The 52,220-nt window shown below is 40.5% G+C and overlaps 2 protein-coding genes across 5 annotated transcripts; both read left to right on the top strand.

Annotated features, from left to right (window-relative positions):
• Nucleotides 1–5,824: 5,824 nt before the first annotated feature.
• Nucleotides 5,825–21,345, top strand: Pot (zona pellucida domain protein papillote). Its single transcript, XM_072009625.1, has 5 exons — nt 5,825–5,984; nt 13,577–13,913; nt 16,024–16,180; nt 16,745–17,102; nt 18,308–21,345. The coding sequence occupies exons 2-5, from the start codon at nt 13,577–13,579 to the stop codon at nt 20,468–20,470; spliced, it is 3,015 nt and encodes a 1,004-aa protein (XP_071865726.1). The 5' UTR covers nt 5,825–5,984; the 3' UTR covers nt 20,471–21,345.
• Nucleotides 21,346–27,088: 5,743 nt separating this feature from the next.
• LOC139990351 (GTPase-activating Rap/Ran-GAP domain-like protein 3) lies at nt 27,089–51,945 on the top strand. Of its 4 annotated transcripts, none has more exons than XM_072009528.1 (17): nt 27,089–29,175; nt 41,845–41,911; nt 42,307–42,390; nt 43,294–43,375; nt 43,681–43,799; nt 44,678–44,742; nt 44,816–44,882; nt 45,073–45,175; nt 45,500–45,598; nt 45,788–46,000; nt 46,455–46,726; nt 47,595–47,880; nt 48,181–48,623; nt 49,828–50,164; nt 50,594–50,680; nt 50,771–51,040; nt 51,328–51,945. In XM_072009528.1, the coding sequence occupies exons 1-17, from the start codon at nt 28,967–28,969 to the stop codon at nt 51,573–51,575; spliced, it is 3,051 nt and encodes a 1,016-aa protein (XP_071865629.1). In that variant the 5' UTR covers nt 27,089–28,966; the 3' UTR covers nt 51,576–51,945. The 4 variants fall into 4 exon arrangements, with proteins under 4 accessions (XP_071865629.1, XP_071865628.1, XP_071865627.1 ...); XM_072009527.1 differs by lacking the exon at nt 27,089–29,175 and adding an exon at nt 40,385–40,859 and having other exon boundaries at nt 47,634–47,880; XM_072009526.1 differs by lacking the exon at nt 27,089–29,175 and adding an exon at nt 40,388–40,859.
• Nucleotides 51,946–52,220: the final 275 nt, after the last annotated feature.

Genomic DNA, 52,220 nt, shown 5'->3' with positions numbered 1-52,220 from the left:
TATCGGAATCGCCGTGTTTTTCACGTACGCTACTATCTAAGATAGAATTTTTCTATCTAAGAAGAGGACCGCGACCTTTTCAGGGCTAAGTACACGCGCGACAATATTCTGTTCGTTTCTGTCTGGTATTACGTTACTTACTTTAACGCATACCTAATTCCTTCGTTTCTTTATTTTCTATTTATCTTAACGATTTAGTGGATTGGTTCGCCAATGTAGTGGAAAGTATAATACAGTTAATTGATATCCTAACGTAAGGGACCTTCGTAACGATAGCTTTTTCTAGTTTTAATCTTTTCCTATCGTTTTCCATCTATGTATTACTCTTCTTCTGGCCACAAATGTCTTATAGAAAGTACAGCGAAGCCTCGTATATCCGAATTAATAGGACAACGAAAAAGGTTCGATTTCATTTATCGAAGAAGAAGTTTATTCGAATTTTTAAGGATCTCGTATCTTTCGTCTATTAAATATTGAAATAAGTAATCAAATAATGAAACGATCATTTTCTTGATACTAAATTCCTATCGAGATTTCCACCAACGGAGATCAAGAAAATTGTTACTTCGTTTCAATATGGATCCCATCTTCTTGGGCTGCTTAATCATGCAAATTTGTCGATGTAAATAACTCTGTAGATTACTTAAAAGTTTATGCTCCGAATCCTTCTGCAAATGTTACTTGGCAAATATTACAGCTCGCGGTGTAACAGGACGCATTCTTCGGCGTTCTTTCTTTCTTTTCTTTGCTGTCGATAACTTCTTTTAGTCGGTCGGGTGATTTATCTTTGCCATTCATATTTTCCAACTTGTATTTCTCGAATTATCAGGTTACGTTCGCGATGCCAACTTCATGTATATGATGCATATGACGTATATGAATAGCTTCTATAGCCATGCGACCTTCAAGTTGGTATTAGAATATTGCTCAAACGATTTTAATCCATGAATTTCTTTCATACCTGTTTCATAATTGTCCATTTTGTAACGAAATAATGTAAAAGCATCGAAGAAAGAATTAAAGCGTCGATCTTGTATTTGGTTCGTTTTAAATCTGAAATTTTCACGCGTAATAAAAAGTATTATTTACTACTATTCGATAATGCGTTAAATATTTATTGCCATTTAACGATATATTTTAAATGGGCCATTTTATATGCAACGATCTAATACGTCAGTAGGGATACAGGATGAACAAGGAGAATCACGGAATCACGTTAACCGATCATACTTTTCTTTCGCAAAGACTGTGTTAATGTAAAGCGAATCCGCGAGAATAACTTTTAACGGCAACACTTGAAGCAAATGTATTTTCCTTTAGAAAGTAATTTAATAAATATATTATAGTTTATCATGCTAATAATAAGGTAGGAAATAATATTTACCAAGACCTGTTAAATTTTCCGCATCTTCGTTGTGTCTAGAAATAGACGTTTCCATTTCCTCTTTCAATTAGGCAAAGTCTACCAAAAAGCAAAAAGCAAAAAGCAAAAAGCAACGAAACTAAATACCGCGTTCGTTGAAAATTTCTGTAAATCACGAACTCGCAGATATTCGAAATTTCGAATTTTTTTTACAATAAAGGAAACAAATAAAAGGAATGAAGTAAGAACACCGTAATCAATGTGAAACATTAGAATAGAAAATATTTGAAACACACGCGCGTTTAAATAATTTGAAATACCAACGATTTAAACTAAGACTTTAAAAACTGTACGTACATATATGCGATATATACGTGTAGAGAGCGTTGAGAAAGAAAGTGTCAGGGTACAGCTACAGCGTGATTCTACACGTTCGGTTTGGCAAAGATCGATCTAGAAAGATTACGGCGACTCGACCTTGAAATTCGAGGCCAGAAGGCCAAGTTTGTTTACCCTCGTCGTATTTTATCGATCGTAAGGAGCGAGCTTGCAAAGGAAATCATAGATCGAAGCTCGATCCTTCTGTCGCAAAAAGAAAAAGGAAAAAAAAAAAAAAGAGAAAGAAAAGAAAACGATGTTCGGTAAAGTTCCATTACAAAGTTACCGAATCGATCGGAATTACGTTTACAAAGACGTAAAGTAGAACACGATAGAATCGGAAGAAATTTGACTTTTCGATTTTAAGTCCGGAGTTTCAAGGTCGGGGTCAACTTCGCGACAATTTTTTACATCGATCTCCACCACACCAAGACGTACAACGATTTTGACGCACCCTGTACAGACGGCAGATCGGAGAAAAGATCAGAACGACCTGCTATACATAGCTGGCCATATCGAGGAGTGCGAGCAGCAGGACTCAAGCAACCGGTCCATCAGTCGCGTGCAACAGCCGCGAAACATGGCGGCTGTGAAGAAGGAGGTAGAGGTAAACTCGCGTTTCTTCTTCTATGTAATTCGATCGAGAGATTAAATTGGCATTTAAAGGATCCTTTACATCGCTTGCCCGGGCATATTCACTGTTCACGCTGCATGTTCGGCTGCATGGTCCTTCGTGTCAATTTCATTCTACTGTCATTTTCTCCTATGCAATGCTGGGTATGGTAATCGCTGCCGTTCCATCTTTCTCTTCTTATCTTTTCTCCTTTTCCTTGCTCTCGGGCTTTCTCTCCGGGCTTAGCGACGAACGCCGCGTCTGTACAATAGAGAACGCTTCGAGTAACTCGTTACGTTTCAAGTTCGTATCGTCGACGGACTTAAACGCCGAAAGCGAACGCGGATCGAGCGCGCATGGATTACGCGTTTGAAACGAGCTATCTGTAAGGTAGCTGGAGCGGATGGTTCGTACGAAAGCAAGTACGATGATGTATCGGATGAAAGTCATACCACGCCATATCAGGACTAATAGACGACAAACGGAAAGTGTCGGATAAACTGTTTGATCGTGAGCTATTCTCTCCAACGAATAATACGACGAAGCGGCAACAAGTTTTTAAACGTGAATCATAACGTAGGATTTTCGAAACAATCGATTCGTTACACACGCTTGAATTTTTCCAGATGGAAAATTTCATGTAACATACAATAAACTACTGATCTTATCGCACGATGCGTTCACTATGCAACGGTGTTAAAAGCAGATGTACGAAAGAAGGTAACGATGGCTATGAGAAAACTATGAATTCTAAGATCGGGACATTCAGCTGATAGCATACGAATACGTTCGAATATACAGTGGTTACGAAGACGTTTCGACATTTATAAACACTGTTCATGTTCTTATGTATTATATAAAACATTTTCAAATTTTATTAGCACAAAATGGCCACATCTGAAGAATCATCAATTTTGTTGTTTACAAAAATTCACTATAAAACTAATCTTCATAATCGTACGATAAAATTATACTATTTGTACGACATACGACTACAAGAATACGACGATTCGCATAAACTGTTTCACCTCCCTTTTTAGATAATAAAAAGCCATCGTAAGGTTAAAAGTATTTCCTAAATCGTAAAGTGATCTTTGATTTCGAACCTCCTGGCGTTGTTTTCCTTCAACGTGTTACTCCACGTGCAAACTATTTACGGCGTACGCTACTTCTTTTGACACAAGTATATGTTTGTAATATCGTCAATGTTTTCTACATACGTTTCTCAATTTACATTTGAGATTTTACTCGTTGATGGTAAATGTTCGAACAACCTGTTTCGTCAGCCTTTGTATACGTGTTAAATAACAACGATCGTTTATTAACGAAAATGTTCGATATATGTTCTTTTCCGATTTACGTACTTCTCTTCTTTCTTCTTCTCTGGATGAAAAAAAAAAGAAAAAAAAAAAAGAGAGAGGAAGGTGCAAAGAAAGGGAAGAAGAGAAAAGTTTGGTTGTGGGTGTCGACGGTGGTCTTGGGCTTACCATTTACGGATGTATGACAAAACCGGATACAGAGAGTTACGAGACTGATCTAAAATGCGAAGAAAAAACTGAAAGAACTGGGATATGTTTGAGTGTATTCGCGAACGTTCGAAGGATACTTTGAATCTTCATGTCGAAGTCATCGAACTCTGTGCACTTGTTATTCGTGCGTAAGGCCGTGATTATACAGAGAGCGGCGAGCGGTGAGCGGCAACAGCTGCGAAACAAGTGACGGCAAAGCGGCAGAAAATATACGAGGTAAGCTTAAACGTTATTCTCAGTTGCTATTGATAAAAATTGGAAAAATTTCAGTCATTGTGTCAAACAGTGCAACTATTCTTGTACGTGTTGAAGCCATGTTGTCGTCGAAACAACAGTTCAGCCACGTAACCGACGCATATAATGTCCGTTTCGGGTTCCATATCCTGAAATATTACCTCTAGTTTCGTGCCAACAACTTTCGATACGTTGGCTGTGTGCCCTACTATCCGCATCGATGAAGTTCCTTTTCTGATTCACGGTTAAACGTTTATATCACAGACGATTATATCGTTTCCACCGATTTGATATATTTATGAAACCTGATTTAATCCATTTGTTAATCACAGACGAGCTGTCCACGATTACCCGAATGAATAAACGTTTTGTCCAGCAAGAAAACGTCCTTTATTATTATAATTCGTGCTATCTTCGTCAATTTCAACTATTACTTTGTTCACCCGATTCGAGCTGGACTTTGCTCCATCCACGAAACAAATAACTCTCGGTAAAGTTGACGCAACGACTTCTCACGATATATTCGATTCATTTTCAACGATAAAAGAACATTGTCATGGTCCGAGCAGCAGATGGTATCCAATAACGCGGCAAACATTTCGAATGGAAAGGCGTGATCGTTCGAACCAAGAATTCTTCTATACGTTCGTCTTTGCATTTTCTTGTATTTGAATACGGCTTCTTTTTTTTCGATTTTTAACGGCACTGTGAAATTCATACAACTTTGTTTTACGCGCTGTATAATTAGAAAACACATTGTACATAACATGAGATACTTTATTCCAATCAACGCTGATACTCTCAACTCGCTGATAGTGTTAACTCGATAAACGATAACGTAACCAGAATATGATTGTAAATACAGAACAAACTGGTGAAACATTTTGTCCGTGGCCTCGATCACGGTGTTTACACCTACATTTACTATTTTGTCACAAGCCGAATACATACTTTGAAATGCTGATGATATCTAACGATTGAAAATAACAAAAAAAAGAAAAAAAAAAAAGAAAAATAAAAAATAAAGCAAAAAAAAACGAAAAAGAGAAAAAGATAGAAAGAGAAGAAAGAAATCCCGTTGTTGATAATGGTCATCAAATTCGTTGAATTTCTTTAAGATTAGACGATCGCTTCTATTCAGACAAAAGTCGTCTACGAAAAGATAACTTTAAAATATTGAAAGTAACCGTTGCTTTTTTTCAGCAACCATGATCAGCATAGAGGACGAAGCTGACAAAATTTCAATCGTTAATATTAATAAAAAAAAAAAGAAAAAAAAAGAAAAAAAAATAAGATTCGAAAGCAAAATAATTCCTCTTCGAAGCAATTTACGTGAAAAAGTATGTACCGTGTGATCGATATAGCGTATCGAACGCAAAGCTCGGTACCAGGTCGGCATCAGAGCCTGAAAGAGCAAGTGCCGAGAAGTAAGAGCAAAAGTACGTAGCTTCTGCGAGGTCTTGCAGCGCGACATAAGGCCACGCACTCGCAGGCGTAAATAGGTGGGTGGTTGGGTAGGTAAGGAGGATAGCCGTAAGAAGGATAGCCGTAAGAAGGCGACCAACGCACTCTCGCTCGTAGCTATCGTATCCGCGCGTTTCTACGCGTGAACGTAGACGCAAAGGCTAAGAGTAAGAAAGAGTGAGGGTAACCTCTCTGTGGAACTGGCTGTGTTAAGAGGTCTCCCCTGTCGCAGGTAAAACGCTGCCTCTGGAAAGTGAGTTCAGTCGTGTCCGCGCGATCGTGTTGCACGATATTTACCTGCGCGAGCAAACTCTCGAATTCAGGAGCGTACCGTTCGCTCCGTGGGCCTCGCGAGTGCTACACAACCGCATCCTTGTACGCTGCCAACGACCAGCTAGACAAGGTACGAGTAACTACCTGTTACGCTTCCTATATACACGCAACAGTTTCGTGATTCTTTACACGTTTCCCATTTACAACTGTGGTAACGCCATTAGTGGTTTCTCCGTAGTTTCTTTGCTCGTTTGTTCGATTTTGTTCGATTTTGTTCGATTTTGTTCGATCTTGTACGACGTGATACACCATGGTGATGGATTATAGCGTACATCTATACGACGAATCGATAGAGTTTTATATAGTTATAGGCTAGAGGCTAGAAGAACGGCAAAGTATAGGTAGAAATCCGTATAATTGGCATACTCGACCTCGACACGGCTGCTTGCACACGCCGATTCGATTTGTCGCTGTGGAAAACGGCAGGCTCGTCCTTGCGGATGACAGCATCAGCGACACCCACGTACGATCGAAAACCCTACACGCATACTGCTCGTCGAAAGTTTCGTGAATTCCAAGTGACACTCAACACGCCTTCGTACGATCATTCACCTCCTTCTTCTATTTCTCTGTAATTTTCCACTAGCGACAATCCCATACCTTCCGCGAGGCTCGCATTTTTAGTTTTCACTTTCTTAAAAAAAGTCAATCTTCCTTCGCGTAATTTAATATTTGCGTGAAACAGGCGAAATTCGCTTCGACTATGCGAGTATCTACCGTCGATAACCCAACCTATTCGTCGACTCGTAATATCGTCGATATGAAAATATAGAAGGAAATGTAAACTGTGAGCGGAATATATTTAAAGAAGGATAAAGTACGAGCAAAGTTATTCGCGCGTAGCGATTAATTACTTTCACTGTCGACTCGATCGTTTACGGAGAGGTCGTGCAACGTGGAAAAACGATCCGGTTGCTCCGACACTGGCTCGTACTCGTAACCGAGCCGAGAAAATAATATGTGTGCGTGTCCTCGGATATTATATACGAAGAGGTCCGCCAGCGGAGGTTTCGCAGCTTCTACATTTCGGCCGCAAAACGACGAAACCGCGCGGATAAACGAGCCGACCGAGTCTGGGTTCCGCCCCCCCCGTCGAAAACCGGTCCTGCTTGTGGCCGCTAGCCGATTTTGCCTGACGAACACATGCGGTCGCCATCTTGGATCGGCCGGGGATGACGTCATTGGTACAAGGCACGGCCGCTTGCTCAATTCTAGCTCCAGAGCTAGAGATGGAAACAGAGGCCGTGGCCAATAGTGACGCTTCGTTGAACGGGCCTTGATATTTCGCCTTTCGATTTTATTCATCTTTCGCAGTTTTATTGCCGAGGAGGATTTACAGTCAGAGACAAAAGCACTTATACGAGTCCAAGTTAACTCTGGTCCGAGTGTACACTCCGCGACAAAAGCATAGCATACGCTCTATCTATCTATAAATTTAATGTTTCTGCAATTTCTACGTGATAAAACCGTTCGATTTTGATGCTCAATGATTGTTATTATTTAGTTACGTTACATAGTTTGACTTTACTATAGAAAACGGAACGAAAGAGCCACCGTTATTTAAATATCCTATATACTGTAATAAATCGGTGTAGTAACTGAAAATCTTCTTTGCTCCGCACGATTGCCAACGCGAGTTTTGCAAGCGATATAGTTTGTTTTTCGATATATCTAGAACAACGATTACCCTCCTATTTTGTTCGATACAGTCTTTTTAAGATTTTTTAACACTTTCGAATTGCCTTGCATACTCCTACAACCGTCTCTTATTAATTCTACCTAACAATTTTCCATTATTATTATTATTATTATTATTATTATTATTGCACGTATCGTTATTCACCTACGTTGCCCCGTTGGAATATTACATTTTCACAAGCGATTGTGAGTTTACCATTATCTATTTGTTCATCCATTAAGTCAATTTAATCGTCTGTTTATACATTTCATTTTAATTGCTCCGCAGTATCTAACTTTGGCCTAAATTGGCAATTTAATGTTTACTCTTCCTTTCCTTTCGTCGTGGAAGTAAACGAAATACCAAGAACAACCTGTATCGTCTAAAAAAAGAAAAAGAATTATTTTCATAAAATAAATATAGGTCCGAGTAGTGTCCTCTGGTGCAAAGTATAAACGCTTTTCGTGTGTGTTTCATGTGTGGTAAAAGGTGGTTTTCTTTTCCACTTCTTCCGTTTTAAATGTGGACATTATCGCGTAACGCGTTCTTCGTTACGTTATATGTATATGCGGAACGGTGTGTCATACTACCGAAAATGAATTTTACGCTTTTCTTTAAAGTCACACGTTCGTGGTAACAATTTACTACGTTTTTCCGAGTTGTCTAATAAATCCTAAGCAAATTTTTCGACTCTGATGTAAAATACCTGTATGAAATTTTGAACACCGACTACTTTTCTTGTTTCGATGTTAGAATTGTTTGTAATATATATCGTTCTCGGTTACCGCTTTTCAATCTCCTATACCGAAATCTAGAAAAAGGAAGAAAGAAAGAAAAAGAGAAAACTAATACTCCCAAATTTCACGGTTTACTGCCGATACTCTCAGACGAAAATGAAAATAATTTTCCAACTGTTTATAAGACGCCAAAGAAAGTTTTATTAGTTGGATCGAATGGTATATGTATTTTCGCCGTTTATATGTACAAACGTATAAATATATGTATATATTTTGAATATTTGTAGTCTTGCGTTAAACTTGAAGCGCTTTGACGTTTAATATGTAAAAGAAATTTTCTCTATGCGAAAACCGAAATTTGCGACTTTACTTTTGCCGAATTTGCCGAATTTGCAGAATTTGCTGCTAAAAAAAAAAAAAAAAAAGAAAAAAAATAGCCTTGTTAGAATACTAATTGAATATTTTCGATTTAAGTAAAATTTTTAAAGCGAATATCATCACCATAAGTTATCAGTTACGGAATCTTCTGACTAAAAATATCCTTGATAGCATATATTGTATTAGATCGAAAATGTAATTAATTGTATGGAAAGTTGGCAAGTTTGAAAAGTTTTTCGCGATCTAGAAGATAAAATGTAATATATGATTCTGTTTTCGCATGTATAATGTATTAAATTGTAATGTTTGCAACCGATTTGTAAAATGTTATCGAAAATTTATTAGTAATTGAAACTTCAATTAACAACTCGCTAATGATTAATTATTGTTTGTTTCTACGCTTGCGGATGATAATCGTGATCGTGTACAATAGCGAATAACGATCGAACAATGGTTTATTGCGCAAGATCTTACCGGCTGTGCATTTTCTGCAATTTCAGATGCTGTATCACATAGCAAGAATTCCTTCTTTACCGTTTCTGTCAGTATAGCGTTAATAATTCGTCGTATTTTTGGAAGATTGTCCGATAGTTGAAAGACGAAAGGAAAATTAAACGTTAATTTAAGTGTTCCGTCGGACATTATACGTTGGTTTAGATTAGATTTAAACGAATTGGCCGTAAACGATTATAACGATCTTTTACTTTTACTTATAATTATCGTGCCTCGATTTTCCTCCTCTTTATACAAACGTGAGAAATTTTTGTCACGCAGCTTGAAGAAAGGTTCGTCTCGATAGAAACGTTTTAGCAACGTTTTTTTAACAATAGAAAAATACAACTTGATCGAAAATGATTCAAAGAAAGCGATAGAATTAAGTAAAATATCGCGTGATGATAAAATTTTCTTTCCTAATAAATTCTAGTGGATTGAATTATTAAAATCATAAGGGACAAAATTATTACTAAAATTATATCATATCAAGCTGTTTTTAACGATCGTGTTTTGTCGCGATAATGTGGACGATATATCATAAATAGTTAAGGAAGATTTATGCACGGTTTATAGAGTGTTCGGTTCGAGTGGTATTAAATATTTTAGTGTTTGTCTTTGTGCGCGGATTTCACTGCAAATAGAAATACCGAGAATTTAGGCTAGGTTTTCCCATATTTCTGGTCTTACGTCAGATACGAAATAACGAGTTCCGTTTTCAAGGAATATCTGTATGTATGTATGTGTACTCTTGTATTATTCGTAGAAAACCTTCTTGTATTATTCATCTCGATTTCTGTTCCGATTACTCTCAACAATGAAAGCTAACGAACGTTTCATTAAATTATTTACATAATTAACATTTTAAGCGCTTAGTTTATTCCGATAGTAATCTACAGGCTAAAACGCATTTTGCACTTTACGCGTAAAAAAAGAGACACTGGACGCGCGCGCGCTTGCACGTGTAAAGTAAAAAGCAAATAATAAACAGAAACGAATTAATTCTGTGCTTCCTGCAGCTTCCAACATCGGATCACACACTTTTCAAAGTTTTTACAAGATTTTCACCTTTAGGAGACTATTACTGCCATTTACTTACGTGTCAGCACGTGTTCTCTTCGCAGTTCTTCGAACCTTTCTAGATGTTCCCTGCGCAATACCACGATCGTGCGAACAGCTCTCGACACTTGCTAGAGAAAACTAAAAATCGAGAGTTGGAAAATCGAGTCGTGTCTAATCGACAAACGTGAAAAATCAACACGGAGGATGAAGAAAGTTGGTGTTCTCGAGAAACAGACAGAGATGCGTAGAGCGCGTTCTTGCCCTCCGTGTTGATTTTTCACGGTTAGCGACGATTACGATTTTTCGGCCCGTTCCCGCCTAGGCCTCGATACAAATATCTGTAGCGATGGCAAAAGAATTTATTTTCATTTAAAGTACAACGTACGTGGAAATTTATAGTTTGAAATTTATATTGTTAATTTTGCTTATAAGAAAAAACATATAGCTATATTTATGTGACGTGTTTCCACATAAATCTATGAAGCAATTTATATTTAAAAATTCACGTTTCAGATTTTATATACCTATCGTGTGCTATATCGTGCAAAACTTGACGAATAATTTGCCTGATATTATCGTCTTTGCTACTTGTTTAAACATAGTAGGTAAATAGATTTTTTTCAAAATAGATTTGTAAAAATTTCTAGCTATATACACTTGGCTGTATACTACGCGGCAAGTGTTTTCGCGTTCGTACTGTGACAGTGATCTTAAACGATGTTCTTAGGATCTAAATCGTGTAGTAATTGCCGGTACCGTTTTAAGTCCAAAGGGCGTATCCGCAACTTTCGCTCGAATCGAGTCATTGCTGTTAGATGATACGAAGATAGTTTATCCAAATGTATATTAAATAAGAAAGTCGTATCTGCATTGAAATTGAAGATGTAACAGTTTAAATTTGGAACGTATGCCGATTGTCGATAGCTGATTGTTAAATAGTAAAAGTCATTTTTCAGCAAATTAATGGGTTATAGGTTGTGTCATAGTTGTATTCGACCGCCGAGAGGTGACTGGCAACGCTAACATAGAAATATACAAGTGCCTACGCCATCCTTAACTATAACATATCCAAATTCGACATATATATATATATATATATTTAGAAAAACGAGTTGACTTTAATTCCTTCCCGAGGCAAGATCCGGGTCAGTCGCAGGAATTGCAATAAATTTCGTCGAATTGACATATTCGTCTTTCTTAAAACGAGCATCGCTCTGTTGTACCGTTATATGTATGATCAGAATTTTTGTTTACAAAATAAGACTGCTTTATAAAAATATCTCTATGACATATGCCATTATGACATCTGTATCGGCGATGTACGTATTTTCATCGTTACAAATATATCGCTGACATATCTTTTATACTTTATTTGTTCTATATCGTATCTCGTTGTGTCTCATTTAGCTACGTCGTACGTTGCGTTTCACTTACAAAGCTGGTGAAAATAATGAAATTTCCGAGTCCCTTGTTGTAGAGACTCTTTTTATACACCGTAGAAAGAACTATCCTTAACAAGTTATATAAATCCTTTCGTGGCACGTTTCGATCGATTCGCAGCGTGAATCGTGCAAGGGCACGGGCGCATACACGAGCCAGAGTTTCGCTTGTGCGTGGCTAGTGAAAGTAGAATGTTTGCGCAACCAGGCGACGTTGTCTCTCCTTCGGATACTGGTTCGACTTTAAAGGCTCGATGCCTGTCCGACTCCTAGACTTTCAACCGTACGTACCAGCTGTTAACGACATTGCTCTCGTTGCGCGCCTGCTTTTCTTTTTCCCCTTCGCCTTCGACAGTTTCTCGCAGTCTGTTTCCCCTTTCTTTGCGTATCATCGTACAACTCGCGTCATCTTCCTATCGTATTCGTATCGTAAATACAGTTTTCACATAGCCTAATAGAGATGCCTCGTTCCAGAGAAGAACGTTCGAGCGTAAGAACGAAAGACGCAAGAGAAGGCAAGAAAAGATATTCGATTCGATCTGGAAATTTTTCTGAAATAGTACGATCGAACCTCGATTATTAGGATTACGTATAATCGTGGTACAAGCTGTTGGGATAATATTTCCAATGATAAAGCATCTAAACGCTTTTCGTAATATCGTCGAGTTAAATGCGACCGATTTTTACGTGGACGTTACCGTTTCGAATCGTTGATTATAAATCTTCGAAATTTATGATGCGCGATAAGAGACGCGGAACGTCCCAATATTGTATGCGATATTGGAACAATTCGTTATCCGGACATTCTCCGCTGTGTATCTAAATAGAAGCTGAGTAAGAGTTACAACGGAGTCAATATCGAGGACTGGACGATACGTATATGAGCTCGCGTTACATACCACTGAGAAGAGAGAATCGTAGAATAGGTGTGTCGCGACATTCCTCGTTGGAATCATTGATTACGAACACGTACGCGTCTTCTACACGAAAACTGCATGTACGTACGTATATTATACATAATACAGACTCGATAGCTCCCCGTCCGATTCATTCGCTTGGAACGTGATCGGCAAGATGATTTCGTTCTATCCACTTGCACGCACTTACGATCGGTCAGCACTTTTCGTTCGAACGACCGTCCCAGCGATTATTTAAGTACACCGTGACTCACGAAACTTCATGTATATGCATACAGAGTGTGCCACCAACTTTGTCCACCTGAATGATATCTTTGTTATTTCAAACGATACGTTTCGAATAAAAGTTGTGGGATTTAAAGGAATACATAACGTGGTAGTAGCGGTCTCTCGAAAAGCGAATGCGTTCTTATTACAAGTTATAAATTAAATAAATAAATAAAGTACTACTTGTAGAACGTTTCATTGCGAGAAGTAGTAGACTCGTCCGAGTTCATTATGATCTGACTATACTTTGTAACTAATCAGCCGAGGTCTATGTAATGAGAAAAATTGTTATTTTTCTGGTAATTGGAAAAGTAGGCAGTGAAAGCAGTCGTGCGATGCTATACTCTCGATCAATGTACCGAATACGAGTAATATCCGAGATCGAGACTGCAACAGTGCTGTCTGTCTTAAGCAACAGATATTGCCGTTACAAGCACACAAAAAAACCAAAATCATATCCCAAATTCCCAATTTACGTATCCTTGTGCATCTGAACGGGGTGATTGCTCGAGGAAATCCTATTATACGTAAATGAGGTTTACGTGATCGACGAAGTGTGAGAAATTTGGCTAATAGATAGATAATAGGCCGTTGTCGGCTATTTATCGAGCAAAGTTTATCCCTATATTCTTCTATCGTTCGTATATTCTATCATTGGTACATAAAAGATTCTCGTTTCGATCGTTTTTCAGATGCTGTCGAGGTTGCTGGTCGTATTCTGGATGGCACTTCCGCTAGCGCTGTCTCAGAGTAATTATGCGTCACAGGGAAACAGTATCGAGTATCAGCCTGGTTTGCCGCCCAGCACGGTGTTAAACGGAAAAGTGACAAAATTGGACGACATCTCGTCGATGATATTTCTGAATCGCACAAAGGCCTACCTGAATTGCAGTCAAGGGAGCATGCAGGTGGAACTGAAATTCGAGGAACCGTTTTACGGGGTCGCGTACGCTGATTTCGATCGAAACAGTGCCTGCATATTCAAAGGACGCGGATCGACCAGCGCCAAGTTGGAATTACCTCTAAAAGGTACGTCGTCCTATCTCTTTTATTTTCGCTTCTTCTCAGACTCTGGCAATGACGAGCTGGCAAGTACGAGGCGAAAAGGTTGCAACATCGACCGTCTCTAGACTCGAATCCATCGTAAGGACGTCGAAGGAATTCGGCTGATCTCTTCGACACGATCGCCGGCTATTAGGCGGCTGGTAGCGCTTGCGTGAAATAACAATAAATTAATTACACAAATAATAAGGCCAACGAATAATTGATATTACTTGGTTAATACTGCTTGATTATAGAAGATTTTTACGCGAATTAGCTCTCCTCGGCCGGATTAAAGGAACTGATTCGAATCCAAGCTGTCGACGATGTTCATTTTTAATTGTAATTTTAATTTATAATATAAACAAGTAATAAATTAAACGAAACATAAATTCCAATATAATAACTGCTAATTGGTCTGCAATAGTCAATAATACACCGGTTAAGTTGTGTAATTTGACAGGCAGATGTAATATAAAAAGAACGCCTTTGTTTGCCTCTAAGCGATTTCTCCACGTTATCGAGTATAAAAGAATCGTTAACGAACTAACAAAACTGATAAACCTACTATACTTTGACTGGGACGATAGAAGCAAAAATTTGAAACGTTCGTAGCGAATCTGCACGATGCGTCAGCTACGAGCTATTCCTTATGAGAAAACGATCGAACGAACCATTAAATCGATACCCCTATGAGAAACGATATTGGATGGACTACATAACCCGGAGAACAAGCAGAAACGATGGTATGTAGAACAAATTTCCAAAGCAATCCAGATCAAATACCGTACCAACGACGTACACGAGACACATCAAGAAAATCAACATAACTGTCTAGCAAGACAGCGCACCGAGCAAAAATACTAAGGATCCTGTCACTCGGGCATCGAAAGCGATCAGGTTTACTACGATAGACTCTTCGACTCTGTTTGTTCGACGATTGGCTACTTGCCGCTAACTTTGGAAATGTCCAGAGATTATTCTCGTCCAGAAATCTAGCGTATTCGCTTCGATCGTACCAAATCGATCTCGTTACCTTCCATATTGTCAAAAATAATCGAAAAGTAATAATGGAAAATTAATAACAATAATAATAATAATAATAAGCGAAAAGCAAGCAACGGCTAATCTATTTGCAGCGATCTAGTTTCGACAAGTGCCACAACGCCGTCGAATATAACCGCGTTTTCACGAATGTAGAGAAAGCGCTTGACAAAACTATCGCAACTATTTGCAAAATTGTTAATAGGTTATCTGTTCGATTCGAACGTGTATAATTGGTGATCCGTGAACGATACGCGAGAAAAAGTTTACTAGAAGGGAAATGAGACGAGATACGGCCAAGGCGCTTTAGTTTGTTGTTACGACACACGTATTTCGGTAAAGATTACTAGAGTAACGAAAGAACGACGTTTGGCGTGAATTTTGCCGAGCGCGGCAGCGAAAATTCGATTCGAGGATGAACTCTATCTATGGTCGGGACCGAAGACGAGTCGAATCATGGCGTAAGTAACATTTTCTTTGGATTCTTTGCTTCTCGAACACGTACTCTTCGTTTGGTTGATGCGTCGTCGCATAATGAAAATTAACTGGAATAAAATGAACGTATGTTCATTTATACTTTTCGACGTGTCTGCGCATAGCGCGTAACGCAATGTAATAGGGGGGTAACAAAATTATTTGTCGTGGCTTTGGCAGGTGAGCGCACATCGTTGCAGATGTGCAAAATTCACCTTCGTTTTGGAATTCAACGTCTCATATTTGTATCGCGTCGTATCTTTTACTCGTCAAGGAGGATGAAAAGTCGATAAGCTGTGACAGGCTTTGTAACAAGGTTTGTAACAAGAACGCGCATTTGCATACAATCACCGAGTTTTATAGACCTTTTGGAGACCAGCTCCGAACCAATTAGCGCTCAGTTTCCGCTCGTTTACCTGCTACGGTCGGTTTTTGTGGTCGCGCCAGGCTACAGAGGAGGCGCGAGCGAGTTGCGCGCCGTCGTACGATCGAATCGCGGATTGTGTTTAGAAAATGTTTCGATCGTTACGATGCTTCTAACATCTCGGTCTAACGATCTCGATGGTCGTTGATGTTGCAGGATGCGGCACGAGGCAGGATCCTCAACGCGTGTTCACGAACAACGTTGTTGTTCGCTTCCATCCTGGCCTCGAAATGGACGGCGACGAAGTTATTACGATAGTTTGTAGGTATCCTCCGCCTGTGGCACCTGCACCGCCGGCTCCTCCGGCCAGCATGTGAGTTTACTCCCTCGCCGTTCTCGATTATCATATCTTTCTCTCTTTTAACGCGATTTCACCAAAAGTATTACGGTTTCAAGGTTTTAAGTTGATAAACCGCGAAACTCGGAAGAACCCGATCCGAATCCGAAATCTCGGCTACCCGCGCATCCCGCGCCAAAAATCGAAATACAAACTCGCTTTTCCACGATTTATTCGCCGTGCGTTTAGCTACGTTATTTCGTGTCTGTAATCGGAATTCGGAGAAACTGGACGAATCAAAGTTCTCTTCTCTTCGAAATAACAATTACGAGAAGAATCGTTTAATTTTCGCAGAATTAGTTAAACCATGGCAGTACGGATAAACAGGGTACAGATAAACGGAGTATAGGTATACGGATGTGTAGGCAACTAGCCAGTTACGCGGTGGTAATTTGCAGCCTCGTGTTCGCTCACCGATCGTTCCAATCATCTTTTCTTCGTCATACAGTCCACTCTGACATTTGAAAAGTTGCGAATGCCGGGCTGCTACCGGCGTAATTGAAAAATATCTGATAAAAAGAACGATATCTTTGTCCATAGCTTGGCTACCCCGGCGCCAGTCCCGCCGTCCGAACCACCGTTGAAAGGATTTCAGATTCTGCTCATCATCTGCGCGATCCTGTTCCTTTCGTTGCTGTTACTTGGCCTCGGTTGCTCGTACATGTGCCTAAAACGAAGAAACGTTCGCGTGATCCACCGACATCCGTTCGGAAGTGGCTCGGGCTCGGAAATAACGAAACTCTCCACTTCTTCCCTAAGCAACATCACCATGTTCGAGGGCTTGAAGATACCTAGGGCTCATGCTCTTCTACACGCACCTCCGTCCACCACCGGTAGCGATGCCAACCTGATGATCGACCACTCATTACCCAGCGATTATCCGAGCGAGAGCTCCGAGGTAAGTTGTTTCGTAATGGATACAGAGAAATTGATTAACACGCGTATCATTTTTTAATAGACGCGCTCCCTACTCTAATCGCTTTATTCTGATGAAACTTGATAGTAATCGACACTGTCAACGTCTGTTTGTCTGTCTGTCTGTCACCTTATGACTCGAGAATCGTCGAACTCATTTTCACGAGGTTACTTTTTTCCTATCTACGTATTTATTATTATTATTATTATTATTATTATTATTATTATTATTATTTGGTCAGGTTTTAAGCTATGTTTGATTAAAATTAGTTCTTAGATCGACAAGTCGGGGAAAAATACTCAAGGATAACGCGATTAAGAAGAAACACGACATCGGTTAATGCAACACGATCAAACTCTTTCGTTTCACGTTCTTCTCGGATAAAACTTTTACATACTGTAATTCCGATCGTTCGATCGGATTTTCGATCAAGATCGAACACGATATAATTTCCAGCATGTTTGCTTATTTCATTACATCGTCTTATTTTTCCCGCCTACCGCATATACGTGTAAACGTGATTTCATACATACCGTGTTTAGTCTTGTTGTTTTAATCAGAAAAATCTGACAAATACGTCGGTAAAGGCTTAATTTGAAGAATGAAAAAATGTTTATCGTTACATTAGTATCGTCTCGTGGACATTTGAAAGCAAACTGTTCGCGCTCTCTGGTAAACGTAACGCTATGATCCCTCGATGCGAGAGACATTTACGAGGAACGTTGAATACGGCAATCGTCGTCGTATGCTTGCGCTACTTTATACAGTCGATCAATGTGGCTTTTCAACGGATGAGATATCGACGATAAGCAAAACGATCGACATCTTCCAGATATGAGATAAAACGTTCTTTTTCTATTTTATATTATTGAAAATGCAGCTATCTTTTACAAAAACTGTGAAAATGTGAAAATCTCTGCGAGATTTTAGCGTTTGTGTCGATAAGAACGGAATTCTTCGTACGATCAGTTCAAAGACTGTGTCGGCCCGATATTCTATGCATCTATACAAATATTATACTATGTGTATACTATATTATATGTCGCGCTAGTATATACGTATAAATAAAGTTACAGACATAATTAATAATAATCATACGTTGATCAGTCTAATTAGTAAAATATCTCGAGAACTTTTCGTTCGAAACGTCACCCGAGTATTAATGGAAAGTACGTTTTTGTTTACAGGTGGATGAAGAACCTTCTCTGCCAGTTTCATCCGCCGGCTCGTACGACAACAAAGCCTTTGTTCACCACGAGACTCATCAACGCCAAGAAATTCGTACCACCAGTTCCCTTTATTCCGAGACGGTTGCCGCAGAGGTGGAAACGTCTTCCATGACAGCGGCAAACGCTTCGCGTACCGCGGTTCCACGCCACATGGTAGCCATGCCGATCGAACCCAAGTTCGACGTTCAGATGCGAGTGAAGCGAGCGCCACCTCCTCCACCAAGTCCACTACCCTCGGAATCCGATATAGCGAGCGTCGCTCTAGAAAGAAATCTGACCACGATTCTCGAAAAGGAGGAATCTAGCCTCGCGCGCAGTCTCGACAGTCCGCCAGCCAGGATGACCACGTTCTCTTACGTTCCGGAGCTTCATGGGCCTCCAGGAGGCGTTCAAGCCACGTCCAGCATCTCCAGGCAGCAAACGCCACCGGTCTACTCGAGAATCTTGAGAAAGCAGGCCGAGAGGGACACCACGACCGGCACTAGCATCGTTCAGGAAAGAATTCCATCGCCCTCTCCCATAGAACAGCCTCCTTTGCAACACCATGAAATTCGTAGACCCAGATCCTTGACTTCCTTGAACACCGAGCTAACCGAGACACGTTCTCTGACCGAGGTAACCGATCATACACACGCCAAGTACAGAGTGGCTAGTATCCTAGCCCCGACTCCACCGCCACCTCCTCCGATCGTTCCAACGGTCACTACTACCCATACGGCTGTTCAGCATCGTGAACATCGCCTGTTCCGCGAGGAAGTGACAGAGCCTTTGGTGGAGCCGCAGGTTGTCGCTCCTAGGCGGCCAGAGATAACCACGCACGAAGTGGATGATGTGTTTTTAAAGACAGTGACGGAGAAGAAGACTATCGAGGATGTGGAACGTCACCGTCGTCAGGTGACCGAATATAGAACTAAACCACCGCCTCCGGATCCTAAGTGGGACGTTACTATCAGGAATTATCCTAAAGAGAATCTCCCACCGCCTCCTCCAGAATGGGAAAACTTCTCCGATGTTAGTTCCAATTCGAATCTGACGATTACCAACGAGCCAACGGGCAGTCAGATCGACGGTCCAGCCGACGAGGAACTGGACATCAATATAGAGCCTACGTATACCGCCAGAGCCGAGATTCCTTGCAGACCACCTCCGGTCACCCATCGTCGTTCCGTCGATGAAACAGACGCTGATTGGTTCTCTAGACTATCTCGTGTCTTGGACCCCCGTTATGCCTCCGAATTGACCGACGGAGAACGAGCAAAATGGCGCGAGATAATTACCACGGATAGTACTTTACGGACCCTGTTAACGGAAGCCGTGGTTAAAGAGGACTACGAATTGATACGAAAAGATGCCAGATACGCCCATCTATTCTCTCCAGCAAAGTGGGACGTGATCATCCGAATCTTGGGGCCTGCTGCAGCACAGCCAGGTTCCGCTTCGTGCTCTACCCATGGAAAGAACCACGGGCAGCGATATAAGAGGTCCAAGTCCTCCGAATGGGATACCAGATCGAGAAGATCATCCTTGCCTACTTTGTACGAGTACGAGAGCGACGGAGGTAGTTCTGCTCGTACTCAGAGCCACAGACTGCAGGTGTCACAGTCTACAGCGGCGATCAGTCAGTCGAATCGTTTACGTCGGCTGGCATCGAGTAACAGAGGAGGCACAGGCGGCGTTAGCGAGGCGGACGTTAGGTCCATGTCGGAGATGACGGTGAGAGACTTTGCCAGAGTGGACAGAGACGACTTGACGAGTTTGAGTTCGTTCGAGGGTGCAGATTCGCTGGTGAGATCCTTGAGTCAGCCAAGTTTGGCCAGAAGCGGTTCAGAATTTACCGAACACTGGGGAATTCCCTCGGGCATGCTGGATCTGCCGCCTTGGACAGCGGAGGAGGAGGAGGAGGAGGAGGAGGGAACTAGTTCCGTGGAGACGACGCCAAGAGCGGTGAGAAGAAACGATCATCTGGAGGTGCTGGCGTCGTTCGACGATCATAGACAGGGATCGTCCACCACTAGATCGAGTCGGTACATGGAGAGGGAAGTGAACAGCGTGCACGTGACCGAGAGTCAGAGGAGTTCCAACTGGTTCCACGATGATTCTGAACCAGAGATGCAGATATGAAGATGCTTAAGAGAAGCCGCATACGTGTTCTATTCTCTTCAACGTGTTTCTTCGAGTTTTTATAAAATCGTGTTATTATAAGAAATTACGCACGATCATTATAGCAGAGGTTATGAGTATTATGCGGATCAAGGTTATCGAGGAAAAATCAAGTCAGTTCGATCAAGTATAGTATTACGAGAGGATAGAGAATGGCAGATACGCTATTGTTTCTAAGTATTTGGATGGCTGGTGCACTCTCATCGAACGATATACGTTTATCTTACATTTTCAACTATCGTAACGAAAGAACCGGTCTCTCTCTCTACCCTGAACGAATTCTTTACGTCTTTACGAAATTGAAATTAAAAGAAAGAGTACGCCTGGTATACCTCTATACCTGTTTCTGTTTATTTCTAACGAATGATCGATACTTTACGATATCCTGTATAAACTCGTAATTTTAATCGTTCTAAAAATCTTTTTCATCTGTTGATCTCAAACGTCTATACACGTGTGCACATGTTATATACTTTTGCGATCGTGTGAACGTGACCAAATACTTATGGAAGATAGCGTACATTCTAGAAATATTACGTTACAGGGTCCAAATCGAAGATTGAGAAAATATCTGAACTAAGCTTCGTTGAGGTTAGCTAAGCTTCTGTTAACGTGGATTTATAAAGTTTATAAGTGAAATTTCCTATGTGCGTGTCCGACTCACGCGTCTGCGTCAGAAGCGGTCTCGTCGCTATACGGGGCTGTGGTATCGCAGCGATGCATCGGTTCTGATCACGTTCTAGCTGAGACACAGCGCACGATCGTTTCCTTGGCGACTTATTTTAAATTTCCTGTTAACAAAAATTTCATTAAAAACACGATACTATACAAATTTATTTCAAAGAGTTTCGCCGAAGTTGGTGCCTCGTTAGTGTCGTCTCACCGATACAAAGGCGATCGGATCGATGTTTAGGGTCGCGAAACGATGCGACAAAAAGCAAGGTGGTTTGCTTCTTGTCGGACCGATATCAATCCGACGACACTACTTTTCTACTTTCACGGCTCCTTCCGCACCGATCGTTTTCCATGTCGTCGTGCGACTTGCGACATCCGGCTAGGAAATAGAATAAAACTGCTTCTGAAGCAAACGTATGCGTTAAACGCACATAGGTGACCGCTCCTGCCTTAAACTGAAACTGAAACTTAAAGGATGCGATATTTCTTGGAATGTCTATCGTGATGAAACAAATTGTAAAAATTGGATTATTAAAGCTTTTGAAAAGCGGTATTAGAAAGATACACGATCTATCTTAATGAGAAATGAATTATTATGACTGATACGAATTGATAATCTCGGTACATCAGGCATGTCATTTTCCGCTAGAGGAATAAGTTACAGAAGATTGAAAAATGTAAAAATCATCTGAGAATATGTATAGAAAGGAGCGATAATATATGCTCATCGTAATTGAACTCGAAGACTCGAGGCAAATGTGATGAGAATAAAACTGGAAATAAAATTAGACGATCCAGCAAGCTGTTGTTGTTGTTTCTCTTCGAGTCAAGTTTTGCAGAAAGAACTTCAAGTTTGCTTGAAACGTAGAGAGATACATATATTTCGAAGCAAATAAATATCAGGTTCAAGTTGAATTTAAGTGGCTCGAATGGAAATGACCGGTCTGAACGATGATTTAAAAGAGTTGTCGGAGAAGCCCGACTTTCCGAGTACTTTTAGCAAGTCTTTTAGTATTATAATATCTTTTAATTCGTATCCGAACATATTTCCTTGACGTATTTTCTCTATGTAGTTGTCAAAGTGGCAACAAAACTACAGACATTACCATGTATAAGATGGCAATATTTGCAAGCATGTAAAAAAGATTATGCTTTTTACAATTTTCAGTATTTATTCGGGACAAGTATTTATTCGGTTCTGCGATATATAGATTTACAAACGAGTATCGAAATTTTAAACAATTATAAAGTTAGAAGCATTGTTAATATTAATATTATATTGGAAATACATGTGTGAAATATGTAAAGAGCTAAATTGTAAGTAAGAAAAAATCAAATTTATTATATGGAGAAAGTATGTTTGAAACTAAGCGTTTTTAGGAATACGCGACATAGGAAAGACGAAATTTTTTCGATCACAGTGAAAATAACAGCGGTGAAGATTGAAAATGTGCCCCTTCAATATCTACGGCTTACAAACTATATAACCTCTGTTATAATATCCAGATTCCTTCGAATTGACGTTTTCATTTCCGACGAATGTCGCATTAGTCCGCTGTTTTTGTACCTTTCTATTAATTGTACCGTTTGACATATCTGTTCTTAATTTCATATTGTCCAGGATGATCAAACGTTTCACTGCCTTCTCGCATTTGGTAGATCGAAGACGCAATTTTGCCGCCTTCTTTACGAATTCTCTACGAATTCTCTACGATTACGAATAACGAAAGATTTTCGAACGAGCATTCGCGTGTTTGCGACTCAATGCGTTGACTGTCGGATCATCGAAGCACAAACACCTGCAGCTTTTTAATTAATTCGAGACAACGGAAGAAATTATTATCCGTATAATAAATCGACTGTGAAAGAAAATTATTATTCCTGTATTGAAATTATTTGAAGAAATTAAATTTTTCTTCGTCATTTTACTTCCATTTAAAATTGAATCGTGAATTGGAATGTAGTATGTAGAAAGAATGTAAAAGATCGGAAGCATGCGTTTAATATTAATAGTTGGTTATTTATTTTTTGCCAGGCGTTAAGAAACGTTAATATAACGTTGAATATAACGAACAGTCGATACATTGAAGGAACAACGGTTAGCCATTCTCTCCACTTGTCACTCGAATTCTGTAAATGGAAAAACGAGAAACGTCGAACAGGGTAAGAACATCTGAGATTATTGGACGAGTGAAACTGTAGAATTTGGCGAAACGAATTCAATCACCGCGTACGAATTAACCCGAAACGATTTGAAGAAACGAATCTACGACTAACCACGCAATAAATTCGCTTTCTTAACGATCGGTGGCGCATTTCGAGAACCTTTATAACCATTGAAAAAACCACCATGACCGTATTAACGATATTTAACACTTTTGCTACGCATCTATGTAAAATAATCGAATTATATTGAAAATTGGCAAAGAAAGTTTTCGAGAAACTTCTCCAAGAATATATTGTAAACTACTTTCTATTCCTGGAAAACATTATTTTGCGAATAATAAAAAATATATCGAGCTTGCAGAATATCAGATATTCGATGCGAATAAAATTAACTTATAAATTCATCGATTTTAAGTGAAACCTAAGCTTTTTCCTTTCTTTAGCTTCTACCTATATCAATGTCGTAGGATATTCGCACTCCGCGGTTCTTCTTCTTTTATCTTAATTCAAGACTGATAAAAACTTTCGTTTTTATCACATATTCTCTTTCTTATCTAGATACTGCTAATTCCGTTTAAATCAAGAACGATCCGTATTGCAGCAACGATACGATTATTAAAAAACTACCTTTACCTTTTTCTTTGTAATTATAAAATCAGATTAACGCAGCTATCAATATTGCTATCATATTACTAATTTGCGATACTATAAAGGAACTGTAGTAGATGTGCCGATGCCGGTAAAGGAACGATGCCCAGAGCGGGAGAGGGCGAGTACGTCCCACCCTTGCAGGGTTCCGAGCCGAAGGACGGCCCTACGCCGTCCTAGTCCTACGGTGGTCATAGAGGCTGACACACACCGAGGAGGATCTGGACCTTTTCAGACTCGCACGACGGCCCAGGGGATGTCGTTGAGAGAAGCGATCCCTCCCTATGCCCAATGCCCGAACTAACCAAGGAACGATTGCCTCGGACAGGAGAAGACGCAGCGGTGTTCCGGCAGTAATTCGAAATAGCTGAGCGTCGGGCGGTCCACCGTGGCGTTAGATAGTCCGACGTTACCCCGCCGCTTTCAAAAACGGGGAGTGGGGTGCCCCGCGTATAAAAAGAAAAAAAGAGAAGTGGATTTCCCGAATGGATTCTCATTTTTATTGTTTTCATGCCGGTTTCCTATCGTTTTAGCCATATTTTCCACCTTTTACATCGTTAGTTATACAAATTACGCTATATATCGCGCTGTAATAAAAATTACTCTCGTTTTGGTCACAATTAGCAACGAACGTAAGCAACAACAACAATTTGTTAGAACGTTCTAATCACGCGTAATACGTACATGCCATTTATTAAGTAACAGTCAAAAGATTTTCCTGTCTTCGTAAAAAGCAACCGAATCGAGGAAAAACTTTGTTTTACGATGTACGACGGAATGTCACGGTGCGGTGAAATTTCTTTCGAGATCGAGTAAAAAGTGTTTGGTCGTTTGCGAGATGTAACTACGTCGTATCGTGAGATTAAGAGAGGGCCCATTTTCTATCGCAAGCGGGCGGCGCAGTTATATCTCAAACCGGTTGATATTTAACCGAAGAATACCGTCGTCGCCTACTTAACGACAGTTTGGCACGATGAATCACATTGGCGCAAAGAAGATTTGTAAAACATCGTGATGTAGAAGCTATAGAAGTGTTACGATATAATGTGTTACTAGATTTGTTTTAACCACGGACCATTAACGTTTTAAGGCAATAAAATTGAAATAAGATATCGCGCGTATTAATAACGGTGGTTGTTTGGTTAGAAATTTCCTTAGAAAGATAGGACGATGAACAAACGCGTTGCAGATAGATTGGAAACCCGACTAGAAGCTAACGGAAAGTCTCGGTCTGTCGACAAGAGAAAAAGCCAAGTATACGTATACGCTGTAAAAGGTAAGTATAGTTTTTACAGTTTACTAGAAACTTTATACTTTATGCCTTTTCTACAAACGTATTAAAGAAAAAGAAAATGATCGTGGGAAATCGTCGATCAGGCACGGAGTTCGATGCGTGCTAAAGATACGCGTTGGCCGAATGCAACGATGCAACATCGGCCAGCAAAACGGTTACGCAAAGATCAATTATCTTTCAATGTCCTCTTCGTTGATTAATCGTTTCTTTCGAATTGCATCGATATATTACGCTGAATCGTTCGAAAGATCGCTATCCGAGTATCTCCGTTGCAAATTACGCGTATCTTACGCTACAAATGGCTGGGAAATCGCGCGTCGCGAAATTGGCGGACAATCGCAAGAGTCTGTGTATACGTGTATTTCTAATTAATTAATTTTTTGGCCAATGTCCTATGTTTGGAAAACCGGTAAAATCAACAGAATCTTTTGTGCAAATTATCGAGTAACGCTATCAAGAAATTATACTTTTGTCCTATAATCGCGAGAAGATCGTACAGAAGGAAAGAAAAGAAGACGACGAAGAAAAATGTTAAGAACGTCGCAAGCAACAAGATGCTTATACGACTAATGAATTTTCATACTACGAAGAGAGAACGGCGATCCGATACACCGGTAAAATATTATTCTAAAGAAACGAACCAGCGGAAATATAGATTTAAACCAATATCGGATTAAAATCGACGAACAAGAATTTAAATATTGTGAAAAATCAAAGAAGAAAGGAACGATACCGCGGAACATATTGCCCGATATAGATGTTAAGTTAAATGAAACGCGAATGATACGAAGAAAACATCGCATCGTCCAACGTCCACCGAAACAAACCTAATTGTACTTGTACACACGCTTGAGATCCGATCTTTTTCGTTCCCCATCCCCCATCCCCCATCCCCCATAACCATAGCCGTAACAATAGCTCTATAGTCATAGCCATAGCCATAGCCATATAGCCATAGCCATGGTCATACGCATTCTCTCTCTCCTCCGTCAATGTAGCAACAAGTCCTTCGCAAGTTGTTCGATTTGAGCAACGCGGGAACGCAGGCAAGTGCGTTTAATCGCGCGAAACAAGGATACGCAAGGCGAAGAAATACTCTGCGAGTATTGAAATATTTTCTATAGATACACGGCTGTTTATCGGGAATACAGCGTAGGCACGGAGGCGTTGAGATCCGACGGTGGATCGATCCCGAATCAGCGAAGCGCGTAAGTAGTTGAGAAGAGGGTATCGGCCGGGGGAAAACGCGCGATGATCGGATGATCGGATGATCGTACAAGAGAAGCAACGAGAGTGGGGCTGTGTTATAGTGGCGAACCACGTTGCATAGAGTGGGGTTGAAAGGTGGCGCAGTCATTTATGATGGCCGGGTTCATCCGAGGCGACGGATCAGTTGCCCGTCCGACCAACAACGACAGAAACCTCGGGCGAATCGAACGTACGACGAGCTGCTGTCGGGCTTTGATTCGACATCGTCACGCTGTGCACCGCGAGATGGACCGACAACGTTCGTGAAATTCTTCGTTCGGGGAACAGCGATTAATCGTTGCAGGATCGATGGTTGGTCCGAGTTATTTTACAACCGGTTTTGAAAAGTAAAGAAACTCGAGGAGGAAAATGTTTGGTAGACGACGTTCGATTTTATAGAGAGGAAAAGAAAATTCAACGTCTAATCCCTAGATTTCGCAAGATCGAGGATCCGTTTGTTCGATTGGTGGTGTTTTCAAGCTAGTCTGTAAGCGGCAACTCGCTTTTCCAATGAACGCAAGGATTCCCTTTTTCCAGAAAGATATTCCAAGATATTGGACTTGAAGGCGGAAATAAATCGTAAATCGTAAAATACAAATTTTTACGAAATTCGATACCGAATCGAGGATTTTGACAAATCACCGAAGACTTGGTGCTGTCGCAAAGTTGTTCCGCGATCAAAGATCGATATTTCTAGAAAGTTCTTGAACAAAGAGGATCGGAGAAACCAAGATATCGGATAATATTTATCGAAGTTGGATATCGCAAAGTTATCTTATAATCAAGATCGACTCTCGCTTCTGCGAAGAGAAAATATACTCGAAGATATTGCATTATTATTATCATTACTAATATTAGTTTGTGAAAAATCGCTTGGGAAGTACGAATGTACGAAATCGAAGATGAAATTATCCGAGGTTCGATGATGTTTCTACGAAGGATAAAGATATTCCGTGGTCGTAGATTCGCTTTTACGAAGGATTCGGGCAAGAAAATTGATAATTGATCGTTTGAAATAACGAAGCGTTTGTCGGAAGACGTTGAATCTCAAGAGAGACGTGGAAGAGCGATTTGACGAGTTTCTGAAGAAATAGAAACATATATACATATATGTATTTACGTTCGAATAAGTGATTCGAAAACGAACGATCGATGAATCACTGATAGTGATCTGTAATTAGCTCTATTCTGTAAAAAATTCAAGAAAGAAGAAACGTTCGAGTTTTCAGAACGCAGAGCGATTTCGATGTAAAATTTCGAGAGAAAGTAAATCAATTAAGTAAATTAAATATAGAAGAAACGTTCGTCTCTCAATGGTACCTTGATAAATGGTATAAATAAAATGGTACTATATAAATGACAAAAAAATCTACAAAATGCTCTGAATACACGTTGTTCCGAATAATATTAGTTTATAACATAGGACAGGATAATCGAGTAAAAATTGTGAAAAAACACTCTTCTTCGGTTCCACTGACTCGATATTCGCACAGCGAAACGCGAACGACACTTGGTTTCACCGTAAGAATAATTATAAGAATAGTCCTTTGATGATCGTCGTCTATAAATTACAGCGCGAGGAACTGTACTTGAAGCAAGTTGTACGTTCAAGCGAGTCGCGTGTTGTATGTTCAAAGACCGATGGAAGCGAGTCTTTGGAAAGTAGGAAGACGCGTTAAAAGATCGGTCTTTGAATGGCAGGCAATTGGACGTAAAATTTCAAGAGGAATTCGACAGTTAGCCAACGGTGGAAGCTTCTTTTGGCGATACTTTGCGAACGGGCCGTTGAAGAATTTCGAGAAATACCTTTGAAGTCACTTCTCCCTGGGTCGGAACGCGCTGCTTTTCAAGTTCCCGATTAATTGTATTATTAAAAATTCACTATTCGAACGAACCCGTCTTCAAAACCGTTTATTCGAGAATCAAAGTATCGACGGATGATGGTGAAATGGTTTTAAAGATGGCTGTCTGTTTTCTGGAATAAACCAGTCGAACGTAATTCGAAGAAACGGACGTTTCCATAAGATTTCCAAAAGATTTCGATCGTATCGATCGGTGAAATAATTTAAAAGTGGACGAGAAAAAAACATTGGTTGCTATAGTTTAAGAAAAGCCGGGCCGACGATCGAGACGAGTGTGAAAATTATATAAAATTCCAAGCGTAAGAGCGATGATCCTGAAACGATATAAAACAATTACCTTGTCTATATATCTCTGAAGGAATTTTAATTAAATCGTTTATATAATCGCGGGATAAGTGACGTTTTATCTTGGAAATAATATTCTCCCGATACGTACGTACCTTGTTAGAGTCGAACATCGAAATTTCTTTGATCGATGCTTTTTACGAAAATGTCGTCGAGTGATTGAATACTGAAAAGAATGCGAGAGAATTGCCGGTTAAGAAGGGAATCTTCGTATTAGTGATGAGTTCTTTAAAGAGATCGACGAACCAATCGACGAGGGAGGGTGCAACAGGCAGGAGACACGCGGTCACCGGAGGTAGCTCCAAGAGCATGAGAAACGTTCTACACGCGACCGCCGCCGCGCCTGGTTCACCGCTTCGACACAGATCCAAATACGAATTGAGGAGCATCAGTTTGGAGGGCACCAAGGTTTTACCATGGACCGCGCGGTGAGTGGAAATAGAATATTTTTTGTTCGTTCGTTCGTTCGTTCGTTCGTTCGTTCAAGTTGACGCCAGTGCTGGTAGAATTTTACGTTCACAGCGAAACCCTCTTGCGCGAGAATTTAACGATATTATCAAATCCTGGCTCATAGATTCGCCTGTTACAATTTCTCCATAGTTTGACGATTTCGCGAACAAGCTTGTATCGCATTGTAAAATAGGAATTTTATTTCGACGAGACAACTATACCTTGAATCGCACTCTATCTTATACGTTATAATCTATATCGTACAAACAGCGTATACGTATATGCAAGTATTGCGTGTAAGCTCGTAAAGAGCGATAAGAGAAAATGCGCGTCGCATAAATTTTTCCCCATACAGAACCATATACGAAGCAGAAATTTTTGCGACACAGACAAAACAGCGAGTTATATAAACAGAATATATAACCAAATACGACAAAATTTTGCAAACGTGTTGTTCGATCGACCGACTATATCGCACGAACTATCGTTAGAACTTTCCTCTTTCATTTTCGTACCGTAGGTACGTAACCTAGGTTCTACCGTTCTTACCGTAGGTTCTCCGTAACCGTCCTCGCCCGGGGCACTTTCCAGCCAACCTTTTCCCTCCTCGTCGTCCCTCTTACGCTCGCTCAGGCTCGCTTTCGAACCAACTTCTCAAAAAAAATCTACTCTTCTTATTCGTATCGCGTGTCCTATTAAGTGGACGATATTTCGCAGCGCGATATTCTTCAACCGTTGACACACGTATCTCCGTGGGTGCGGCGAAACAGAGTAACGTCATCGCGATCCTCCATCGATACAACGTCCCCTCGATCGAGACAAAAACATGCTCTCGCCGTTACCGCGTACACGATAGGTGGATTTCTAGGTCGAATCGAATCCTAAAACCGCCAATCCCAAATAAAAGCCAGCTTTATGCTTTTTTATTTCAACGTGAAATCGAGTGTTTCCGCTGACCTATCTATCGTCTATACGTATATCGATCTCTTAGTGGCCCGATAAACCGGGTGTCGTTCAGTTTGCGATCGAACGAGCGTGCGCTAACAATAAGGCTTCGTTGGTCGTCGCCGTTAGCCACCACCGCGTTGACGACGTATCGGATTTTGTCGCTCGCCTCTTTATAATTAACTCTTTTGCTATCGGGCCGACCGAGGTGTCCCGACCGGCACGGCGGTACTCTTTTATACCGCGTAGATCAATTTCGATCACGCTCGACCAAGTGGAAGTCGACCGCATCGACCGCGCGCGAGAGGAGGCGAGGGAGGGAAGGAGAGAGAGAGAGAGAGAGAGAGAAAGAGAAAGAGGGTTACAAGGGGGAGAAAGAAGAAGAGGGATATTAAAGTTGTTAAAGCGGTTGTTAAAGAGACAGGGAGACAAGAAGAGCATTACGACAATGCGCATCGATAGATAATACCTGTGTGCATGGAGAAAAGTCCGAGCTCCGAGATACACGTACATCCCCGTTGAAAAGAAACGAAGCTTATTACGAGAAAATTACAGTACCGTTCTATATTAACTTTGCATTTGGAAATTTGAATATTTATTTGATGTTTGCAACACCTAATTACGCTAAATTAATACTTGACAAGTACTGCCGCGAAGTTTCTTCTTGCACGTAAAACTTCACACGTTCTTGTACGGAAAAAAAAGAAAAAATGAATTTTAATTCATATTTTGAACTCTATTTGAAATCAAATAAACGAGCGTGACTTGATATCGTCGCGAAAGAGAAAATTAAATTGAAGATTATTTACTGCATCGTATATTGCATGTATCGTATCGTCATCATCGTTCTATATCTCTTATTTATACCGAAATTCATTGCTTAAGATCAAATATATTTATGTGACACAGGGTATATTCGTGTCGATATTTGCCTATTTATACCGAATATTAATATACATATTTATACAGTACCACGAGTATATTCTCGAATGTACGTGTTTCAACTAATTATTGAAAAACTAATTGTTATAATCGCGGATGTGCGAGAAAACCTATGCTAAACCTGATGAATAAAGATTTGAAAAAAATGTTACTACTTACGGGTATAAAAAATATCCGCGGTCACTATGCTCGCAAAAAATTCTACGTAATACAACCAGTCACTCATGACGATTCGCATCTTTCCATCCTACGACACGATCGAGTGATCGAAGCAGAAGCGAGGGAAACGGACTCACCGTTAGAAGCGGCGTTACGCCATCGATACCGCGCTATCCCAGCGAATGTCATCAGGAAGACTAACATCGGACAGGAACCGTTGAAAATCCAATGGTGGAAACGGACGTTGTGAGAAATCTGTTAGAGAACAAAACGATCGCCGATTATTTGCAAAGCTTTTGTTATTATTTATTATTTTTATTATTAAATTTGTAACTTTGCTAATAATAAAGATCGAAATTCTAATAAACTTCGATAAGTACAAAAACTGAAACTCTGATACGAAAGTTTAAAATTTAGAAATGAAGAATCTAATAATATCTGAAATATGTTAGTTATATTTGTTTTACAATTCGATATTAAGACTTTAACCAACACTCTTTTTATTTTAATGGAAGAATAACCTGAGAAGATCTCAACCTTCCAAATTTTTAATCAAATTGTATTTCTTAATTAATAGCGTTGAAAGCAAAATATACAAAGTATACAGAATAGACACGATCCAAGTACGATATGTAAAGATACTTACTTAGGTTCTTGACTTCCGAGCCACTGTTAGAAGAACATTCCCAAAGAAAACGGAGAAGTTGAAGCTGCGATATGTCTACGACAAAACATAAAATATGGTTAATACGTAACGTTACGTCCGGTGACACTGTAGACAAACCACTCCTCCGCGGGCAAAATGACAGCCAGATGTCTACATATCCTTATTACGTACCCTCGATAGTCTTCAGGACCCATCATAAATCTTGACATTTTCATAGCTCTTTTATTTCGAGCGTACCTTAAATTTATTGTCTACTACGGGAAGATACGGGAAAATTAGTTTTTCTCGCGTTCGGTGTCTCCCGCTAGCAACTTTCTCTCGGGGAGCGGTTAGAACCTTTCCTTGCCCACCAACCATTTTCTCATCCAATCAGAAGCAATGACTATTGCCCTCACTTTCCTAGTCAAAACTGTCACCAACAAATCCGATGGTCCCGTGCGCTAGACACACCCATCGCTAGCTTTCCACCGCCATATAGCATCGTCGCCGAACTTCACTGATTTTCCATCTTTCGAACGGTCAACGTCTCTCGACCGGGTTTCCACCCTTAGATCAGTCACCTACTTAACTTATCTATACGCACCGAGCGTAACTGTCTACGTCTACAGAGTTGTTGGAATAAAGCGCGAATTGCAACCCGTTATCTCAGTGTCATACTTAATTTAACCGCCTCTATTATCCTAACCGAAACAGGGGATCGATCATTTCGTGGCGTCGATGATCGTCTAATCGTAACGGGAATTTACGACTCTCGTTGACGCGTTTCCTCGCGATCGCGTCTCCCCGCCAGTGATCGAAACACACAATAACAAACTTGGAACTTTAGCGATAACAAACACTGAGATTCTAATAAACTCTAATAAGTAGTGCTAATATAAAACTCTAATATAAAAGTTTGAAATCAAAAAATTGAGAATTCGGTGATTTTTCATGAGTATCAGACAGTTTTATTGTAATTGAACATCTTAAGACTTAATTTCAACTAAAAAAAAAAAAAACATTTTTTAGCTTTTCAAATTATCTATCATTTTTATTTTATAATTAATAATAATAATTCAAACAAAACACAAAAAGGTGAACGAATTGAAATACGATGTATTACGCTACTTACATTTTTCAGCTCCTACAGAGGCTTTATCCTCTTGAGAGATGACCTGACTCTAATACCGAAAATGAATGTTCAAAAAAAAAAAAATATATATATATATATATAAAAAGAAAAATAAAAGACTAGGTTACCGCGATCGCTTAAATTATAATCGGCGAACAAGAACTCTGATATCGCGTACAAATTTGTTTGATAAAATTTTATTACTTTCGCGCGTGATTATTCGATAGAATTTAATGAAAAGTATCGTGATTTGAAAATATTGGAAAATACTTTTGCGTAGCAAACGCTGACTCTACGAACCGCATTATATAAAACTGTTTATGAAAATAAAACTGTATTTTCGTCCAGTCGCGGGGAGAGATATTCCTTGTCCTCTCGGGGATCACGCCACCGCTCGCGCCGATGATCGCGTATGCCGACTTCTTTGTGAAATTAAAGAACGGATCGAATCGACGTTTCTGGAACTCGCGGCCGGACGGCAATCGTGCGCTCGTCGATACATTGTACGTTCCGTCGGGAAGATGAGACGATTCGTATATGACGCTGGAGGACCGCGAGAGACGGTTAGAAACACGATCCGTATCGAGCCTCGCGACGATTTCTCTTTTCCCCTACCGAACGTTTATTTAGAAGATACTGCTGTTCTTTTCGCATTTAAAGAATTATTATTAAGGAATTGGAACAAGTATGAAAAGCATTAGTTAAAAAGTTGTAGGAAATTTCTCGATATCGAACAAATGCTTACGAATACCGTGAACGCAATGCGATCATTTGCAAGAATCGTACCGCGAATGTTCGTTATTTGAACACGAAACGTACACTCCATTAACACGCAACAGTGTTATAAATATTCGAAAATATTTGCAAGAATTCAAAAGTTCACAACTGAAAGAATGGTACAGAAACGCGCGCTAAGCCTCGCTTTGAAGTATCCGAGTCTATTTGCGCGCCACCTCTATGAAAAAAATATAAGTTACAATATATGACGGAAACTATAGCAAATTGACATAATATAGAAAAATAATTTAAAATTGACATACCGATACCTAGTATGTTACAATACCTATCGATATGGTTAAAGCTATTGTTATTAAGATCTCTACGTTTCAAACCGTCTACACGAAGCTATCGTTAAATCATCGAGAATTCTACGTTATCAACTACATTGAAACAATAAAATAATTCGTTACAAGTTCGTTTGAATAAAAAACAATGTGATTTGTTTAATCGTATTTACTTTCATCTTAGTATTCCAAATAATTACGTAATGATCCATTATGAAATATGTATCAAGTATATTTTAAAATAAACATAAATTGTATATCAAATGTCATCCGTGCTCGAATAAAAAGGCAATAGAACTGTTTATACACAGCTGTATCAGTTAAAATGAATTAAACGTTACCAGATTTCCATGAAAATTCATCAAACTGACCGTTGATCGTCGTTGCGTCCATATATTAATATTCCTGTTACTTCTATATTATCCCTGCCATCGATCGATAACCTGCACAAAAACTAACTAGAAATTTATAAAATAATTACACGGAAACACGATCAAGCTCAAATTTTATTACGAAAGCTTACGACAGAAGTCGTACCGGTATCATTTTGTAAATAGACGACTAAAGAAAGATTCAAACGAAAAATTTCAGAAAACCACCTAATTTCGTTATCTCGATGTTGGATAAATCGTTAAATAAATGCGGATTAATTGAACGATATCAATAACGAGATATAAACGATAGTAAAAAATATAATTAAAACAGTAACGAACAAGTGACGCCACTAATAGGTTAGAATAGGTTACGAACCTCGCGTAACGCGATCCACGTTATCGAAACAAAACAAGACGACTGAACGGAGGACTCCTCGTACCTTAGTTTCGCCGAGCAGCTTCCAAAGTGGCGTGGTGGGGGAAGCGACGGTGATACAAGCAGATACGGACGGAATGTCAAACGATCCACGCGAAAGAAGAAAAGGACGTATACGTCTTACATTATAAACATTCGTCTTTCATGCAGCCCTTGCACGAATCCTTCTAAATTTCAAACGAAAGATACATCGCGCAATATCTATATCTCGCACGATGATCACATCGATCTTTATAAACATCGTACGATAATTCGTAGACCCACCGGTAGCATTCGGCATCAAAAACACATTCGTCTAATTTGGAACGAGAGAAAGAAGATGAAGCTACCGACGCTGTATATAGAATTTCGTGTCTTGCGAAAGGAACGTACGAGTCGTTGTATCAAACTTTTTAACGTTATATTTTCGCGACGCTAAACTTTTGAAAATAACGAAAAATTACAAAATCCGAGATGTTGCGATCAATCGGAAAATCAAATAAAAATCACGGTACGAACGTACGAGCTCGCGATCTTTCGAAAGAATCGATGGACCCAAGCGACGCCGTGTTTCGGCAAAAAAAAAGAGAATAGAATTTTAATTTTCCTTGCAAGATGGATAAGTATCGTTGTACAGAATTGACATAGGTATATATCTTACGATTAATTAAGGCTAAAACAACGCACGCATTTTACGGCGTCCCACGATGTACGTATTGAAATTTGTCGATTAGAATAGGTACAGTATGCGGTTACACACAATTATACATGAACATTGAACTTATCATGGAAGAAACGAAACCATGCGACTTACCAATCGTAGCACGCGTCTCAATGGACGACGAGAACCTTGATTCCATGAATACGTTCCACGAATAAATTGTTATAAATGAATAGAGTAATTATTACAAAATTATTAGTTTAACTATAGGTAAGGAATTAATTAGGAGATATCAAAACTAGAATGTTTTTGCAAAAATATCTGAACCGCAGAGCGAACGTTAAGAGTCGTACGTACCTCTACCGCGGGAATTGTTTTACCAAATGGCCGTCGTTGAACGCTCGGATCGATTGATTAGGACGGAGTATTTAACGCCACCCTTCGGTGCAAACAATAACTGTGTACGCCGAAGGTAAAGAATATGAACTAAACCACCGAGCTTGCTCGACGAATAAACTAAACTATTGTTAATAACTTTTTTCGGTACGTTTTCGTCATTTATCTAAAGTAGTAGGTAATAATAATACACATAGTGTCTGATTATTAATATATACGTATTGTTATTGGCAACGAAAATTGTTTAACAAAATGGCAACTTGCAAATCAAACATGCATACGTGTAATCTAATATTTTTATATTCCAGATTAAACAAATTTTACCCTGAAGGGCAATCTTGTTTCGATCTTATCTCCGATTATTCTCCGATATTGATTGGTTAACTAATACATAGAACTACATTGGCAAAAACAACACCGTAATACCTGCTACTGCAGTAACAAGTACGGTACTAATTAACTACGGTGAGAAAAAAAAAAAAAAAAAAAAAAAAAAAAGAAATAAAAATGAAAAAAATAGCCAGAAGAAAATATAAACTGCGATATACTCTTAATAAAAACTTTCCTTTAGATTCAGCTGTATATCGTTTCAAAAAATTAAAATGTACGCCAAATATTGGAAAATTCAAATTAATATTAAAATCCGAATCGTTCGTTGTTATAATTCGTTCGAAGCAGTCGACTAAAATGGAAAATTGTTGGAAAATAATTTATTTGATCTTATAAATTAAAGTTGGTCTGTTTCTATGTTATTTTTAAAATAAACACGATAAAACATAGTTAAAATGTTGGTTTTAAACTCGTTCGGCTTACTGGACTTATAATTATTAATAATAAAATAAGCGATATCGAATATTTACATTGTATAGTTTGCCGAATATAATTAAAAAGATGGAATCTAGGTAGAAAATTATTTCATCTAATAATTTGTATACTTTGGATAATTTCGATAATACTTTTGCATATTATATACGTTCTATGTATCGCTTCACTTTTAAATCCGTCGTAAATACAGAAAAATCTCACGCCAAGATGCTTTTGCAATTGACAAAGTAAATAAATATTTCTAGAAATGTCATTTCCACGATAATCGCGATTGCCGATTCATTCGTGTATGTATTTCAGTGATTTTTGATTTGGCAACTAAACATACAAAACAACAGACTGCAGGTTTAAAATGACTTTACCGTAGTTGTATCGTACTCGATTCTATAATTTGAAAATATTTCATTTGAAAGGATTTTGAAAGGATATTTTTAGATAACGTAAGGCGTCTACTAAAAAATACAATATAACTAATAATACAATATTACTGTATAATACAGTTTAATAATATAACTATATAATACAATTTTACAGCACATAGTACGATATACGGAATATTCTTGTTATAGTATATGATATAGTAATAGTAGTAGCGGTATAATTTTTACGCAACTTTTCTATCCAATCTATACGTAATGCTGGAAAAATGTCGAAAGCGCAGAATTCGAGGAGGATAAAATGTTTGGCCGATATAAAGCGCGAGGGAGAGAGCGCGTTGCGGTGCGGCGTCGCTGCGTCGCCGCGCCGTCACGTAGGTCGGTTGGCAAGGTAGAAGGAGACAGGCGTATGCATAAAGAGAGAGAGAGAGCACGCGCGTACAGGTCGCGAAGAGGAAAGGAACGAAGCGACCGCGGTAAGACAGAAAGCGTACGAGATAGATCTCGGTAGAGAGAGGGGCGGAGGGCGTCGGAGGAGGGTCGCGAAAGAGAGCCAATGAGCTCGACGACGCGGCGCCAGTCGTCGAGTCGCCGTGTTTAGAAAGAGTACTCGCTCTCCGATCGTGACTCGCTGCGTCCTCGTTCGCGAAGGGTCGTGTCCTGCCTCTGTCGGTAGGGGTTGCAAATTCTTCGATTTTTCATCCGTCCGATACTCGATCGATTCGTCGCAATTTATCGATATCGTGCTTATCGACGCGTGCAACCTCACCGCTACCGTGTGTTACACTTTCATTCGCCTTTTCTATCACGCCTTCTCGCATTTTTCTTTTTCCCATCGATACGATACGTAGGCTGAATCGACGGCGGCCGAGATCCAGGTCGTCCGGACACGAGAACTCGACGACAGTGGCTATGTGCAGCTATTACGCTCGAACGAATCGTCGATCGTTGATCGTCGATCATCGACTGTGAGAATCATCGATGATAAAACTGTTTGGCGGCTATGCGACGGGACGGGGATGAGGCTGTAAGAAAAGGGCAACGGTTATGAGAATCGGTGGCACGCGTCTCGGTCTTGCTATTGCAAGATAATCCGAGATCGATTCGTTTTGGAGTCGTACGACGATCAAATAACGGCGACGGTGGTCGTAATGGGACGAAAAGGGCATCGTAAAATAGGTAACGAAAACGAAGATCTTGGCACTTTTCGAAGTGCGAACGAACGAAACTACATAGAACGTTACGAAATTTTTTTACGAGAAAAGAGAGAAAAAACGGAGGGATCGACGATTTAAATAGGATTTGTCGTTGTAAGAGGATCGATATTTTTGCGATTTATACGGTATCGCGTTTCACAGATTCGGAAGTCGGAGCATTTGTCGATTGAAATGGTTGGGAAATTAATAAGGAAAAGTGAAAATTATTCCATGTTGCACCGTTTCACGCTCGATATTCCGTACAAGTAATATCGTACTTTAAAACGTTCTTTACGGAAAACCAAACACGCGTACGTCTCTATCGTCGATAATGATCGATAAATAAAATTAATTGAATTAAAAATGAAATTTTCTACGGTCACGAGCGAACGCTCGATCCTGTGTGGAGAAAAATCGAAGGGTTAAGAATGTCGATAGGGAATTGCATAAATGCTACAACAGTGTAATAATATTTCTATGTGCTTCGATGTGCCAAAGCTAAAGCGAGAGGGAGAGAGAGGAAGAGAAATCTGGTTATTAAAATCAACCTATCGACTGCCGCTTCGTTCAACGTTAAAGATCTGGTTAAGCAAAAAGAGAGAGAGAGAGAGAGGAAAGCTAAAGGCAAAGGGACTCGGTCAGTGTCGTCGGTACTCTTTTTCATTATGTAGCCACGATCTTCGAAAGGGTTAGAGACCTGTGGAACAGGAAAACTCGGTCAACGATATCGATGTCCGACAGCCAGCATCTTGAAAAAAAAGGTGGTTTATCGATGGTAATAAATCACGCAACTTGGCACCAATGCTATCAACCCCGAAGCTTTCAACGGATAACCAGCGATGGTATCAAGTTCCATATATACTTAGAGATCTCTCTTTAAGGCTGTACGTTACCCGGATTTCTTGTTACGTTAATCGTTACTTTGCTACTTTTCTTCGCAATTCTCGCATCTTTCGCCCTCGAACGATCTTCGATCTACGTATGTACAAAATTCTGCATCTACTTATAAATCGGAATGAAATGTAAAACGCGATGCTCGCTTTACGGCGTTCCAAGCTAAGCTTCGTTTTTGGAAGATAAATTTTCCTTTGGAAAATTTGGAAAATAAATGAAAATACGTACGACTGAACGAGCAAAGTTACGAAACTTCATATATTCGAGCGTAATTAAATGGCAATAATAGCGAATACTGTAACAGATAGAAGGACGTACAAATACTTTTCGTAGCCGCTGCAACAGTTGGTCGCTACAGTTACGCTGGCCAAATATTGGAATTCGTTGTAGCTTTTAATAAGGATGAACCGAGAAATTATTATAATTGTGCGAACGGAATATCGATGGTGATAAGGTGTCGACAGAGTTTCAAGTCCGTTGAAACAGAATTCCGATTCTCTTTCTGGAAATACGAATTCGAGGTTCTCTTTCTTTCTAACCGAGTAATCAAATTTTGGAAACGATCCTCGTACCGGATCGATTCGACCACATCTCCGAACAATGTATTCGTTTATCCGATATTTTGCACGTTCTTACAAAAAGTATTTACGTTCTACGACATCGATACGAAGATAATATCTTGACTCGCTGGTCGCGTGCGTTTTTCGAACGGTTTCTTATTTAAAGCTACTTATATGCCTGGAAAATTTTAACGAGCAAACTTTGAGCGCTTTATTCGTTGTATAAAAGTTGGAGAGAACGGTTGATTCCGCGCCGAATGATTTTAGTAAATGAGACGAAGCAAAGAAGAAATTGAAATTGCATTCTAGGGCGAGTTTAAGTTGGCGCGTGACCGTAACAGGAAGGGGGCGGTATCGTTCGTCGTTTGAACGTAGTAATCGTTTATAGCGTGTCTAACACAGGGATCGATTTGAAACAGGCAAAGTATTATCGGAAGGTTTCGTCGACCGAAAACTTTGATACTTTTTGCTTTTTACGATTTTTCGTCGTTGCTGCGGCTTTGGTAGGAAGATGACGCTGTCCGTAATGTGACGTTAATATCTCGCGTATAACGACGATTAAAAGTGAAAAATTTCGGGTAAAAGAAAGATACTGTCGAATGGTTTTTCCATCGTAGTCGCTGTTTCGGTTGTTGTTTCGAGCAATTACGAGATTGTTGAAAAGGATCCGAAGCGGTAAAGATGGCGGGAAAACCGTTTAAAGGGGTGTAAATTAAAGAGGAAAGAGAAGAGAGTGGAAAGATGTTGTGCTTGGACATAAAGCTGGTGTCTCGTTTGCGAGGAGTCTCGTCGACGAGTGGCTCGTCGACGAACGTGTCGGCAGTCTCGTTGTCGGTGAGCTCGAGCTCGTCGACGACCGTCGGCATAGAGAAGAAGAATTTTTCGAGCAAGCGAAGCAAAGGGGGAAGGGAGAGTTGCGCTGGAAATGGGAATTCGGTGACGGAAAGCGACAGCGACGAAGAGACGTTGCCTGCTTCTCGGACGATCCAGAGGAACAGGTCGAGATCGGTTTGCGTGCCTGCCTTGTCGTCCGCTGCTCGTTGCACGCATCTTCACCGACGATCCAGCCATCATGCGTACGTTTCTTTAAACGCGTAGTCTATCGTCGTTGCGTGGGAAAACGGTCGAGCGATATGCGAGTTTGCGATACGATATACTGTGCGTGTCGTACAGTAACGCGGTTATATTCGGTTGGCCGGTACGAAGCGTTGCCAAGTAACCCGTTCGATGAAAACACGTATGGAAAATGTCATTTTACTGGCACGCGTTTTTTCGTGGAACAACGGCAGGGTGGAATCTGGTGCTGGAAGAACGATTCGAAAGCGGAAAATCGGTAGTACGCTCAATGCGGATAAATTCTCGTCGGAAACTTCCTTCGCTCTTCCGCTAATCGTTTATCTATCGTCGCTTACGATTCTACGTGCCGTGTGCGTATCGCTGTTGCGTCGAACGAGACGGCGACGCGTGGATCGTTCGCTCGTATCGCTATACCGTGTCGAACGGCATTGCTAGAATTGATGACGCTTATGGCTAAGATCGTACAGTTTCGAGAGTTTCGCCTAAAACGTCTAAACGACCTTTACGCGTCGTTCGTCGATCCGACAAAGTCGGATACTGAAAATTGGACGAACGTATTCGATAGAGCAGCGTTTAGAGACTGGCTGTAGTTTTGCTATTGGTTCGACGATCGCCAACCGACGCGTTATACGCTTTGGTAATCGATGAACCTTGCCATGGAAATTCACTCGCCACTTTGAATTCCACTAAAAACGAGAGAAACTATTATTCGATGGTTGAGATATCGTGGAAAGTTTTAACGAGCACCATAGCAGAATTATTTCGATAACTCGGGTGAAAAATAATTGCGACCGAGTGTCTGCTGTAAAGAAAGAATTTCATCGGGAAACGTGTTCGTTTCTTAGGGGCCTCGTTAACCCAGATTTTTCGCTGGGAAAGAAGCGATAAACACGGGCAGGAAGCTCGGCGAAAGAGAGCTCGGCGCGATCGTTTCTTCGTTTCGTCGTGGCCGCCTAGAACTTTGAACGTGTATGATATTTTCAGATGCAGCACGGATGCCATTTCCAGGCGGGGTGTCCTCTCCAGGCGATATTACGGCAGCGTGGAAATGGTGAGTTTGGAAAGCGGCGTCGGTGGTCGTTCGTCGCCACGCAGAAATGTAATTTGTACGGAGAGTGAACGATTGAAAATTGACTTGATATAGATGTGCGCGCCGAAAGAAAGAACGACTTTCCAACGAAATTCGAATAAACGCGTAAACTATTAAAAGTGGCGAAAACGATCGTGTCGATAACGTCTATAACGTATAAATACGCAAGACATGGGTACGTTTTTAAAATAGTTTTTCGTGCACGCGTTCCGAAAGGAAGAAAGGCGCGCGCGACGATAGCGCTGGGAAAGGGGACGGTCTATCTGTTTCTCGTCTTCTTTTCCTTTTTTTCTGTGTGTCGTCGGTGGAGATTCGCACGGTCGCTAACGTCAGTCTCTCGATATGGTGCGTTTCAGCTGCCACAAATGGAGCAAGACGGGTCCGACAATGGAAGAAGATTTCGAGTGGAGAACGGTGATTCCCCGGGCGAGAAAGAAGAAGTAAGAAACCAGTAATTATACGAATCTGTTTGCTTTTAACTCGTTCTCTCTCGACTTGATAAAATTCCTTCTTCTTCGTTACGGCGGTATATTAGTTTTTTTTTTTTTTTTTTTTTTTTTAGTTTTAACCACGTACGAAATATTTCTTAACGCGCCGGAAATATCCGGAAGAAAGAGGAACGTCGTAAATATGCAGAAACGTTTGATTTTCATTTTTTATTCAACCGTATATAAATTATCGCTAATAAATTGAGATAAGATAATTCGATGAAACGATGCTGAAATGCGTTTACTTTGGTTATTCGTCGACGATGCGCGACAAAGGTATTCGTAACCGACTATGCAAAGGGATGAAAGAAATATTTCGAGTAAATATTATCGACTCGAAAGATGAATATTCCAAATTACAGAAAATTAGCAGGTTACTCCGCGGAAGATCGGCGGTTAGAGCCAACGACTATAAGACGACAACTCGTTCCAACAACCAGAGAATCGAAGGAAAATTTATCGCGTCGATGATAGTTTTTGTAAACCTATATAAGCGTGTATAAGCGAAACGATCGAGTTTATACTCGTCGATAGCTTAAATACCGCTGTAAAATAAAGGATTCGATTGTTACACAGCGCTAACTAGTATATCTTGTCGTAACGCGTATATATTCCGTTCTACGGCAATCCCTGTGGTTTCTAAAAGGCACTTATCGAAACACTTATCGAAATTATACAGCGAGGCGGTATTATTTCATTCGCGCGTATAGCTGGATAATTAATTAGTAACGTAGAAATTAGGCATGAAACACGCGATATTCCTTCTTTCCGCTTTCCGCTTGCGCCGCTTCTTTCCCCTCGTTTAACAGAAAATTTGATCAAGTCCGTGGCGAAACTGATTTTGCACGTGTGCAGATGTTCGGATCACCGAGTACGCCGATATTGGAAAATCCCGAGTACCAAACGCGCTGGTACTTCAAATACTTTCTCGGAAAACGTGAGTAAAGAACATGTTGTTATGTTTAAGGATTTTATACGAGTCTTTTAGAGTATCCGTGTACGTATATTAGATGTATATGTATAGGACAAGAGGAACGACGGCTGAACAACCGTTTTTCAAGCAACATCCTATTCTTTTATTTTGCATTTAGCTCGATCCGTTCTCGTCCGACGATCTTTTACGTTTGTTATCGTAAAAAATTCCTTATCCGTGTAATTTCTTATTTACTTACTTACTTACTTGCTTACTTGTCTGCACGTATATCGAAAATATTTGTCATTCGATGAAAAATGCGTTTACAGTGCATCAAAATTACGTTGCCGCGGACCAAGAAAGAAATCCCTTGTTTCTATCGGTCGTGACGAGCGAAGTCAGCGATCAAAGCGTGCCGCATTACAGAGTTATTTTATGGAGAAAAACTGTGAGTATTCGCCTGTACCTCTACAACGACTACTGCAACTTGTCAGATTTTTCTTTTCTATTCGAGATAAACGATGATTTAATGAAAATTAATGAAACGTAAAGGTTGAGGCTAACGGGAAAAAGATATTCTTACATATCGGTGATAAGATGATAGAAGTAAATTATAGAAAATAAGAAAGCCTAAATTTACCGTCGATCATATAATTCGTTTGCCGTTTACGCGGAGCCGACGGACGATCGTACTTGAACGAACGATGCGTTTTTCGTGTACATCGGTTCCGACGGAGACAACAATATCTGTCACGATACGTGCGAATTTCAGCTGATCGCGTTTCCTCTTCGTTTTAAAGATCATTCGGTAGACGCATAATCAACGAATCGCGGAATAAATCGACGATCCTGCTGTGAAATGCTGCTTGGAGAGAAATCGAAAGCAACGAAAAGTTAGTCGTTGCCATCGATCAATTTCTAAAAGCAGATTTCCACGTGAAAAAATGCCAACGCACTTGCTCGTGCGAGTATATGCATGTACAGTTGTATATAGAAAAAGTATCGGCGCACAGCCTTATCTCGCAACGAAGGATACCGTTATCTGTTTATCGCGTTCTCTGCGTTTCATTTTCATAGAACGAAACGCGCGAGAGTCTACCGCTAAATGGTAGAAAATTGAATATTCTTGCAATTAGGTCTGATTAATTAGTAGGTAAACGGTAGAACGAACCGTTTTATTACTAAACCGTGTCGATACTGTGACTTTTTATAGCCACTTTTTCTTCGGATGTTATCGCGTATTAAAAGACTATGTAAGAGAAAGGCGAGGCAAAAAAAAAAAAAAAAGTTTACAGCGATCGATGAATGAAAGAGTAACAAATTTAGGGCGCACAGAAGATATCGCTGCCATACTCTGCGAACAAAACGATGACGATCAGACAGATATTGAGGTACGTGCTTACCTACTAGTTATTAATTGGTAATTTTCTAATCGATCGAAACAACTAATTGGTGAAATTGCAGCAATTTCTTTGGTCTTGAGAAACTCGATAAGGCTCCGCGCGAGGTTTTTTCCCCCGAAATTCAAAAGGTAAGTAAGCGGCCTTAACCTCTCGCGATTAACTTTACAAGAAACAGCTTTTCTATCTTTATTTCTATAAGCGTGTGGCAAAAGCGGCAGAAACTGTACGAAATTGTGAGAAACTGTAGGAAATCGCAAGAAGAACGCGGCGTTCGTATGGTGGACGTATGACGAACTTTTGCAAATTTTTGCATCGCAGGATCTGCTATTGCTGGAGGAGCAAGAAGGTTCCGTCAACTTCAAGTTCGGCGTGATATACGCGAAGAAAGGGCAAACAACCGACGACGAAATGCTATCCAACGGTAAGTCGATGAAAAGTTTCGATTTAAATTCAACCAAGACGAATCGACCAACCCTTGAAACTTGGACGACTATGCGCAAGAACGGCGGTCGCGTTCGCTTAAAAATCAAACACGTTGGTTCTTTATCGTTTCTTCCGATGCGCGTTCCGCGTATTTCAACCGTTTCAACCATCGTAGGAAAAAGTAGCTTCTCGCGAGTCTGTAGCACTGTTACGAGCAACTTCTCACCTCGTATCGCCTTGTATCCGTCTCATGCCGAGTTTCAAGTTTTCCACGTTGATTCGCAATTCGTCTCGATACGCGATCTGCTCGCTCGATTTACAGAGAAGGGTAGTCCGGATTTCGACAAGTTCCTGGAAATTGTGGGCGAGAGGATAGAACTGAAGAATTGGGACAAGTATCGTGGCGGTTTAGACGTAAAAGGTACTATTCTTATTTCCGTTTCTATGGTTGGTAGGTAGCTATCGTTTGAAATTAATGGTCGTCGACGATAAGGTAAACGCTATACTTTTTCATATTCGTTCGTCGTTGAAGGAAGGATTATGGTCGTTACGATTGGCGCGTAGAGTTTCTTCTTCGTACGTATGTGTTTCTCTCTCTGAACGTTCGCAGGCGACATGACCGGCAACGAGAGTTATTATACGGTGTACGCGGGACACGAGGTGATGTACCACGTGAGTACGATGCTTCCCTATTCGAAGGACAACCCGCAACAGTTGGAGAGAAAGCGACACATCGGTAACGATATCGTTAACATCATTTACACGGATGACTCGAACGCCATAGACACTTTCAACCCAAACTGCATCAAAAGTCAATTTACCCGTAAGTCGGATACGCCATTTATCGATATCTTTTCGATCTAGGCTGAGTTTCAAATATCCTTTTTGATCGATCGGTAAGATATAAAGAGCAGAGAATCCCGTAGTATAACGCGTTCTTACGTAACGATATACCGTAGACGATATCGTTTGGTTGGGGTGGCGAGAAACCATTTTCACCGTAAATAACCTGGCCCATCGACCGGCTGCAAAGCTGCAGACCTGTTTGTCGGTTCTGTTGCAACGGGCGATGCGCGGCACAAAATTTGCAGCTGGTGGTCGACGAGTTCGCACCTTTGCGAACAACGTGTTGCCCCATTCTCGCAAATACGTCACGCACTTGCGCAGAAAATTCTTTCTTCCAACGCGTCTTTCGCCATCTTCTTATATATTTATTTTCCTAAGGATAAATAAGATCGTTGATTCGATGTTGACGCGCGGTACATTTACAAACACAGACGTATTTGCCGTGGTATCGGCCGAAGAAAACGGTAAAGGATGGCGCGTGGCCATTTACTGCGACGAAAATGTTCCTCTGTTTGGTCCGAGCCTTCCGTGCCCACCCGTGTTCGAGGATCCGTACACCCTGCGAGAATTTCTTCTCGTCAAGTTAATAAACGGCGAGAAAGCTACGTTCAACACGCCAACGTTCGCTCGGAAAAGGGAAAGGACCCTGGACGCTCTTCTCCGGGATATGTATCAAGAACACTCGCAGGAGAGCAAGAGCAACGTAAGTCTAATCAACGATAATATTTCCTCTCGCTTTTATCGTATATCCTTCTTTGAAACAGTTGCTCTCACTTTCGGCAGTAACGCTTTCTTATTAACGCCTTGTTCGTTGTTACTAATAAAATACGGTTTTGCTGTTACATGGAAGATGTACGAGTACTTGAAAATCCTTTTTAAGTTTAAGTAACGCTTTAAGTAATCCTTTTGATTCGTTCGTTAGCATTTAGAATTTTCTTCGTGTTGAAAATTTGTCAGACGACTCGTAACTAGAAACCAGTTGGCAATCCCGGTTAGAAAGCATGTAAGAAATTCTAGAATAGATTCGATGAAATGCTGCAAAATTCGGTGAAGCTGCTTTTAATTGCTTGCACGATGCTTGCAATCGCTACTACTACTATTTATCGACTAATTATCACGAGTCCATTTATTACGAATCCGTTCGTCCACACTACGATAAAACTACTCGAAATACAATATTTACACAAGCTTCGACGCGTTTTCTCGTACGTAGGCGTTATTCGACCAAAGCTATCGCGCGATAACAAGTACGTAAAAGATGATACAACGTGCATTGTGGCTTCGAGCGTCTCTTTTAATAGCGCGTTGCCCTTTTTCGTGTTGTCGCGACAATTTTTCGTCGACAACGTCTCGAACAACGTCTCGAACAACGCGCTATCGGAGAACGCGATCGGAGCTCGAACAAGCGACGAAATCATCGTGAAAACGGTAAATTCCCACTTTTCTCCGCTTTTGCACGAATTTCCGAACCGCCTGCGTCGTCCAGCAAGCAACGAAAACTGTACGGTACGCTGTTATTAGCTGTTGGCACACCCTCCCCGTAGAAAGGAAAATCGATGGAATTTTCGCAGAGTATGTTAAACCGACGAGCATTGTCGGATGTCGTGGAGGCTCCAGGTCGACGTCGCGAGGAGACCCGTGCTGTGGAGATGGTGCGCGTCGGACAGGCCCTGAAACTCGAAGCGATCGTCAGAGGTTTGGCGCCAACTTCCTTGGCCACTGCTGGCCCTTTGAAGCCTAGGCCGTGGGAGCCGAGGTGCATCTATCCGGATTTCCCGCACGAAGTCGTATGCGGGGACGTTTGGCTGGATAACAAGCTGGTCTTGGCTACCGAGAGTGGAACTTTTCTGATCGAAGGTTGTTTTCTTCGCTTCACGTTCTCTCGTTTTACCTTACACGGAATATTTTCGAAAATACATCTTCGCTTACAAGTTGCACGAAACTGTATAATTGGAAGATTTATTTATTTATTGACTGAAAAATCTCGTTAGCATAAAGGAAAGAAAGAAAGAATATATGAAATAATAAAATATATAAAAAGAGAGAGTGGGTCGGGGACAATAGCGCGATTTAAAAATTCGTCTCTCGTCTCTCTGTTTCTAACTTGACAAAATTACAAAACGCAAGAACGCAAATGCAATGCATTTTCTGTTTCAGACAGTTTATCGCACAGACTGATCTTCGACGAATCGGTGCCAATTAAACAGCTAGACGTAGTCGAGCAACACGGAATATTGTTATTTCGAACCGGTGACAAAGGCAAAGATAGCAACGTCTACGTTTTTCGTCTAAGAGAATTCGAGAATAACGCGACGAGTAGGTCTGCCGAAATTCCAAACGATCGCGAAGAGGATCAAGAGTGCGAAGACAATGGCGACGAGGACGATGCGGACGACGACGCCGACGAAAGCGAAGAAAACGATTGTGACAATTTCACCCGAGCCGCTACAAAATTTAAGCCCTTGATTCGTCGTACTCGTGTTCGTGTTCGTCCCTTGGCTGTTAGAGGACGAGCGCATATAAAGGAAAGAAGACTACCTAGAACTCGGGGCTGCCATTTATACACCGTTACTATGCCTGGTGGCTCTCATTTGCGCATGGTATGTACTGAAAGAGAAAAGAAAAAAACGAAAGAGAAGAGACGGCCGCTTTTCAAATTTTTCCCGATTTTTTCTTTTTTTTTTCTTCTTTTTTTTCCTTTTTTTTGAATTGAAATTATCGATTAATTATATACAAGCAACTTTTATATACGTTTCTCGTCTTATTTCAATTTATAATATTATAATTTTAACCGAACGTATTTATAAATTATAAAATAGACTAAATAGCGAGACGCTGTTTGGACAATCGATTCGAGACAACGAGAAAAAAAAAAAAAAAAAAAAAGAACAATTGCCGAGAAGGCCGGCTTATTTTTCGAGTAAAAACCGCTGTACAGACGTAATTGGCGTTGATCGGCTGACATAAACCAATCGTGTTTGTAACGTGTAGACAGACGCGAAAAATGATCGTTCCTTTGCGTTGTTTAAATATTGAAAGAAATTATTTACTCGGAATCATCGATTCTTCTTATGTAATTTTGTTTATTTAAGAGTTGCTTGGACATGAAAGCTACGTCTGCTACACGGCTGTGTATATTTATTTCCGAATCGTTGATTAAAAGCTCGATAATTTACGATCTTTGTTAAAGCTTCGGCTGTTCGTACAAAGATGAGTTTTTGTTTGTTTTTTAACGTAATACGCGTATTGGGATCGCAAACGCTTGAAAATGGCGCGAAATCCGTAATATATCCGTGTACAGGGAAACGTTCGAATCGCTTGGAACACGATTCGAAGCTGAAAATATCTGGATCGTACTGCGAGTAAGTCACGAAAGTTTAGGTACGTTTCGTAGGCGAGTGTTTTCGACGTAAACGAACGACGTAAACATCAACGAAACTCGATGTTGTCGTAAAGATACAAGATTCCAGACTCCGATCGAATTCGAATCCTCTGCCAATTTATCCGAAATATATCGTATTAGGATTCCAAGTTTTTCGAATCGCGTCGCTAAACATAGTACAGTATAGGTGCGTGTATGATGTATCAACGGCGATGGCATCGAGACCAGAAAGCAACTAAATCTTCCATTTGTTTAATAATTATTTGAAATCATACGATAGTTATATATATATATATATTTTTTTTTCTTTTTTTGTTAGTAGTGTTTCAAGTAAATTATAAATATAGGAATCGGTGGATGACGATAATAGAGAAATTTAGATTACCTTCGTAATTCGGATATGATATTTTTGTTTTATTTAGTGCGTAGCGGTCGGCCGACGTTTGATAGTCTTTCAATGGAAACATAGCGCCGCGTGGACCGCATGGTGTTCCGCTACGGATACAGACACCGTGGAAGGATTTTTGCATTTGAAGGAGTTGAATGCCAGCGAATCTCCGACGTTACTAACGATAATAGAAAATACAGATTCGAACAACGAATGGACGCTTTGCTGCGGTGTCCGACATCATTTCGAATTGATCTCAGCTTCTGGAAGCACGAGAATTCTTCACATCGAGGGAACGCCGAAACCACACGTGGTGGCTGCTTTGGACCTCTGCGAAGACGAAGAACCCGAATTGTTACTCTGCTACAACAGTACGTATTTATATATAGTATATCTGGTCGTACGAATAAAAGTTAAATAGCCATAAATAGAGTTTCAAGCAAACGCATCGCTACGCGCTAAACCGATCGAACGTATTAAAGTCGTAAAGTAAAGCAAAGTAAAGTAAAAATAACGTAAAGCTATAGTTTGTAGTATAGTGGACGAAAGAGCGACGTAAAAGTACAAAAGCGAAACACGTTTCTTTTTTTGCAATTGTCGTTCAATTTCAACGTCATTACCTACGTATATCGATCTAGTTGAAAGTCGAATGAGAAGCGAAATGGAAAACTTTGTTGTATTTTGAAATATTTAGTAAATATAATAAACGGTAGAATTATGGTTGAATGGAGGAAGAATCGGTGGCAGCGATGCAACAACGTGGTCGATCGATACTCGCTTACCTGCCTTTCTTACCGCAGATACGTGTCACTTTCAAAAACTCTTGGAAGAGAATACCGTAGCAACGGAATTCGATTTCAACTGGAATTCCGTTCCTGCGGCGATAGGTAACGTATCTTCGTATTTCGTCTATATTTCGTTTTCTTTATTTTCATCCTATATAATATAATCCTTTGTGTCCCGATACAAACTTTCAGCCTGTGCCTTCCCCTACGTGATCGCCTTTACCAACGACACCATGGAGATACGATTGATAATCAATGGAAATTTGGTGCACACGATCGCCATGCCAAACCTCAATCTAATCACTTCGAAGCAAGACATCTTCTTCGCTACGACGGCTCCAGAATTTCTGCCTGGAAAATGCGAAAGAATTCGCCTGGACTCGAAACCGATGGACAAGGAAGAACCGGTTTCCAGTCCGCCTCCTTTCCCCCAATCTTCTACGTCTCGATCCAATCAGCAAAGTACGTGCCGTCTTCTCCAAACCGATCGTCATTTTCTACTTATTCGCGCGATCCTAATAGGATAAATGTTTGTTTATTTATTTATTTATTTATTTATTTATACCGATATGTTTTGGCAAAAATACGCTTGCGGCGATAAACACGTTTACGCGTCAACAACTTGCTAAATCGAAAAGTCTAGAAAACCATGACGTTGGAAACGTTGGCTGCTACATCCGCGTTGTAGTAGTTTGATATCGGTACGTCGATCGATACAATCGATAATAATTGTCCTTTCGTTTGTATAGACAGTCAGGGCGACTGGAAGCCGATAAGAATCTACCAAATACCGTTGCAAACGTTATCGAGAAGTAGCTTGTCAACGTGCTCGCAACGACGCTGTCCCAGCCCTGCCGAGCCAGAAATCATCTCCGCGCCGCCGACCAGCGACAAGAGTTTCCTCAGCGTCGAGCCTCACAGAGCGTTGAGTAGATCGTGTAGCAGCAGTCCAACGCCGTCGCCGACCAACGTGCTTCCGCCACGACTCAGAAAATAGGCTGGATCGCTAGCGAACTTGCTTCGACCACGTCGAGCGTCGATAATGCCGCGTTAGTTGGCGTGCCGTCGTTATCGAGTTAATCCCTTAACGTACAATTCTTTTTCATCTAACCGATGAAAAATGCGCAATTTTCTTTTTAACGCAATTCTTTCTTAACTGGTATAACGATAGATGTTTTTCCACGTCTCTACTCTACGTCTTACGTTTTTACGTTCTTACGTTCTTCCTACGTTCGATAACTTAAGTTTAACACGATAAAACGCAAGATAGGAAAAACGCGTGTCTTCGTAAATACGAAAATGTGATTTCTATTAGTACAAAAAGTTGCAAGGTCGATTGACCGTGCCTGTTATTTATTAATATCATCGTTGGTTGGTTGCGAGCGCATGAGCGCCGACGGGTGAAACAAAATTTTCGTTGAACCAAACGGCCACGCGACTCGAGCTCCGCGCTCGACGTATAAACACCACCTTCCTTCCGACGGATCCACCCGAAGCTCTCGTGCCTCGATCGAACTGTAAAATCGACGACGGATCGTGTACGATACAGTGCGTTTCGTCCGTAGCTAGAATTTACTGCCGTTGCAAAGAGCAATCGAGATAAAATAGACGACGTAAGCGCGATTCTTGGCTAAGAAGAACT

Source organism: Bombus fervidus, chromosome 8, assembly GCF_041682495.2.
Source record: "Bombus fervidus isolate BK054 chromosome 8, iyBomFerv1, whole genome shotgun sequence".
Classification (NCBI taxonomy): Eukaryota; Metazoa; Arthropoda; class Insecta; order Hymenoptera; family Apidae; genus Bombus; species Bombus fervidus.
This window is presented reverse-complemented; position numbering and strand designations above follow the sequence as displayed.

Excerpts from the sequence above, each read along its gene's own strand:
- LOC139990351 (XM_072009526.1), top strand. The coding sequence starts at position 40,525 with ATGTTGTGCTTGGACATAAAGCTGGTGTCTCGTTTGCGAGGAGTCTCG. Across the intron at positions 43,800-44,677 it reads TTATTTTATGGAGAAAAACT|GGCGCACAGAAGATATCGCT; the intron begins GTGAGTATTCGC and ends TAACAAATTTAG. Across the intron at positions 50,681-50,770 it reads TTCCGTTCCTGCGGCGATAG|CCTGTGCCTTCCCCTACGTG; the intron begins GTAACGTATCTT and ends ACAAACTTTCAG.
- Pot (XM_072009625.1), top strand. The coding sequence starts at position 13,577 with ATGCTGTCGAGGTTGCTGGTCGTATTCTGGATGGCACTTCCGCTAGCG. Across the intron at positions 13,914-16,023 it reads GTTGGAATTACCTCTAAAAG|GATGCGGCACGAGGCAGGAT; the intron begins GTACGTCGTCCT and ends TTGATGTTGCAG. Across the intron at positions 17,103-18,307 it reads ATCCGAGCGAGAGCTCCGAG|GTGGATGAAGAACCTTCTCT; the intron begins GTAAGTTGTTTC and ends TTTTGTTTACAG.